This window comes from Tasmannia lanceolata, unplaced genomic scaffold (genome assembly GCF_043159265.1).
Source record: "Tasmannia lanceolata isolate RefF3 unplaced genomic scaffold, GAP_Taslan_0.1 ptg000024l, whole genome shotgun sequence".
Lineage (NCBI taxonomy): Eukaryota > Viridiplantae > Streptophyta > Magnoliopsida > Canellales > Winteraceae > Tasmannia > Tasmannia lanceolata.
Window position 1 is genome coordinate 3,432,468 of NW_027518701.1, and position 72,089 is coordinate 3,504,556.

The 72,089-nt window shown below is 41.3% G+C and overlaps 1 protein-coding gene and 2 pseudogenes across 2 annotated transcripts; all 3 read left to right on the top strand.

Moving 5' to 3' along the window:
• The first annotated feature begins 32,514 nt into the window (after positions 1-32,514).
• Positions 32,515-47,940, top strand: LOC143857226 (6-phosphogluconate dehydrogenase, decarboxylating 2-like). Of its 2 annotated transcripts, none has more exons than XM_077367642.1 (2): positions 32,515-32,828; positions 46,206-47,940. In XM_077367642.1, the coding sequence occupies exon 2, from the start codon at positions 46,214-46,216 to the stop codon at positions 47,681-47,683; it is 1,470 nt and encodes a 489-aa protein (XP_077223757.1). In that variant the 5' UTR covers positions 32,515-32,828; positions 46,206-46,213; the 3' UTR covers positions 47,684-47,940. The 2 variants fall into 2 exon arrangements, with proteins under 2 accessions (XP_077223757.1, XP_077223756.1); XM_077367641.1 differs by lacking the exon at positions 32,515-32,828 and adding an exon at positions 34,314-34,692.
• Positions 47,941-48,671: 731 nt separating this feature from the next.
• LOC143857470 (5S ribosomal RNA) lies at positions 48,672-48,784 on the top strand (annotated as a pseudogene).
• A 312-nt stretch (positions 48,785-49,096) lies between these two features.
• LOC143857464 (U6 spliceosomal RNA) lies at positions 49,097-49,193 on the top strand (annotated as a pseudogene).
• Positions 49,194-72,089: the final 22,896 nt, after the last annotated feature.

Consider the following 72,089-nt stretch of genomic DNA (forward strand, 5'->3'; position numbering starts at 1 on the left):
CTATCTAAATGAACTCGAAGTTTTAGGAGCAATGTTAGATGTTGAGTCGCAAGTCGACATGGTGTTAGCATCCCTACCACCATCATTCAATGACTTTGTCATGAATTACCATATGAACAAATTGTCAATGATGTTGACAGAATTGTTGAATCTTCTTCAATATACTGAGGATCTTCAGAAAAAGAATAAAAAACTCTCTTTCTTAGTTGAAGCTAATGTAGTTTTGTAACAACCCTCAAAAAAAATATATATATATATAAAACTCGGAATTCCGAGAATAATTCTCGGAACTCCGAGAACTACTGGAGAGATCTCGGAACTCCGAGAAATTAACCTCGGAATTCCGAGAAATCGGACAGTAGTTTTGGAATCCGGTTCTCGGAACTCCGAGAGCATTTCTCGGAACTCCGAGAATTCTCGAAACTCCGAGAAAATGCCTCGGAACTCCGAGAACGTCGCGGATTGAGAATCCGAGAGTTTCCAAACTCTCTATGAAGTGCCGATTTCCATCCTTTTTTTTGGTAAGTTAACACCCAAACAAACCCTAAAAAGATTCATGACCATATATATACACTATCATAACCTAATGTTCTTCATAAATCAAAACCCTAAAACCTAAGGAGAATAAGAAAAGGAGAATTCAAGGAAAGGGAGAAGAAGGAAGGGCTTTCAACTCCAAGATCCATCAAGCTTCATTCAATTCTCTCCATTCAAGTAATCAATCACATCAATCAAACCAATCCATTCAAAGGCAAAGGCAAGATTTCGGATTATGTTTTGTAATCTACACTATAACTAGAGTTCTTGAAAATTTAGATAAAACCTCTTATGTTTTTGTTTCTTGATTCTTGAATCCAATTCATGGCTTTCATTGAAAACCCACAACCCTATGATGGAGATGATTTAAAGGCCATAGTTTCTTATACCCTTGATACCATTTCCCTCGTACCCAAAAAGGGGCGAGAAGGTCAAAAGAACTACGTGAACTCCTCGTACAAAAACAGTGCGAAAGGTATCTTCGTACAAAAACAGTTCGAAGGTTATAATTCTACATGGGTATCATTGTGTATAGAAATTAATGGGGAAGGAAAGGAAGAGCATAGTCTCTAAACGATTTTAGAACCTTAGATTCTAATGACTAGAGCAATAGTCTCTAATGAACAATCATATTTAACAAAGAGTCCTATTTTTGCAAATTCAAAGGTGTTATTAGAAAAACCTCTATATTATTGCTTATTGTTGCACCAAATACCATGTCTTTCTTGATATGCTAAATTTCTTTGATATGCCTCTAATATGAGATGATTATATCTTTACATCTTCAATTGCCTAAGTTAAGTTTTATTACTCTGCATAACCGTTATTCTTGCATCCTGACCTTTAAAACTTTTCAACAGACTTTAATGGCGAAAATCCAGAAAACCAGCAAATCGATCAAAACGAAGGAGCATTTGCTGATGAGATGACCTAGGCAATGGGATGGGGAGAGATGGCATAGTTTAGGCAGTTATTTATTTCTTTTAGTTTTCTTTCCAAAGTCCTTTGGGGCATGGATATTTAATTTGGCAAATTTGTGGAGTTATTATTGAAAGTATTGGAATAAAATTCTCTTCCCTTATTTTTGTCTCTATTTCATTAAATAAATGATTTGTTTTTAACTAAGACTTCCGCTGTATGAAAGAATGAGTGTGTTTTGTGCCTCTTTTATTTTTTTTGAGAGGCGTAGCAATCCGGATTTTTGGGGCTCGTTTGCTCTGTTTTATAAAGAGCTAGGCTCAGAATTGCCTCAAAATTTAGCCTGAGAATCCGGGTCGTTACAGAGGTGGTATCAGAGCCTATCTAGGTTAGTCAGTGAGGAACCTAGTGCGAGTCTGGGTATATGTCTAAGGTTGGGTAGTTGAACCTAATTAACTAAAGTACAACCTAACCATAATTTACATGATCATAATTAAATTAAGTAAATTAGAATTTTTATGAACTAACAATTGTGTGTTCTTTTGACAGATGGATCAAAGAGAGTTGCGAGGTAATGCTAGGAGAGGTCGTGGTGATGCCCATGTTGGTGAAGGAGCAGATCCTTTACTCATGATTGCTGATCTCCTTAGAGGTCAAGCTCAGGCACAGGCTGCTAACCAAGCAGCTAATCAGGCCGCTTTGCAGAACATTGCAACCACTCTAGCAGCTCGCCATGCGCCTGCAGCAGATCCGACTAAGCTGCACAGGCAATTCAGGGACTACAGGCCATCGGAGTTTACAGGAGTGGGAGACCCTTTGGTTGCAGACCACTGGATTTTGGAAGTGGAAGGAATTTTTGAAGTGATGGAGTGCAGTGATATTCAGAAAATCCGTTTGGCTACCTTTTTACTAAAGGACCAAGCAGGAGTGTGGTGGAGATCCTTACTGCAAAATTATCCTTATGCTAAGAATGAGACGTGGACCGAATTCAAAGTACGGTTCAACAACCAATTCTTTCCTAACCATGTTAAGAGGGAATTGGCATCTCAGTTTGCGTCTCTGAAGCAGGGATCTTTGACTGTGGCTCAGTATGGAGCCAAGTTTAGGCAGTTGTCGAGGTATGCACCTGGCTATGCCTCTACAGAGGAGGATAAAGTTTCGAAGTTTGTTGACAACCTTCGCCCATCTCTTATGGCGAAAGTTGTTCTTCATGAACCTCAGACTTTGGTAGAAGCTTGCGCGAAAGCCGAGATGGCTGAGCGTAGTGAGAAAGTGATTATGGCCGCCAGAATGCCGCCATCAGGGAGCAGGAATCAAGTGCCGCCGCCTAAGAGACAGAGAATGGAAGATGGAGTTCCTGCAAGGGTTCCTTGTGCTATTTGCGGAAAATTTCATGCTGGAAGGTGTTGGAAGACGATGAATGTCTGCCACAACTGTGGAGACCCGAGTCACAAGATTTTGGAGTGTCCTAAGCCTACATTTAGGGACATGAGACCTCAAAGGCAGCAGCAGAATTTTCAGCCAGCAATGAATCAGGGGAACCGAATTAATAATAATCAGCAGCAGCAGAAACCCCCAGCGCAGCAGCAGCAGCAGAATCAGTGGAAAGGGTATCAGAATCGCCAGCAGAATCCGGAGAAGAGTGCATCTCAAGCACCTGTCAACCGAGTCTATGCGCTTAATCAACAAGACGCTGATGCCTCCGACGCAGTCATTGAAGGTCAGCTTTTTGTTAATAATACATCTGTGCATATTCTTGTAGATTCTGGCTCTACCTTGTCATTCATATCGCCAATTTTTGCGAAGGAACTGAATTTGACCCCTATTACTCTAAATTTCCCTTTGAGAATTATTACTCCTTTAGGAGATGATGTAATTACAAATTTAGTGTGTAAGGGATGTATTATAAAGATAGGTGGTAGAGAGCTTTTGGCTGATTTAGTGCTATTGGAGATGAACGATTTTAGAGTTATCCTTGGTATGGATTGGCTAGCAGCTTATCATGCTAATGTGGATTGCTTTCATAAAATCGTGAAATTTGCAATTCCTGGAGAAGAAGAAATCGTTTTTGAGGGAGTGAAGCGCCCTATGAAGAAGATTAAAGTAATTGCAGCTGTGAAAGCTCAGAAGTTGATCAATAAAGGATGTGAATGCTTTCTGGCTTTCATGGAGAAGGAAGAAGTCGGTATTGAGTTGTCTGTTTCAGACATCCCTGTGGTGAGGGAGTTTCTGGATGTCTTTCCAGAAGACTTTGAATTACCTCCCCACCGAGAGATCGACTTTACTATCGATCTTGTGCCAGGGACCGAGCCTATTTCTAAAACACCTTACAGAATGGCCCCGGCTGAATTGAAAGAATTGAAGGAGCAGTTATCAGAATTGTTGGAGAAGGGATTTGTTAGACCCAGTTCATCCCCATGGGGAGCTCCTGTGCTATTTGTGAAGAAGAAGGATGGTAGTCTTCGCTTGTGCATTGACTACAGGCAGTTGAATAAGGTGACTATCAAGAATCGTTATCCTCTTCCTCGGATAGACGATCTCTTTGACCAGTTGCAAGGAGCTACTCATTTCTCGAAGATTGATTTGAGATCTGGATATCATCAGTTGCGTATCAGAGACGAGGACATTTCAAAGTCAGCTTTTCGTACTCGATACGGTCACTATGAATTTGTCGTAATGCCGTTTGGATTGACAAATGCACCAGCCATATTTATGGACTTGATGAATAGAGTATTCAAGCCATTTTTGGATCAGTTCGTGGTGGTATTCATAGATGACATCCTTATTTACTCAAAATCTGAAGAGGAGCATGCTAAGCATTTGGGACTTGCATTGGAGACTTTGAGAAAGAATCAGTTGTATGCAAAATTCTCTAAATGTGAGTTTTGGCTCGAGCGTGTTACATTTTTGGGTCATGTGATATCAAAAGAAGGAATTGAAGTGGATCCTACTAAGATTCAAGCAGTTACTTCTTGGAAGCAGCCTACCAATGTTACTGAGATCAGAAGTTTCTTGGGTCTGGCCGGGTATTATAAGAAGTTTGTTGAAGGCTTTTCAATTTTAGCTGGACCTTTGACTAAATTGACCAGGAAGAATGTTAAATATGTTTGGAATGAAGAATGTGAAAGCAGTTTTCAAGAATTGAAGAAAATATTGACATCAGCTCCAGTTTTGATACTTCCTACCGCAGAAGGAGATTTTGTGGTGTATAGTGATGCATCATTTCGAGGTTTGGGTTGCGTGCTCATGCAATCAGGCAAGGTCATTGCCTATGGTTCGAGGCAGTTGAAGAAGCACGAAGTGAATTACTCAACTCATGATCTGGAATTAGCAGCAGTGGTTTTCGCTTTGAGGATATGGCGACACTACTTGTATGGTGTCAAGTTTGAGGTTTTTACAGATCATAAGAGCCTCAAGTATCTTTTTGATCAGAAAGAGCTGAATATGAGACAGAGAAGATGGGTTGAATTTTTGAAGGATTATGACTTCACCTTGAGTTATCATCCAGGCAAGGCTAATGTAGTGGCTGACGCTCTTAGCCGACAAGAACACCCTATGATGGCCTGTTTGATGATGGAAGAATGGGAATTGCTTGAGCGGTTCAGAGATTTAGATTTGGGAACTTGCGAAATTGGCGATAAATCCTTTATTGCTAATATTCGAGTTCGGTCAAATATCATAGAAACTGTTAAAGCAGCTCAGATAGATGATGAAGGAATTTTGAAATTAAAGGCTGAAGTTGATTCTAAACCAAAGTTTTCAGTAGGAGAGGATGGATGTTTGTTCTTTAAAGACAGAATTTGTGTGCCAGCTAAGGAAGAAATCAGAAAGGACATTTTGGATGAGGCACATAAGTCTCGTTACACCATCCATCCAGGTAACACAAAGATGTACCAAGACTTGAAGAGGAATCTTTGGTGGAGTGGAATGAAAAGGGACATTGCTGAGTATGTTTCTAAATGCCTAACTTGTCAGAAAGTAAAGGCAGAGCATCAGAAACCTGGAGGTACATTGGACCCTTTGGAGATTCCCATGTGGAAATGGGATAGCTTGTCCATGGATTTTATCATGGGTTTACCCAAATCGAAGAGCAATTGTGATGGTATCTGGGTGATTGTGGACCGTCTCTCTAAATCGGCTCATTTCATTCCGATTAGGAAAGATTGGAAGTTGGAAAAGCTTGCTGAAACATATGTGGCTCAGATCGTTAGGTATCATGGTGTGCCCTCGACCATAATCTCTGATCGAGACTCTCGTTTCACTTCGGGATTTTGGAAGAGCTTACATTCTGCTTTGGGTTCGAAGTTGAGTTTCAGTACAGCATATCATCCTCAGACTGATGGTCAGACTGAAAGGGTAAATCAGATCCTTGAAGATTTGTTGAGAGCTTGTGTTCTAGATTTTGGTGGAGATTGGGAGAAGCATTTGCCTCTATGTGAATTTGCTTACAACAACAGCTACCAGCAAAGTATTCAGATGGCTCCATTCGAAGCTCTATATGGCCGTGCCTGCAGATCACCTTTGTGCTGGGCTGAAGTTGGTGAAAAGCAATTGCTTGGACCAAAGTTGGTTCGAGAGTCGACTGAAAAAGTTGCATTGATTAAGGATCGTTTGAAGATCGCGCAGAGTCGACAGAAGAGTTATGCCGATCAGCGGAGGAGAGATTTAGAATTCGCTGAAGGCGATATGGTTTTTGTGAAGATTTCGCCGTTCAGGGCAGTAATGCGTTTTGGAAAGAAAGGGAAGTTGACTCTTCGTTTTATTGGACCCTACCGAATTGTGAAAAGGATTGGGGCAAGAGCTTATAAATTGAAGTTGCCTTCTAATTTGGAGCGGATGCATGATGTTTTTCATGTATCGATGCTTCGATTGTATCATCCCGACCCTTCACATGTTTTGGCCGAGGATGATGTCGAGCTTCAAGAAAATTGGTCTTTTTCTGAAGGACCTGTGAAGATTTTAGATCGAGAAGAGCGAGCTTTGCGAAATAAGACGATTTCGTTAGTCAAGGTTCTTTGGCGACATCATGGCGTTGAAGAAGCAACTTGGGAGCGCGAATCGGAAATCTTGAAGAAATATCCGCATTTGCTCGGAGGTATATTCCTTACTTCTCATTTATAATCTGTTGTATAATAATCGGTTGTTTTCGGTTTACCCTATGAGAGAGATCTAATTTCGAGGACGAAATTCCTCTAAGGGGGGTAGAGTGTAACAACCCTCAAAAAAAAAATATATATATATATATATATAAAACTCGGAATTCCGAGAATAATTCTCGGAACTCCGAGAACTACTGGAGAGATCTCGGAACTCCGAGAAATTAACCTCGGAATTTCGAGAAATCGGACAGTAGTTTTGGAATCCGGTTCTCGGAACTCCGAGAGCATTTCTCGGAACTCCGAGAATTCTCGGAACTCCGAGAATTCTCGGAACTCCGAGAAAATGCCTCGGAACTCCGAGAACGTCGCGGATTGAGAATCCGAGAGTTTCCAAACTCTCTATGAAGTGCCGATTTCCATCCTTTTTTTTGGTAAGTTAACACCCAAACAAACCCTAAAAAGATTCATGACCATATATATACACTATCATAACCTAATGTTCTTCATAAATCAAAACCCTAAAACCTAAGGAGAATAAGAAAAGGAGAATTCAAGGAAAGGGAGAAGAAGGAAGGGCTTTCAACTCCAAGATCCATCAAGCTTCATTCAATTCTCTCCATTCAAGTAATCAATCACATCAATCAAACCAATCCATTCAAAGGCAAAGGCAAGATTTCGGATTATGTTTTGTAATCTACACTATAACTAGAGTTCTTGAAAATTTAGATAAAACCTCTTATGTTTTTGTTTCTTGATTCTTGAATCCAATTCATGGCTTTCATTGAAAACCCACAACCCTATGATGGAGATGATTTAAAGGCCATAGTTTCTTATACCCTTGATACCATTTCCCTCGTACCCAAAAAGGGGCGAGAAGGTCAAAAGAACTACGTGAACTCCTCGTACAAAAACAGTGCGAAAGGTATCTTCGTACAAAAACAGTTCGAAGGTTATAATTCTACATGGGTATCATTGTGTATAGAAATTAATGGGGAAGGAAAGGAAGAGCATAGTCTCTAAACGATTTTAGAACCTTAGATTCTAATGACTAGAGCAATAGTCTCTAATGAACAATCATATTTAACAAAGAGTCCTATTTTTGCAAATTCAAAGGTGTTATTAGAAAAACCTCTATATTATTGCTTATTGTTGCACCAAATACCATGTCTTTCTTGATATGCTAAATTTCTTTGATATGCCTCTAATATGAGATGATTATATCTTTACATCTTCAATTGCCTAAGTTAAGTTTTATTACTCTGCATAACCGTTATTCTTGCATCCTGACCTTTAAAACTTTTCAACAGACTTTAATGACGAAAATCCAGAAAACCAGCAAATCGATCAAAACGAAGGAGCATTTGCTGATGAGATGACCTAGGCAATGGGATGGGGAGAGATGGCATAGTTTAGGCAGTTATTTATTTCTTTTAGTTTTCTTTCCAAAGTCCTTTGGGGCATGGATATTTAATTTGGCAAATTTGTGGAGTTATTATTGAAAGTATTGGAATAAAATTCTCTTCCCTTATTTTTGTCTCTATTTCATTAAATAAATGATTTGTTTTTAACTAAGACTTCCGCTGTATGAAAGAATGAGTGTGTTTTGTGCCTCTTTTATTTTTTTTGAGAGGCGTAGCAATCCGGATTTTTGGGGCTCGTTTGCTCTGTTTTATAAAGAGCTAGGCTCAGAATTGCCTCAAAATTTAGCCTGAGAATCCGGGTCGTTACAAGTTTCAACTCTCAAACCGAAAGGCAAAGAAAAAAAACAAAGGGTAAAGGTCAAGGTTCTAAGAAAAATATTTTCAAAATCAAAGAGAAGAAAACTTTCAAGAAGTTAACCAAGGCCTCTCTATGGGTTGACTAAGGGCGAACTCTACCTACAGGTTGGAACAGATGCAACAGTTGCAGTCCAAGCTGTGGGTCATCTACTATTAGCATTTTCAGGAGGATATTTACGTTTAAATAATTATCTTTATGTACCTTCCATTATAAGAAATTTGATTTCAGTTTCAAAACTATTGATTGATGTTTATTCTGCAAATTTTAATAGAAGTAGTGTTTTTATCAAAAATGGTAATTCCTTAATCACAGAAGGTACATTAGTTGACGGATTATTTATAGTAAATTCCTTAGAAAATGTAAGTAACATTGATGATATTCTTATTCAGAATCTTCCGAACCTCAAAAGGGCAAGGAATACGACCAATCCCACACATCTATGGCATCTTCGATTAGGCCATATTAACATAGATAGGATTACAAGATTGGTAAAAGACTGTCCATTGGATTCTATCCAGGTGGAACCTTTTCCAACTTGTGAACCATGTCTTCAAGGTAAAATGACCAAAATTCCCTTCAAGGGCAAGAGTGGAAGATCCCAAGATTTGTTGGAGATTATACATAGTGATGTATGCGGTCCCATTTCTCATCCAGCAAGAGGAGGGCTGATATACTTCGTGACTTTTACGGATGACCATTTAAGGTACGAATATTTGTACCTTATGAGACGTAAGTCTGAGACCTTTGAAAAGTTCAAAGAGTTCAAGAATGAAGTAGAGAATCAATTAAATAAAAGAATAAAGACTCTTTGCTCTGATAGAGGTGGAGAGTATCTCTTGGATGAGTTTATGGATTACTTAAAGGAAAACAGAATCATCTCTTAATGGACCCCACCTACAACACCAGAATTAAATGGTGTTTCAGAACGTAGAAATAGGACTTTGTTGGACATGGTCCGGTCTATGATGAGTTTCGTAGAAGCACCTCTGTTTCTATGGGGATATGCCCTAGAAACGGCGCTCTATGTCTTAAATTGTGTCCCAACTAAATCAGTACCATCTACTCCATATGAGATATGGACAGGCAGAAAACCCTCATTAAATCATATGAGGATATGGGGGTGTTCCGCACATGTTAAAAAGATAAGTGCTGATAAGTTAGAGGCAAGAACCGAAAGGTGTATTTTCATTGGATATCCTAAGAAAACAAAGGATTATATATTCTATAATCCAAGCGAGCAAAACTGTTTTGTAAGCAGGAATGCGATATTTATGAAAAAAGAGTTCATCCAAGATACTGTTAAGAGGGACAGGATTGCCTTGGAAGAGCAACCTGAAACTCCAATGGAAAGAGAAGACACTGAGCAAGAGCCCACTATACCTATACAAACACTCCGACGTAGTAGAAAGGTGATCACACAACTTGATAGATTAGTCTACTTAGGTGAATAATATGATATTATTTCAGATAAAAATGATAATGATCCCCTTAACAACAAAGAAGGGATGTTAGACATCGATGGAAGCTATGAAATCTGAAATGGACTCAATGTACACTAACGGGATCTGGACTTTAGTTGATCCACCAGAGGGCATTAAGTCCATTGGATGCAAATGGATCTTCAAGAGGAAGAAAAGCCCTGACAGTAAGGTAGAGACCTACAAAGCACGGTTAGTGGCGAAGGGATATAGTCAAAAGGCAGAAATTGACTATGAGGAAACCTTCTCATCAGTAGGCATGCTAAAGTCTATTAAGATTTTATTAGCTATCTCACCACACTATGACTACGAGATATGACAGATGGATGTCAAAACCGCTTTCTTGAATGGAAACATTCAAGAGGATATCTATCTGATCCAGCCAGAAGGTTTTGAAGCTGCCGGAGAAGGAAGTCAGAAAGTGTACAAGTTATAAAGATCCATTTATGGATTAAAGCAAGCATCCCGGAGTTGGAATCTTCGTTTTGATCAAGCAGTCAAATAATTTGGCTATACACAAAACGTAGATGAGGCTTGTGTTTACAAAAAGGTCAGTGGGAATGCTGTAGCATTTCTTGTTTTGTATGTAGATGACATTCTACTCATTGGGAATGATGCTGGAATGTTGTCTAATACAAAAGTATGGCTATCTAGTACCTTTGCTATAAAGGATTTGGGTGAAACGTCTTATATCCTTGGCCTTAAATTGTTTAGAGACCGTAGGACTAGGACACTTGGACTATCACAGGAAGCTTACATAGATAAGATCTTGGCCAAGTATCATATGGCAAATTCTAAGAAATGGTTAATACTTTTTAGGCATGGAATCAAGCTCTCTAAGAAGATGTCTTCTAAGACATATGAAGAGAAGGAAGAAATGAACAGGATTCCCTACGCTTCGGTAGTGGAAAACTTGTTGTATGCCATGTTGTGTACAAGGCTAGATATTTGTTTATCTGTAAGTGTGGTTAGTAAATATCAATCAAACCCAGGTCCAGAGCATGGGACAGCAGTTAAGCATATCTTTAAGTACCTCAGAAGAACTAAACATTATTGTTTAGTATGTGGAGGAGACGAATTAGTCGTTTCTGGACATATTGATGCGGATTTTCAGTCAGATGTAGACGACATGAAATTCTCATCAAGTTTTGTCCTCACCTTAGATAATAGAGCAGTTTCATTGAAGAGTTGCAAACAAGATACCACGGCGGACTCCACGATTGAGGCGGAATACATCGCTGTGAGTGATGCGGCGAAGGAGGCAGTATGGCTGCGAAAGTTTATAGATGAACTTGGAGTTCTGCCCTCTGTTGAGAGGCCTATTACGCTGTATTGTGATAACAGTGGGGTGATCACTCAAGCAAAGGAACCATGGTCTCATCAGAAGTCAAAGCACGTCCTTCAAAAATATCATGTGATACGAGAGATTATCGATAGAGGTGATGTGGCAATTGGTAAAGTAGCTTCAATGGACAACGTGGCAGATCCTTTGACCAAGTCCCTTAGTCAAAAGATATTTGACAAGCATCTGGAGGGAATGGGTCTAAGATACATGCATGGCTGGCTTTGAAGGCAAGTGGGAGATTGTTAGAGTATATGTCCTGAAAATCTAGTAGAACGACATTTTCTAATCAATAAAGGTTTATTTCATGACATGAATGGGTAATTATATTAATGAATGTGTGTGATGTGCTTGTTTATTAACATATGTTCGTCCTTAGGTAGCATAGTAGAAATGACATGCTCAAAGGATTCATAGATCCAAGGGAGCAAGGAGATATGGCATCTCGGTTCTATACAAGCCTTAATAGTTCTTAGTTGGAAAAGAGATTGGATATCTCTTTCTGTATACAACTAGCACCAGTCTTGCCTACTTGTACGTGTCGTGAGGTGACTTATCTCAGTCATCTGGGTAGTGGACCCTAAGCAAGAAGAGTGGGTGCGACGATTGGATCGCATAACCGAACCAGATCAAATAAAGAACAACTTGTGGACAAGAAAATATAAAGTTGTTCTTCCAGACAGGAACCTTCACAAGTCCTTAAACCTGAAGGATCTTATTGGTCTGCCGGTCCGTTCTAGGGTCTTAGTCTATCTTATAGTGATTCTATTTTAGAATCACATTCGGATAGAGCTTAGGGGTGCAACTCGGGTCGGGTTGAGGCCAACCCGACCCAACCCGAGGAACCCATTATTCCAACCCAACCCGACCCAACCCGATGTCCAACCCGGCAAGGTTCAACCCGACCCAACCCGATTTACAATTCGGTCAACCCGACCCAACCCAACCCAACCCGATTTCCAATTTGGGTTGGGTTGGGTCGGGTTGGGTTGGGTTGGGTCGGGTTGACCCGAAAAAATCATAGTTCTAATTAACCCCTGCATTGGTGAATCCAAAACTAAAATGGCACCAACAGTTTATCACTTTATTGGTTGAATAGCAGATGATACTCAAGATATGGCTGAGAGTATTTAAAATTAAAATGGTACCAACAGTTTATTGGTTGAATGGGCAATATCTTAAGTATCATAATTAAAATGGTACCAACAATTTAATGGTTGAATAGCATAACTATTGGAATGACAATTTAACCAAACTCACAAGTCACAACCATTTGAATAGCAAATGGTACATTACACAATTGTAATATTGGAATGCAAAACCATCAAGCCTCTTACAATGTAATGTGCAATTTTCCCACATGGTAAAGATGGGAGACTCTAGACCTGGGAGACAGAGTCACAAAAAGGTAAGCCATCAACTTCATTCAAAACGTCACAATATCCAACTTGGTAAACATGGGAGACTCTAGACCTGTAACATATCAAGGAGGAGTCCATTCATTGAAAGAATAGTTATTATAGGCTCAAAGGAATTACCTACAAAATGTAGTAGCGCGCGGCTATGCAAGATAAGATACTCAATCAGCTCCAACTCCTTCGCCGATAACTGAAAAATGCAAGCAACATATTTACAAATTTACACAAGTGAATATTCAATTACCTAATGCTTCAAAAGAATTACTATACAAGTGAATATTCAATTACCTGCAGACTCAGCTTCCTCAATATCTTCCAAGCATTCATCGAGCTCAATAGGGGTTGATGAACTCCTCAACCAATCTTTGGTACATATCAAACATTCTACAAGTTGGGGAGTCAAGAGGCTACGATATTGGTCAAGAACTCGTCCCCCTGAACTGAACGCTGATTCTGATGCAACTGTCGATACTGGAATTGCTAAAATATCACGTGCTATTTGACTTAATACTGGAAACCTTGACCTATTCACTTTCCACCAGCACAAAATGTCAAATTTACCAACATCTTCAAGACGTTCAAGTTGATAACGATCAAACTCTGATCCATACGTGACAGTTTCTTCTGCTGCGAACTGTCTTCGATACTCTGCTTGAAAACGTTGAAATTCATAGTTTTCGTCACCTACCTCAATCTCACTCCGGTCACCAAGTTGATCTAACTGGGTTGGTGGAACATCGGGAATCACTTCAATGGTTTGATAATGCTTTAAAAGACGTTCAATAGCATTTTTAACCCTTCCGACCAAATCCACAATTTTCTCAGCATGATAAATTTTGGAATAACAAAACTCCAAATATTTCAACTTATAACGAGGATCAAGGACCACAGCAACTTGTAACAATATGTTGGCCCGATCTATGTGACCCCAATATTTGTCATATTTTTCCTTCATCTTCAATGCCATATCACGAAGACAAGTATTCTCATTGTTTGCTGGACTTGCTATCCCTTGCATTAAGAAAACCTCAATGGCATAAACCTCATGAAAATAAGTATTTGAAGTCACATAAAGTGATCCAGATAACTTCTTTGTAGAGTTGTAAAATTTTTCCAAAAACTTGCACAATACTTTTGCCATCTTCCAATCATGCTCAGTAGGTGTTCCATCCTTTAGTTCTTTCTGAAAATTAATATCCAAATCATCTAAACGTTCAAATGCTTTTTGATACTGTAATGCTGTCTGTAGCATGAGGAATGTGGAGTTCCAACGAGTGCATACATCAAGGGATAATTTCTTCGTGCATGTCACTTTCTCTTGCTCAACACACTTTTTAAATTGTTGTTGCCTCGCTGGTGAACTTCTAACATATTTAACTGCATTTCGGATTTGAAGCACCGACGTCTTAACTTCCTCCATCCCATCTCTTACGATTAAGTTGAGTATATGTGCACAACACCTCATATGTAAGAATTCACCATCCAACAACAAACTATTCTTCTTATTCAGTCTTCTTCGCAAATTCCGAATCGCCTCATCATTAGCGCTACAATTATCAACTGTAACGGTGCAAACTTTCTCCAAACCCCATGCCAACAAACATGATTCCAATTCATTACCAATGACTTCACCAGCATGTGGAGAGGGGACTGCACAGAAGCTAATTATCTTCTTTTGCAAATTCCAGTCACAATCGATGTAGTGGATGGTGACACACATATATCCCAAATTTTGGACAGAAGTCCACATATCAGTGGTAAGGCAAACACGTTGACATGAACTCTGCAAAACTTCTTTGATTTTCCTCTTCTCGCTCAAATACAACTCTAGGCAATCTTTTGTAAGGGTAGTACGAGATAAAAAATTGAACCTAGGTTGAAGAAGTTTACAGAACTTCCTAAAACCCTCACGCTCAACAAATTTGAATGACAATTCTTCAACTATAACCATACGCTCCAATTCTCTTCTACACAATTCTTGATCAAATTTCCAATTGAAAAGTGATGTACCATCATGCTCAGATGATTTGGATAGAGATAAGACTTGTTGTTTTTCATCACCACCATATCTTGTACATTTTTTCAAGTGTCGTCTAAGTGTACTAGTACCCTGACTGTTGTCACACCCAAAATCTCTTGCACAATACTTGCATTTTGCCCTCACTCCTTTTTCTCCATTTGGCTTTGGAATTTTGAGATAATGTCTCCAAACCTCGGATATCACTCTATACGGTTTCTTACGCTTCGAGTTCGAAGTAGCCTCATCCGCACTCTCAGTGTCAGAATGGACAATTACATTGAGGTCATCACAAGCATTTGGATTGGTGTCTCCCATTACAGACATTAACACAACGGAATCTAAACAACCAAAAGGCAAAAGACAGAGAGATAAGATAGGATTTGGATTGGGGTCTCCCAATGTTAAATGATTTTTATACCTTTCTTGAAGTAAGAGTGGAGACGATAAAAAAACATATAGAATTATAGATGAAAATAACAAGAAACCCACGTGGAGAAACCCCCAATAAAAACATAATATTTCTAAAAAATGGCAAATCCCCACAAGTTCAGCAGAACAAGAGCCTGAAAAACAAAATGAAATAAAAAAGAACTCATGCTCAAACAAAATATGCAAATTAAAAAGAAACCCACATGAATAGCAATCCAATAAACCAAAAACAATAAAGAGCCGTTCGTAATCGTAGACATGGATTTTGTAATCTGGGATGGTAAAATCCTAGACTTTACAAGCAAAAATCTGGATTTTACAATCCTTAAAATGTAGAATCCACGTTTTCCTTTACAAAATCCAGATTTTAGCTTGTATAATACAGGATTAGGATTTTACCATCCTGGATTTTTTTTTTTTGAAATATGGGATGGTAAAATCCAAGACTTTACAAGCAAAAACCTGGATTTTACAATCCTTAAAATGTAGAATCCAGGGTTTCCTTCACAAAATCCAGATTTTAGCTTGTATAATCTAGGATTATGGAATCCATGTATCTAAATGGCCTAAAAAGGATGAAAACAAAAACATAAAAACTACCTCTCCATGATCAAACAAAACATGCAACTTAAAATAGAAACCCACAAAAACTACCTCTCCATGTTCAATCTAAACAAAAAAGATTTTTAAAAAATACCTCTCCTTGTGTTTCGCGCGGACGTGGTCCCGTGGAGTTGTGGAGAACGGAGACAAAGCCGCTATTGGGTTTCGAACACGTGGAGAATGAAGAAGAAAAGTAAAACAGAGGTGCTGTTAGAGTGTTAGGGTTAAAAAAAAGGTGTAAAACTGTAAAAGAGAGAAAAGAATCAAAGATTGAAAAGTCCTTAGTCTCTGTCTTTTATTCTTTTACAAAAAAAGGTGTAAAAGACTAAAGTCTAAAAGACAAAAGAGAGAAAACAGAAAAGTAAACGTGACTTGCAAGCCAAGTTATGTGTGTGTTGACGTGTTGTGTGTGGGCCATTTTCCCTATTTCCCCAAAAAGGAATAAAGGATAGAAAATTAGAAAGTTATAAAATAATAAAACTTAACAGATTCACTATGGCATAAAATCATCATAGTGTGTATGGTTGCACCCGGGTTACAATTCGGGTCGGGTCAACCCGACACCCCAACCCGACCCGACCCGATTTGCAAATCGGGTTAGGAAATCCCAACCCAACCCACAACCCGACCCGGAAAAACCCAACCCAACCCGCCCAAAATACGGGTTGAACCCGTCGGGTTCGGGTTGAGCCCAACCCAAGTTGCACCCCTAATAGAGCTATATCCTAAAGTAAACCCTCGAGACCAATAATGATACTCAACAAGGGATGCTTTATCCTAAAATTTAGGGATTGACATCTACAATTTTGTCAGAGTGGTAGGCCTATTAAATAGCCTGGCCAGGTGGATTTGATAAAATGTTTATCGGAAAGTTTTATGAAATATTGAATTGTTTTCAAATGATTTTACAAATGCATTTGGAGGCCGAACACCGCTTGACCAAAATGGTATATCAAGCGTGGGCCAAGGGGGTAAATGGTGTCCACATCCCGTATGACTCAACTCAGTAGATGTGGTTACGAAGAAAGAACTTGCACATACATGATGTGATTAGGGGTAAGATGATCGGACGGTCATCTTCAGGGTTGCGTCTCGATGTAGGCCACTGACTTAATGCGAGTGTAGTTTAACTACAGAGCGAGATCGCAGTGGGGTCCACCATAGGGTTCTACAGGATGGATTGTCGGATCCCTTCGACAATCCCACTCACAACTCGAATGACCCGATAACATCCAAATGGATCAGGGTTCCGCATTTTATGTAATTGCATGGACATATATGATCTGTTAGATTAATGTGGATATTAATTTTATATATATATATATATATATATATATATATATATATATATACATATCTTTGTTAGGAATGTAACAAAAGAAAGTAAGCGAATTTTTGAAAAACAAATCGGAGCCAAAATAACTCTCATTAGATGTGAGTTATTAATCGATTAAATTGTTATTTAATTATTTAATTATTATAGATTATTATGTATTATTAATTTGATTAATAATTATCATAATAATGTGTAATCCAAATGAGGATAGTTGTTCCCAAACCGGTTTTGCAAAAGTTGCGGAATTGGAACGGAATTGGGAATTGGGATAGGACTACACATTTGGATAAGGTTTTTGAGACCCACAACACTCCTAAATCAGTTGGAGAGCTGGGGAAAAGAGTCTCAATTGCTCAAGGACTTTGAATTACACTCAAACTCCTTGTTGGATAAGAATTGCTAAATTGTAGGATTTACAAAGCAAGCAATTTGCATACACATCTCCCATATATCCAACACATATCCTTGGAGGTTCATGAGAGTCCCATTCACTCGAGGAGTCTCAATTCAAGTCGGTTTCTCAATTGGATTGGAATTGGGAGAGGGAAACAAGAATTTATCAAACCAAAACTCTACTTTATATAAAAGAGAGAGGAGAGAACGAAATGTTAAGTGTGGAATACTCAAAAATTCGTTCTCCTTTGTTCCCCCTTTGGAAAAATAGTTTTCCATCTCTCTCTCTCTCTCTCTCTCTCTCTCTCTCTCTTTATTTCTCTTCCAATTGAACTAGTTTCAAAGAGAAAGGCTTCAAGTCAATTTATCTATTATCTACAACGAATGTAATGATTAGATCAGACCTTAGATAGGTGAATAAGAGTTATTCATATCCATAATAGTCTAAGCAAAGAAAAAGAATCCATCGGTTCAACTTGCGGGGTCCACGACGTTTAGAACGATCACAACCGTTCAAGGAGTAGATCAAGCAGTGTGATTCCTTGATTTCTTCCTCAAAGAGGTATTTATTTATGTTTGATTAAATTAATCAACTAATCTAGACTCTAGGATCTTGGGCAAAAGCAAGATCAAAAGAAAATTTTAAAATTCTATGCAATTTTTGTTCCACTGCGCATAGCGATCTTGCCGGAAGGGGATAACCTTCCTTCACTTTCCAAGGGCAATCCCATGTATCAGAAATCACATTAACCGCCAGGTTAGAATCGGATACAACCCAAATTTCCGGAAATCCTTTCATCTTTGGAAGTCTGAACCCATGGAAAATAGCCATCATTTCAAGGATGTGAATTTCCTTCTTCGAAATTCGACAGGAAAATAGAGCTAAGACCTTCCCAAATGAGTCCTGAATAGCACCACCTATCCCGGCATTTCCATTCTGAACAGATGCATCCGAGTTAATCTTGACAACTCCCAGGTCAGGGCTAATCCAAGAACAGAACTGAATAGGCTTAACAGTTTGGAAGCAGGGCAAATCAAAGTTTTGAGCAATTTGCAGATTTCTAGAATTCCTTATATCTTCGAGCTGGAGATGGCCGATTCTAGCACGAATGATACTCAGAATTTCATGAAGAATCTGTTGTTTATGGCACGGAGGATTACCGTGAAGCCGATTATTCCTTTCTCCCCAGATCTTATTAACTGCCACGCAGAACCCAATTCTCATTATAGATGTTGCTTGACCTTTCCCTTTGAAGTTATTACAAATCCAAATTTCCTCATCAAGAATGGAGGTGAGAGGTTTTCTTCTGGACCCACATCTCCACAGGATCGATCTCCAGATCCAGGCAGAAAAGGAGCAGCGGAAGAACAAGTGGTTAACGGATTCAGAATTAACATTACACAATAGACAGTTCTGATTTCTGTTAGTTCCCAAGAAATGGAGTCTATCTCTCGTGCTCAGCCTATTGTTTAACGCTTGCCAGGTGATAAAGCTATGTCTAGGGATATGCCCCTTTCTCCATAAGGTCGAAAACAAAGGGCTCAGGGGGGAAATGTGTTCGAATTTGGTTCTAAGCTGATTTCAGAGAGAACTGACCACAGGGGGAAGCTTTCCATACAACATGATCTTCATCTACTTTCGAGTATGTTAGGCCCGAAATCGGTTAACATATATGACAGTGACGTAAGAGCCGAGCTGGAGGGCCCGAGGAGCTGAAGAGAAGGAAATAGAGTCCGGATGAACTGTGTTCTGCACAGAAGCAAACGAGGTCAGAATGACCGACCCGGAGTATACTCCGGACAGGCCCTTCGACACTCAAGTCAGTATGAGCCGGAGTGAAGAGGGAGTTTTAAGAGTGGTGGGTGAGAAATCAATACCCTTTTTACGAGCTTTGGAAGCCCTTTTATAAAGGAAAAACTAGGGTAGTTGGGGAGTTATTACTCCAGGACAAGTGTCAGCCAACTATAGGTTCGAGCTCACCTACTCTGCTGCAATTACCAAACTACCCCTGCTAACGCGGGGTCTGCTGTGGGCCATCCTCGGGCCACGTGTCGGCAGCTGATAGGCTGGTCTTTTTACACCCCATCAGTTGCCCCCCAGTTCTTCAAGTTATTATGATGACTTGGGGAAATGTGGTGAGTACATCTCTGATTGGTGGTGGTCCGGAAACTATCAGTCCGGAGGCTGGAGCAGTCCGGAAACTATTAGTCCGGAGATTGGAGCAGTCTGGAAATCATCAATCCGGAGATCGGAGCAGTCCAGAAATCATCAGTCCAGAGATTGGAGCAGTCCGGAAATTAGCAGTCCGAAAATTGGAGCAGTCCGAAAATTACCAGTCCGGAGATCAGAGCAGTCCGGAAATGATCAGTCCTGAAATTGGAGCAGTCCGGAAATCATCAACCCGAAAATTGGAGCAGTCCGGAAACTAGCAGTTCGGAAATTGGAGCAGTCCGGAAATTACCAGTTCGGAGATCGGAGCAGTCCGGAAATCATCAGTCCGGAAATTGGAGCAGTCCGGAAATTACCAGTCCGGAGATCGGAGCAGTCCGGAAATCATCAGCCCGAAAATTGGAGCAGTCCGGAAATTGAAGCAGTCCGGAGATCGGAGCAGTCTGGAAATCATCAGTCCGGAAATTGGAGCAGTCCGGAAATCATCAGCCCGGAAATTGGAGCAGTCCGGAAATTACCAGTCCAGAAATTTGTCAGTCAGGCCTGTGAGTCAGTCCGGAAATTTGTCAGTCCGGCCTGGGAATCAGTCCGGAAATTTGTCAGTCCGGCCTGGGAATCAGTCCGGCTTGGGCTGGACTGTTTTTTGTCGTCTAGCGAGACGCGTCATATCCAGTTCGGCTTGGGCCGGACTGATTTTTGTCGTCTAGCGAGACGCGTCATATCCAGTCCGGCTTGGGCCGGACTGTTTTTTGTCGTCTAGCGAGATGCGTCATATTCAGTCCGGCTTGGGCAGGACTAATTTTTGTCATGTAGCGAGACGCGTCATATTCAGTGCCGCCAAGCCGTCAGTCCAGCCAGGAAAAGCAGTGCGGCCAAGCCGTCAGTTCGGCCTGGAAAAGCAGTGCTGTCAAGCCGTCAGTTCGGCCTGAAAAAGCAGTGCGGCCAAGCCGTCAGTTCGGCCTGGAAAATCAGTGCGGCCAAGCCGTCAGTTCGGCCTGGAAAATCAGTGCGGCCAAGCCGTCAATCCGACCTGGAAAATCAGTTCGGCCAAGCCGTCAGTCCGGCCTGAAAAGTCAGTGCGGCTCTAGATGACCTGAATTTTGTCCTGTAGCGCTTTGCGCTATATCCAGTTCGGCTTGAGATGAACTGAATTTTGTCCTGTAGCGCTTAGCGCTACATCCAGTTCGGCTTGAGATGGACTGAATTTTGTCCTGTAGCGCTTTGCGCTATATCCAGTTCGGCTTGAAATGGACTGAATTTTGTCCTGTAGCGCTTCGCGATATATCTAGTTCGGCTTGAGATGGACTGAATTTTGTCCTGTAGCGCTTTGCGCTATATCCAGTTCGGCTTGAGATTGACTGAATTTTGTCTTGTAGCGCTTCGCGCTATATCCAGTTCGGCTTGAGATTGACTGAATTTTGTCCTGTAGCGCTTTGCGCTATATCCAGTTCGGCTTGAGATGGACTGAATATAACGCAATCTGCTAAAAGACGAAATTGAATTTTGTCTTGTAGCTAATCACATCGAGTCCTGGTCGGCTTGAGATGAACTGATTTTTGTCCTGTAGCGCTTCGCGCTATATCTAGTTCGGCTTGAGATGAGCTGAATTTTGTCCTGTAGCGCTTTGCGCTATATCCAGTCCGGAATTTGTCAGTCCGGCTTGAGAATCAGTCCGGAATTTGTCAGTCCGGCCTGGGAGTCAGTCCGGAATTTGTCAGTCCGGCTTGAGAATCAGTCCGCAATTTGTCAGTCCGGCTTGAGAATCAGTCCGCAATTTGTCAGTCCGGCTTGAGAATCAGTCCGCAATTTGTCAGTCCAGCTTGAAAATCAGTCCGGAATTTGTCAGTCCGGAATTTGTCAGTCCGGCCTGGGAGTCAGTCCGGAATTTGTCAGTCCGGCCTGGGAGTCAGTCCGGAATTTGTCAGTCCGGCCCGGGAGTCAGTCCGGAATTTGTCAGTCCGGCCTGGGAGTCAGTCCGGCTTGAGAATCAGTCCGGAATTTGTCAGTCCGGCTTGAGAATTAGTCCGAATTTGTCAGTCCGGCGTGAGAATCAGTCCGGAATTGGTCAGTCCGGCCTGGGAGTCAGTTCGACTTTTGTCAGTCCGGCCTGGGAGTCAGTCCGGCTTGGGCCGGACTGATTTTTGTCGTCTAGCGAGAGGCGTCATATCCAGTCCGGCTGGAGATGTTCTGAACGGCTTAGGATGACCAAGTTTTATTTATCTTGGGTTTTTGCAAGGGTTTGGTTTTCTGCCCGGGCCCGTTCCTGGCTAGGAGTGCGCTCCCGGTCTTGGTGGAGACGAGCCATGGTGAACCAAGCAGCAAGTACCCGAGTTTTAGCGAACTGGGTTTCCAAGCGGCGAGTTCCCAAGTTATAGCGAACTGGATTTCCGAGGAGCTTTGGTTTTTGCATTCGGACTGGTTCCGGACCAGGAGTGCGCTCCCGGTCTTTGCGGAGACGAGCCGTGGCGAACCAAGCGTTGAGTACCCTAGTTTTAGTGAACTGGGTTCCCAATTTGATGAGTACCCAAGTTTTAGCGAACTGGGTTTCCGAGGAGCTTTGGTTTTTTGCATCCGGACTGGTTCCGGACTAGGAGTGCGCTCCCGGTCTTTGCGGAGACGAGCCGTGGCAAACCAAGCGTCAAGTACCCTAGTTTTAGTGAACTGGGTTTCCAATTTGATGAGTACCCAAGTTTTAGCGAACTGGGTTTCCGAGGAGCTTTGGTTTTTGCATCCGGACTGGTTCCAGACAAGGAGTGCGCTCCCGGTCTTTGCGGAGACGAGCCGTGGCGAACCAAGCGTCGAGTATCCTAGTTTTAGTGAACTGGGTTTCCAATTTGATGAGTACCCAAGTTTTAGCGAACTGGGTTTCCGAGGAGCTTTGGTTTTTGCATCCGAACTGGTTCCAGACCAGGAGTGCGCTCCCGGTCTTTGCGGAGACGAGCCGTGGCGAACCAAGCGTCGAGTACCCTAGTTTTAGTGAACTGGGTTTCCAATTTGATGAGTACCCAAGTTTTAGCGAACTGGGTTTCCGAGGAGCTTTGGTTTTTACATCCGGACTGGTTCCGGACTAGGAGTGCGCTCCCGGTCTTTGCGGAGACGAGCCGTGGCGAACCAAGCGTCGAGTACCCTTGTTTTAGTGAACTGGGTTTCCAATTTGATGAGTACCCAAGTTTTAGCGAACTGGGTTTCCGAGGAGCTTTGGTTTTTGCATCCAACTGGTTCCGGACCAGGAGTGCGCTCCCGGTCTTTGCGGAGACGAGCCGTGGCGAACCAAGCGTCGAGTACCCTAGTTTTAGTGAACTGGGTTTCCAATTTGATGAGTACCCAAGTTTTAGCGAACTGGGTTTCCGAGGAGCTTTGGTTTTTGCATCCGGACTGGTTCCGGACCAGGAGTACGCTCCCGGTCTTTGCGGAGACGAGCCGTGGCGAACCAAGGGTCGAGTACCCTAGTTTTAGTGAACTGGGTTTCCAATTTGATGAGTACCCAAGTTTTAGCGAACTGGGTTTCCGAGGAGCTTTGGTTTTTGCATCCGGACTGGTTCCGGACCAGGAGTGCGCTCCCAGTCTTTGCGGAGACGAGCCGTGGCGAACCAAGCAGCAAGTACCCTAGTTTTAGTGAACTGGGTTTCCAATTTGATGAGTACCCAAGTTTTAGCGAACTGGGTTTCCGAGGAGCTTTGGTTTTTGCATCCGGACTGGTTCTGGACCAGGAGTGCGCTCCCGGTCTTTGCGTAGACGAGCCGTGGCGAACCAAGCGTCGAGTACTCTAGTTTTAGTGAACTGGGTTTCCAATCTGATGAGTACCCAAGTTTTAGCGAACTGGGTTTCCGAGGAGCTTTGGTTTTTGCATCCGGACTGGTTCCGGACCAAGAGTACGCTCCCGGTCTTTGCGGAGACGAGCCGTGGCGAACCAAGCAGCGGTACCCTAGTTTTAGTGAACTGGGTTTCCAATTTGATGAGTACCCAAGTTTTAGCGAACTGGGTTTCCGAGGAGCTTTGGTTTTTGCATCCGGACTGGTTCCGGACCAAGAGTGCGCTCCCGGTCTTTGCGGAGACGAGCCGTGAAGAACCAAGCAGTGAGTACCCTAGTTTTAGTGAACTGGGTTTCCAATTTGATGAGTAGCCAAGTTTTAGCGAACTGGGTTTCCAAGTAATGAGTACGAAGAGATTTGCAAAAGAGCTTGTCATTCACGTTCAGCAGATATTTACAAAGTCACTTCCACGCCGGGAAGTCACTTCCACGCCGGGTGGTCTACTACTGATAGTATTTTCTGAGGTCTTCGGCGGGTTCAGTCACCTGTGTCGTCTCTCAGATCAAGTAGTTCAATCGGCAAGGATTTCGATGCATCTTTGCCTTTTGAGTGCAATGGCATAGCACTTCCTGGACTGTGGTTGATCTCCTCTGACCTCACCCACGCCGTTTGGCGTTATGAACTTCATTTTCTGGTGATACGCTGAAGCGACTCCGTGGATTAAGTTCTGCCCGGGTCGTCCCAAAATAGCGTTATAGACCGAAGTGGCCCTCACTACCTGGAAGTTGACCATGGCGAAAGCTTGGCAGGGCGGCTCTCCGACGAGGACTGGGAGTTCAATCTGCCCTTCCATTTTCACGACTTCCCCCGAGAAACCGATCAGATCGGAGTTCGCCGGCCTTAAGCGGTCATCACCTATCATCATTCTCTCGAAAGCATGATAGTACAAAATATCGGCCGAACTCCCATTGTCGACTAGGATTTTCTTCAACTCCCAGTTTGCAACGAGCATGGTTATGACCAGTGCGTCGTCGTGTGGCAGTATCAGGTTGTCGAGATCCGCATCTGAAAAGGAGATCTCATTCTCCGTCCTCATCTTCTTGCTGCATGTGTGCACGGCGTTGACTCGGCGTGCATATGCTTTTCGAGCAGCAGACGATGTGCCCCCAGCGGCTGGTCCGCCCATAATTGTGCCTATGACTCCCCTTGGCTGGGAATTGTGTGCCTCTGGTTGTGGACTGGATGAAGGAGATTGGTTCTTAGCAGGGGGAGGCTGCGACCGTCGAGGGCTGCGGCCCTGAGGACTCTTCTCTCTACGCTCCGGTCTGCGGTCGTCACTTCGGACATACCTTTTCAAGTAGCCCCAGCCAATCAGCAGCTCGATTTCTTCCTTGAGTTGCCAGCATTCATCCGTGTCGTGGCCGTGGTCCCTGTGGAATCGACAGTACTTTGATTGGTCCCTCTTATTTCCCTTGGAGATCATTCTGGTAGGCCATCTCACGAACTCTTCACTACTGATAGCGGCCAGTATGTGTCTCCGGGAGGTGTTGAGAGGGGTGAAGTTCTCTTCCCTCCTCTGCGGGGACTTCTCTTTTCTGGGGGCCCTGTCATCCCTACGCTGCCTGGTAGGGTTTTTATCCTCGGAGGTTCTCCTCCGATTTGAGTCCAGGGCCACCAGTGTCTCTTCAACTGCTATGTACTCCTCAGCCCCGGCCATCAGATCCGCTAGTGAGTGCGGATTTTGGCGAGCCACTGAGCGGCAAAAATCGTTAGACCTAACACCCGCGAGGAGCGTGTTCGTAGCGGCTGAGGGATCTAGATTTGGCACTTGGAGTGCCTCCCTGTTGAAGCGGCTCACGAATACCTTCAGAGGCTCATTGTCCTCCTGCCGTAAGGTCATCAGGGATGCTGTTGTTTTCCTTGGTCTGCAGCTGCTCATGAAGTGGCGGACCAGGTCTTCCCCAAAGTTATCGAAGTTGCTGATGGAGTTCGGTCTGATCCTTGAGTACCAGTCCCTTGCTGCACCTGTCAGGGTCGTCGGGAATGTCTGCAGAGGAAACCATCTGACGCACCGTGGAGGAGCATCATTGTCCGGAACGTCTCCAAGTGGTCCCATCATACTGCGGGATAGTTGGCATTTTAAATCCCCTGGGTGCTGGGGCACCCATCACGTCGTAGGTGAACGGCGTTCTGCTTGAGAACGCCCTAGACACAGGCCGGCTTTGATCCTTAGCCAGCTATGTAATTTTGTAGTCCATCTCTTCTATTCTCTGTAGCATCGGTCAGCTCTACGGTCTGGTGACTTGCTTCTTTCCACAGATTGGCTCGCCGTGGAGCCGGAGTGGCTTTCCGGACTCCTACGACGGGCCCGGGATTTTGCCTGTGGTGCGCGTTCTTCAGGAGCCCGGCGCCTTTGCGCAGAGTGAGACCGCGACCTCCGACGGTGGTGCGGCTCTGTCTGTGCATGCCTGGCCGGTGGATGACGGACTTGTCTGGTGGATTGGTGAGTTCGGCCCTCACCATGGCGCGATGACTCTCCCCTGTGGATATCTGGCCTCTCTGGGACAGGTCGTGGAGCTTCTGGAGGAAGTTGGGGAGGCGCCTGGAGTAGCTGCTGGTACTGCCCGACGAGAGCTGTCATCTGTTGGAAAAGGGCTTGAACTTGATCCGGAGTGGGCATGGAGTTGAGGTGTACCGAACGAGGCTGGCTCTGTTCGGCCGTGGCAGAAGCTGCCACCACCAGCGAGGCGAGTCGCTCGCTCCGAGTCCTGCCGGGTAGCACGGCTCGGGTAGTCCGTGCGGTTGGCACCCGCGCACTCTTGCGCCCTGCCATTTTTTGTAAAGTGATTGGAACAACCTTTAGTTCAGGGTCCCACGGATAGCGCCAATCTGTTAGGCCCGAAATCGGTTAACAGATATGACAGTGACGTAAGAGCCGAGCTGGAGGGCCCGAGGAGCTGAAGAGAAGGAAATAGAGTCCGGATGAACTGTGTTCTACACAGAAGCAAACGAGGTCAGAATGACCGACCCGGAGTATACTCCGGACAGGCCCTTCGACACTCAAGTCAGTATGAGCCGGAGTGAAGAGGGAGTTTTAAGAGTGGTGGGTGAGAATTTAATACCCTTTTTATGAGCTTTGGAAGCCCTTTTATAAAGGAAAAATTGGGGTAGTTGGGGAGTTATTACTCCAGGACAGGTGTCAGCCAGCTATAGGTTCGAGCTCACCTACTCTGCTGCAATTACCAAACTACCCCTGCTGACGCGGGGTCTGCGGTGGGCCATCCTTGGGCCACGTGTCGGCAGCTGATAGGCTGGTCTTTTTACACCCCATCAGAGTACAGCCCCAAGCAAATAATATTGTGAAGTTGAGACAGGTATGGTTGCCTTGATATATGCTCCCAGGCTCCATCTTCTTTCATTTCAGCTATAGAAACTCGTTTGGCCAGATTATGACGGACTCCCTCTGAAGTTTGGTCACAAACAGGGCCATCTGGTGCCAAGGATGAGTCCAAAAATCAATGGCTTTCCCCTTCCCCACAACATAACAGATCTGAGATTTCATAGCTTCTCGACATTGAAGAATGCTCCTGACTCCCCATGGGGGGACTATAAAAGTTTTAAACCCAGTGTTAAATTGCAAACCAATAAAACACAATTTTTATTTAAAACAACGTTTCCCTAACTATAATAGAGACGGACGGGGGAGAAACCAACAATTAGAATGTGCCATGCATACAAACAAAAAAAGCACTTATTTTTAGTTTGGGATAATTACATTTACACCCCCTCTAGTTTCTTACACATCCGCTTCCACCCTTATAGTTTAAAACGTGACAAATACACCCCTGTAGTTTCAATTTGTTTAAGGTAGGCCCCCTCAGCTGAAGGTTCGTCCGTAGATTGAAGGGTTAGGATGATCCGATGGAGGTGATTTTTTGGGCACACCATATCTATGTCAGGACCCATCAAATGAACGCTTTGGATCATCCAAACAATGTGGGCCCACATTATTTGGATGATTTTTTGGTAGTGTTTGGAATCGGGTATGGGCCCACATTATTTGGATGATCCAAAGCGTTCATTTGATGGGTCCTGACATAGATAGGGTGTGCCCAAAAAATCAGCTCCATCGGATCATCCTAACCCTTCAATCTATGGATGAACCTTCAGCTGAGGGGGCAAACCTTAAACAAATTGAAACTACATGGGTCTATTTGTCACGTTTTAAACTATAGTCGTGGAAGTGGATGTGTAAGAAAGTAGAGAGGGTGGAAATGTAATTATCCCTTTTAGTTTTGTGCGTTGTAGTTAAAAAAGCACACTTCTTTTTAGGTTTATTTTTTATTTTTTATTTTTTATTTTTTATTTACCCTCGTGGAGAGGACCTCTTCTTCTAGAAGGTTGACCCTGTGGCGGGCATGTGGGATAAGTTGAATTTTTTATGATCTCACTTGGGAGGCTCCCGTAAAGGACCTATTTTTCTAGAAGGTTGATAGGGTGGAGGGCATGTTAGGACTTAGGACTACAGGTTAGACTTTAAACCCTTCAAATCAATATTTAAAACAGATAACTGGATTTCTACTTGTTAATATTTATTTAGAGGAATAGGCCACCTCAAATATTTGTGGTCATAGGAGGTGGGGCATTATGAAGGGTCAAGATTCATGGGTCCCACCTTTACATAAACAGACAGTATAAGTGCTAGGCCTGTCGATGGATCCAAATTATGACAGATCCAAATGGATTGCGTTGGGACCCTGGGTAGCACCCTTGAAAGCTACTCCATCCACATCTCTTCATGTTTCCCTTGTGGGATCTTTGCTTTTGCACGGAATCTCCAACAATCTCTCTCTCCATGCGTGGCGATAACATGGAACTACGAGATCTTCTCTGAGAGAATTTCAGCGTCTTCGGAGGTACATCGGAGTTACTGAGATTTTTCCTGATGGGAATTTCATCATCCTCGGATCACCGGGGTTACCACGTCCAGCTCTGATACCACTTATTGGGACCCGAGCAAAGTCACTCTTAAGAGCTAGCCCGTAAGGGTAGGACGCACAGGCCCTTGTAAGTCCATTCACATCTCTTCACATTTCTGATGTGGGGTCTTTGCTTTTGTGTGGAACTCCCAACAGGTTGGATCCAACTAACATATATGCAACCTTTATTCAATGAGTGGGACCTAGACAGTGTCAACAAAGACACACATGCATGTGCATTCACAGGGACAGTGACACATATATAGGTGGGGCCGATCCAAATCGGGTCTGTTGGGCCCACATATCATGAAGATGGGGCAGTTTCCATCTGGTGAAATGCATGGCGTGTGGTCCATTGCTCAAATCGTTTTGATCGGTGGATCATAACCATTGATTCTTGGCCATATTGCAAAATGCGTTGAACTGGAGGATCCTAACCATTAGATCCGAGATTCCTTTAATGCGGTTCAATGATCTCTGTTGGGTTCTTGGGACCCAATGCGGAAGGCCCACCACGCCATATTCCACACATAAAGTGCGCCCACCTCTAAATCAGCTTTCGAATTTCAATCACTCTTACTTACCACTTGTACGGTTGAGATTCGGAGATTAGAGATACACAGTTTGAAAAGCTCCCGCAAGCCAGTGCTCTTGCCGTCAGTACTGTTCGTAGGGGAAGTGATAACACCCCCTTTTCTTCCTTATGGCACCCCTTTCTATTGTATTTATTAGAGGGGTAACTCGGTCGGGTTGGATCGGGTTGAGGCCAACCCTAACCCAACCCTAGATAGCATTTCCTCACCCCTAACCCAACCCAACCCGAGCCTCCAGTTGAGGATGGTAACTGCTAACTAGGGGTGTAAACGAGCCGAGCTGAGCCGAGCTCGGCTCGGCTCTTTAAGCTCAATACCTGAGCTTGGCTCAGCTCGCGAGCCTTACCGAGCTCGTTAATGGGCCAATTGGGTGCCAAAATCCTACATATATTGGGCTTTTTTGGACATGTCATGTACAATCGAATGGTTCAAATTAAATAATTACATAACCTATAAGAGATTTAGGGTCATATATATATATATATATATAATGAGAAAAGTGTAGCTAATTTAGCTACTCCGTCGGCTTAAAATACAGTGGGGCCCACATTGTTTTGGTGATGCAAACCATTCATTTGATGGGCCCTCACATTGATAGGGTGTGCCCAAAAAATCAGCTCCATAGGATCATCCCAACCCTATGATTTGTGGAAGCAAAAATGGATGTGTAAAAACCTTCACAAATCTGTCCATTTTTGCCTCCACAGTTTGAAGCGTTAGGATGATCCAATGGAGCTGATTTTTTAGGCACACCCTATCAATGTGAGGGCCTATCAAATGAATGGTTTGGATCACCCAAACAATGTGAGCCCACTGTATTTTAATCCGACGGAGTAGCTAAGTTAGCTACCCATACGTGTAGCTACACTTTTCTCATATAATATATATATATATATATATATATATATATATATATAGAGAGAGAGAGAGAGAGAGAGAGAGAGAGAAAACGGTTCCTACACACATGTGTAGATAAGTTATCTACACACTAGCTTAAAATACAGTGGGGGCCACATTATTTGGGTGATCCAAACCATTAATTTTTAAGGCCCTCACATAGATAAGGTGTCCACAAAAAATAAGATCCATAGGATCATCCTAACCATTCGAACTGTGGAGGCAAAAATTGGACTAATTTGTGAAGGTTTAAAGACATCCATTTTACCTCCACAAATCGTATGGTTGGGATGATCCTACGGATCTGATTTTTTGTAGACACCCTATCTATGTGAGGGCCTTTAAAATGGATGGCTTGGATCACCCAAACAATGTGGGCCTCCACTGTATTTTAAGCTAGTGTGTAGAGAACTCTCTACTTCTCTACACATATGTGTAGGAACCGTTCTCTCATATATATATATATATATATATATATATATATATATATATATATATATATATATATATAGAGAGAGAGAGAGAGAGAGAGAGAGAGAGAGAGAGAGAGAGAGATAGAGAGAGAGAGAGAGAGAAGTGTAGCTACACATACGTGTAGCTAACTTAGCTACACCAACGGCTTAAAATACAGTGGGCCCTACATTGTTTGGGTGATGCAAACCATTCATTTGATGGGCCCTCACATTGATAGGGTGTGCCCAAAAAATCAGCTCCATAGGATCATCCCAACCCTCCGATTTGTGGAGGCAAAAATGGACGTGTAAAAGCCTTCACAAATCTATCAATTTTTGCCTTCACAGTTTGAAGGGTGGTGATGATCCTATGGAGCTGATTTTTTGGGCACACCCTATCAATGTGAGGGCCTATCAAATGAATGGTTTGGATCACCCAAATAATGAGGGCCCACTGTATTTTAAGCCGCCAGTGTAGCTAAGTTAGCTACACGTATGTGTAGCTTCACTTAACTCATATATATATATATATATATATATATATATATATATATATATATATATATATATATATAGAGGAAAATGAAGCTACACCACCGGTGTAGCTAACTTAGCTACACCGCCGGCTTAAAATACAATGAGCGCACATTGTTTTGGTGATCCAAAACATTCATTTGATTGGCCCTCACACCGATAGGGTGTCCACCAAAATCAGCTCCATAGGATCATCCCAACCCTTCAAACTGTGGAGGCAAAAATGGACAAATTTGTGAAGGTTTTTACACGTTCATTTTTGCCTCTACAAATCGTAGGGTTGGGATGATCCTATGGAGCTGATTTTTGGTGGACACCCTATCTATGTGAGGGTCCATCAAATGAATGGTTTGGATCACCCAAACAATGTGGGCCCATTGTACTTTAAGCCGGCGGTGTAGCTAAGTTAGCTACACCGGTGGTGTAGCTTCACTTTCCTCATATATATATATATATATATATATATATATAGAGAGAGAGAGAGAGAGAGAGAGAGAGAGAGAGAACATTTCCTACACACTTGTGTAGGTAAGTTACCTACACACTACCTTAAAATACAGTGGGGGCCCACATTGTTTGGGTGATCCAAACAATTCATTTGAATGATCTTCACATAGATAGGGTATCCACAAAAAATCAGATCCATAGGATCATCCCAAGCCTACGATTTGTGGAGGTAAAATGGACGTGTATAAACCTTCACAAATTAGTCCATTTTTTGCCTCCATAGTTTGAATGGTTAGGATGATCCTATGTATCTGATTTTTTGTGGATACCCTATCTATGTGAGGACCATTCAAATGAATTGTTTGGATCACCCAAACAATGTGGGCCCCCACTGTATTTTAAGGTAGTGTGTAGGTAACTTACATACACAAGTGTGTAGGAAATGTTCTCTCATATATATATATATATATATATATATATATATATATAGAGAAAACGGTTCCTACACATATGTGTAGATAAGTTATCTACACACTAGCTTAAAATACAGTGGGGGCCACATTATTTGGGTGATCCAAACCATTCATTTTTAAGGCCCTCACATAGATAGGGCGTCCACAAAAAATCAGATCCATAGGATCATCCTAACCATTCAAACTGTGGAGGCAAAAGATGGACTAATTTGTGAAGGTTTAAAGACATCCATTTTACCTCCACAAATCGTAGGGTTGGGATGATCCTATGGATCTGATTTTTTGTAGACACCCTATCTATGTGAGGGCCTTTAAAATGGATGGCTTGGATCACCCAAACAATGTAGGCCCCCACTATATTTTAAGCTAGTGTGTAGAGAACTCTCTACACATATGTGTAGGAACCGTTCTCTCATATATATATATATATATATATATATATTAAATCGAGTCTGGCCTAGCTCGGGCTCGGCTCGTTAAGGATTCGAGCCGAGCCCTTACTGAGCCGAGCTCGAGTCCAAATTGACAACCCTAACCCTAACCCAACCCATCTACCTGAAATCTGGTCTGGTTGAGTTGCGTTTGTTCGATTCACCTTCAGTAAAATTGAAAAAACAATTAACCCAAAGAAAATTAAGACAAAATTAGAGGACGAAAAGTCAGGTTCGGGTCTGCTCGGGTTGCCAAGGCCTTAACCCTAACCCAACCCGAAATTAAATCGGGTTGGCTTTTCCCAACCCTAATCCAACCCAATCCAAGCCGAGCCAAAATGGGGTTGAACCCGTCGGGTTCGGGTTGAGCCCAACCCAAGTTTACCCAACGATAAGGTTTACCCAACGATAAGGGATGGCGAATATATCAATTTCCCTCGTCTAAACGGGAAAATTTTTATAAGACTCGTCTCGCCCTTTCACACTCTAGTCTAACCAAACCCAATTTCTCTGTTCACGATTTCCGACATATGATTGGTAGTGTGGTGGGAATAAAAATCAGCAAAGGGAGAAGCCAAAAGCTGCCTGAATTTGACAACATCTGTTCAAAGTCAATCAAATTCGTTGAATCTTTGAGTCTCACACCCATTTAAATCGATCCAATCGATTTTTTTCCTTCAATACCCAGATCCCTGAGTGATTTTCTTGCAGATTTCCATTTCTTGGCTTTGTGGGAGTAAAATCACAGGTTTGGATTTCTCTTTCTTTTTCTTTTATGGTTTTGATCTATCATCAGTTTATTGTTTCTTTTCTGAGAATCCTTGATCTGGGTCTCTTTCCTTTTGGGTTTTTTTCCTCTAGTTAATTCATCTTGTTTGTAATCTCCCCTTTTTTGTGTGCTTTGTTTAAAACTCTGTTTTGTGAAATCAGATGGTGGATTCTATTCAAAGAAACTTATCATATTCCTCTTTAATTAAGCAAAATTTTTGTTGGTTTTTTTTTTTTTGGTTCTGTTTCCATTTGGGTTTTTTCCTCTAACTAATTCATATTTTTTGTTGGAATATTGGCTTTTGTGTGTGATTTTTTTTGGGTGGTTTTTGGTTAAAAATCCCATCTTTTTCATTTATGAAATCGCAGCTTTGCGGTTGAAGAAATCCATCTTGCTCTTCTGTGAAACAATGGTGAATTACCGATAAAAGAAAAACAATAGTGAATTCTATTCAAAGAAACTTATCATATCCATGAATCAATAGCTTTTGCTAGGTAGATTTTATTCAGTGAACCACTCATTTACTTTTCTGAGATTTAAAGTTTGTGGGGCCCATCAAATGGACAGCTTACACTGTAGGATGATCCAAACCGTCCATTTGATGGGCCACAAAGTATTTACGCTGTGCCCCAGAAAACATTTCCATTGGATGATATCAACCATCCGATCTATAAAGGTTTTAGTTCCTGTATAGATCGTAGGGCTACTAGGATCATGTTACTTGGACGGTTTGGATCATCCCCTAGGATGATCCAAACCGTCCATTCTAGGATGATCCAAACCGTCCATTTGATGCACAACGTAAATAAGTTGGGAAGTGATATTTACGCCCCTTTTCATCACCAGGGACACCCAGCGTCAGTGTATCAATGGCAAAAAAGGGGCTCATGTACTTTATGTCAGAAAAATCCAGAGGCTTTGATTGCAAAGTACACTGGCAAATGGGTGTCCCTGGTGGTGATAAAAGGGGCGTAAATATCATTTCCCATTAAGTTGTGCCCCAAAAATCATTTCCATAGGATGATCCCTCCGTCTGAGACCTTGCAAAACCATCAAATGGACGGTTTGGATCATCCCAACGAAAGTTTCTTTAGGAACTGAGTTTTTTACAAGTTCCAATCTAGAGGAATGACAAAATGAAGGGCGCCCTTGCAAAAACCCTCCTACAAGGGCGCCCCATTGGCCAGTCTTAGTAAAATGCCAAAATGCATTTATTACTCATTTAACTTTAATAATTTTCTGTGCGAATATTAGGGTTATCATAAATTCGCACCCGATGTAGGATGATTCACGCCCTGAACTTGAATTGACGTCAAAAAGCGTTAAATTCTGACGCTTTTTGACGTCAATTCTCCTTCCAGGGTGATAATTTATCAGCTCCCCAAATATTATTATTTATTCTTCTTTGTGTGTCTTTTTTTAAGAAAGTTAAATATTGTTTACATTTTCATTTGATGATTCTCATTGACGAATCCCTTCCAAGTTAGAGCATTGATAAATTCGCCCCCTTACCATTACTCTCTCTCTCTGCAATCGCAAGTTTCAAACCATATGCCTCTGAGTTTCCATCTAAGCAAATCGAAGCTTGAAAACTTTGGTAGGACCTGAAACTTGGGGAGGATGACGATCTCCGGAGAACTTTCGGGGAGGGTTTCTGTGCCGTTGGATCACTCCGGGATTGAATCTAGGGCTTTCATGTTTCACAACAGGTGGATCTCTCTCAGAAGAGATTTCCCAGCAAAATTTCATCTCAGGTTTTTTAGATCCACGGGAATACACGATAGCCGTTCTATACCCACAGTTTCAGTTTCCGGAATTCGAGCAATCAGAATCCCAGATGAAGGTCAGTTTTCCCATAAAGCTTCGATTTCTAGCTCATTTTTTAACTCTGTATTGGGGTAGAACAATTTTGTACTGTTAATCCATCCTATGTAGATATCATAGATATCTATTCTCACCTATCCAACCAACTACTAACACATATCTAGATTTTCATAGGACTCTACTAACCTATCTAAGCAACCCAAAATATCTTTTTCATTCCTCCCCCCCTAAAAACGACCTTGTCCTACGGTAATGTTGGACTCTACTTGTCTATATGGCTGCAATCTTAAGGATACCAATCTCCAGTATGGAACTCCCCTTTTTTTTTTTTTTTTTTTTGAAATGGCGGAATATATTGATAAAACGGAACCGAGATGGTCCTTATAATACAAAGGGAAAGAAGAAAGAAGAGACAAACAAAACCACCAAATAAAATAAAATTAGGGCGGTAAATAATCGAACTACTCTAGACCCTGCCTAATGACCTCAGATTTAGCTACACCATCAGTTCTTCATTAGCTGATCTTTTAACATGGGCAAAAGAAATCTCCGATCCTGACACCCAATCCGATACCTCCTCAATAAGGCTGAGAAATCTCTATGGAGGAGGAGCTTTACCAGCAAGCCATCTAATAACATTGGAGGAATCCCCTTCCACAATCACCTTATCCAAGACATGTTTTTCAATGTGAAGGATACCATAATACGCCTGCTTTTACTTCAGTCTCTGACGAATTAGAAATCCCATTCGGACCGGAGAACGCCCACTCCACAACACCTACATGATTCCTCATCAGGCCACCAAAACTTGACGAACCCGGATTTCCGAAGGATGCTCCATCCACATTTAGCTTGCAGAAACCCACGGGCGGCGGAACCCACGTTTGAATTGTCTTTGGCCTTCTTAACCCTTCCATACAGATGAAATGCCATCTTTCCCACAAATCATAAGCCGACATGAATCCGAACATTGGAAGACTTTTCGCCCATTGAATAGATAGAGCAATAATCCTCTGATAAATACTGAAGGCTGAGCAGGCTTTTCCATCAAAGACCTTACAATTTCTTTCTTTCCATACCGACCACCAAAGAGCTAAAAGGCAAATTCTCCACAACACCTTCCCTTTCTTTTTTCAAGGGACAAAATCCCAACATTCCAAAAGAATAGCGATTGATTGGGGGAAAACCCATTGGATACCAAATCTTACCAAGACTAAACCCCAAATCACCCTTACTACTTTACAATGCATAAACAAATGATCAATAGATTCTCCATCCTCCAGACATAACGGACAGTGATCAATCAACCATAAACCCCTTCTTCTAAAAAACTCAATGGTTTGGATACATCCACTACTAACAGACCAACCAAAAAATGACACTCTATGGGGGCACTGAAAGGACCAAACCTTAGCCACAAAAGAATCATCACCACTCGGAACAATCTTAGCATAAATAGATTTCACAGAGAAGATTCCAGAGGAATTCCAAATCCAGATTCTTTTATCCTCACCGGATTTCTTAATATAGCATTTCTCGATCACCTCAAACAAGGAGGATAGATTCTCTAATTCTCTTTAAAAAAAATTCTTCTGAACCGTGGACACCAGATCGCTTTCTGATCCACTCTTTCGAAATAGTCACACACAAAAGCATTCTTGTCTGCAGCCACTCTCAGTAAATCCGGAAATGGAGAACCCAAGGGCTCATTTGCGCACCAATCATCATGCCAAAACCTGATACGCCTTCAGAATACACTCTGAACTTGCAACCCTTTCTAAACACATTTCTAATACGTAGGACATCCCTCCAAATCGTAACCCCTCTTCTTTCTAAAGCATCATCCGATTCCCAGTTTCCAGCAAGCACCCCGTACTTACTCCCAATTACTCTAACCCACAGGGCCTGACCCTCCTCCCCAAACCACCATAACCACTTGCACATCAATGCAGAGTTGAAACCCTTAATTTTCCTGATTCTCAATCCACCTTTTCTAATCGGAGCACAATCCTTCTCCCATTTAACCAATGGGATACCCTTCTTTTCATTCGACTCCTGCTAAAGAAACCTTCGTTGTATCTTCTCTATCCTTAGCCCCACACTTACAGGGCATTTAAATAGCGATAGGAAGTAAACATGAAGATTTGCCAAAACTGCCTTAACTAGGGTCAGTTTGCCCCCTTTTGAGACTTAGCTTCTTTTCCAAGTCTCCAACCTTTTTTCAATTCTTGCAACTATAGGTTCCCACAGAGCTTTATTTGGTCTTCCCACTCCTAGTAGAAGGCCAAGATAAGAGGAGGGAAGCTTTTCTACCTTACAGCCCAAAGTAGCTGCACAACTACTAGTTTCACTAGAGGATAAGTTGATTGCGAACATGCTTGATTTCGCGAAATTAGACCTCTGACTTGTAATCATCTCGCGAAATTAGACCTTGAGGTTCATCACTTTCACTTTGTCTGGCTCACCGAAAATTAATGTATCATCCGCAAATTGAAGTATTGAAACTTCTACCTTGTTCTTTCCTATCTTGAAACCTACTATCAGACCCATTTCACTACCTTTCTGAATAAGCTTGCTAAGAGTTTCCGCCACTATAACAAAAAGAAAGGGAGATAAAGGATCCCCTTGCCTCAAACCCCTCGAGGATTTAAAGAATCCTTTTGCCGAGCCATTAATCAATATTGAGAACCAAGCCGATGAAACACATCTCCTAATCCAACCTCTCCATACATTACCAAAACCCATTCTACTCAGAAGATAGTCCAAACAATCCCACTCTACCCTATCATAAGCCTTCTCCATATCCAACTTACAAACCACCTCTTTTTTTTCCGAGTCGGAGATAATCATCAATGGCTTCATTTGCTACCAGTGAACAATCCAAAATTTGCCTCTTGTCCACAAAAGCTCTGTGGCTATTGGAAATGAGCTTTGGCAGCACGACTTTTATTCGATTTGCCAGCACGTTTGCAAGCACCTTATACAAACATCCCAACAAGCTAACAGGCCAGAGATCTGATATCTTGGAAGCTCCTTCTATTTTGGGGATCAAGGTAATAAACGTGGCTCCCGTTCCTTTATCCAGTTGCAACCCATGAAAAAATTCTTTGAAGAATCTGAAAATGTCACATTTCACCACCGACCAACAAGACTGGGAAAATGCTAAAAAAAAGCCATCTGGTCCAGGAGCCTTATCTCTGGGAAGAGAGAAGAGAGCTTTTTCAATCTCTTCCTCACCAAAAGGAACTTCCATCTTTGAACTCTCCTCCAGAGAAAGACAATTAAAAACAACATCCTCCGGGATAGGACGTGATAAATTCTTAGAGGAATAGAGCTTGGAATAGAAAGCTATAATGGCTGAAGAGATGCCTTCCTTTAATGACACCATCCTACCATCTTCATTGAGCACCCCAATTCTATTCCTTCTCCTAGCACTTGCCATTGCATGGAAATATGCTGTATTTTTGTCCCCTTCTTCCAACCACTTAACTCTGGACTTTTGCTTCCACGTAATCTCATCATGCAACAAAATAGCCTGATGTTCTTGCTTTACTTTCCCCATCTCTTGACACTCCTCATCTCCCCCCAAACCACTCTCTTCTAGAGCAGTAAGCTCTACTAGCCTATGCTCCAGCCCTCTTTTCCTTTCATTCAAACTTTTTTTTTTATCCGCTACCCATTCCTTTAGTTTCTTCTTTACAAACCTTAATTTCTTGCCAATCACCACATCAGCCGGACCTTCTGAAATACACATCTCCCACCATTCTCCCAGCTTCTCCTCCATTTTGGGGTACTCAAGCCATGCAATTTCAAATCTAAAGGGATGAGGACCCCACGACTCCAGTCTAAGATCAAGCAGGAGGGGCAGTGATCCGACACTGAGTGAATTAGTGCCTTTTGAAGAACATCCGGGACCAATACCAACCACTCAGAAGAAATCAAGAAACAATCTAATCGACTCCTACTGTCACCTCTGGCCCAAGTAAAAGATCCCCCTGCCAATGGAAGATCGATTAACTCGTTCTCTGCAATAAAATCAATGAAGAGTTGCATGTTCTGCGAAAGTCTTGAGCATCCAAGCCTCTCCTCAACAGCCTTGATTTCATTGAAATCCCCACCTATACACCAAGGAAACGGGCACAAATTTCTAACTCTACCCAATTCCTCCTAGAATTCCTTTTTTGCCTCCCTGGATAATGAACCACAGACACCCGATAACAGCCACAAGGATTCATCCTCAACCTTCTTAAGCGCCACTGACAGCCCCTCTCGACACCGCTTCTAACTTTGTTTCTTGTAGACAAATCAAATCCGGTTTGGCACTCTTTAACAGCTCCTTAACTTGCAATTTCTTCCCCTGCGACCCCAACCCATTTGAATTCCACGACACAATCTTCATGGATAACTATATTTAGAAGTTTTCCTCCCCTTGCGGCCTCCACTTGACCTTCCGCCCTCCTCAACACAGGGCCCCTCCTCACACTGGCCTCCACTATAATTGATCCCAGACTCTAACCTTCTCAGTTCTCTTTCCTTCTTCTTGGCTGACTCAGCTGATCTCTTAGCAGAGTCTTGAGCTTTCCTATCCCTAACCTCTGCGGACCTTATTTGATCCTTAAGATCCTCCTCACCCCTTGATGCTACCACCCCCAAGTTTTTGAAAACCCCTAAAGTATGGGTGACTGAAAACTCTAACCCCCCATCCCAAAAATCATACCCCCCCCCCCCCCCCCCCGCCAACCCTGGAATCATGACAAACCCCATCACTGACCCCAGGAACCAGTGATGGGGTGATTTACCCTCGACAGACTGCCCTCCTGGCAATTTGCCCTCTCTCTAGGATCACACCCCACCAAGCCACTAAGCATTCCAAAGCAATCTGCAATGATACTTTCCACACTAGCAATATCCACCATAGATACATTCACCAAGTTTTCAACTGATATTTTCAGTATTGGGCCCTCATCGAAGGATTCCATAGAAATAGAGAGGCTTCTCCTCCCCTTATACCTTGATTTAGAATTGTACTTCTAGGGGTCCAAACTAATAGCCGTGTTTCTAAGCAAATTCCCCCCGTAAATGGTAACCTCTTCAGATTCATGCGCTACCAGGGATGGCTCTCCCAATAGATCTCCACTGACCTTTTCCACCGGGCTGGTTTCTAATAAAAGTTGCTCCTCTTCCTCAAAATCCACGCACGTAGCAATTCCTTCAAAGTTTCTGCATCTCCGGCATAAAACCTGAGACCTTCTCCCCCCTCCGGGATCAGAAGCCTCTCCTTGCAGCACCAAAGAACCCAAGGACAGAAAAGACCCTTCATTTTTGGACACACTCACTTGAATTCTAAAAGAAGCCGATTGAAAATAACCAACCAACCGTGGGCTGGATTGCTCGATACTATCACCAGCGGTCTCTAAAGAATCCAAGGCCCAATGATTATTCTCTCCTAATGGGCTGCAATTAGGAGAGACCCAAGAGGTATTTGGCGATATTTGGCCCACCATAAAATAGCAAGCAGAGGGATAAACATTCAAAGATTCAGAATATCTATCCAACATAGATGTGGGGTCCACTACTGCCACCTCGATAGGGCTACCATCTATAATGCTACGCCACCTGTAAGCAATTGGGAGACCCACTGTTTCAAAATTCAAAAAAGCTGCCAGGTGTTTGACAGCTATCGTACATGCCTAGAGGCACAGTATAGCCTTCAATGCTAACTTGCGCCCCCTCAGCTTCTCCGCCTACCTCGGGAGCGCTTACGAAACTGCCGCCCACCTCACCAACCGCCATTACTCCACCCTCCAAGCTTTGATTATCATCAATCAGGGAGCTTTCTCTGTCACTTAGACTTCCCATCGAACCACTTTCGTTTGAGTTTTCTTCCTCTGATTCCATATTAATTCCCGCCTCCATCTCGCGAGACGCTCTAACCCACTTGATAGAACCCCTAAGAGAAACTTGCAAAACAACTTCATTACTAGGGATCCCTTCTGTGACTATTAGCATTCTAGCCATTGCATATCCAGAACCAGCCTTGCAAGAAGAATCCAACTCCAAAACCTTTCCAATCCTTTCCCCTATTTTCACAAAGTTTTCCTCACTCCACGCCTCAGGCAGCACCCCATCTATTGACCACTATTGAGAGCTTTGGTCACCTTTAAAATTATCCATCCATAACGAGATTTCACGGAAAGGGGAATTGATAGCTTTTTTCCACACCTCCATTGATATCCTTCTATCAATCCCCGCTTGGGGAATAACCAGAATCTCCAATTCAACAATCTTATACACCACTACCTTCCCATGACCACCACTTCTTTTAGATAATCATTCTTCCATTGCCGGAAGATCTCCAGACCATCCAGGTCTAATCAACCCCCAAATGCCCATATCCACATTACTAATAGATTTCAAGGGAATAACTTCTAAGTTAATGGCCACACCTTCAGAAGTCATCGGCATAACCTCCCCTTGACAGATCCCAAGTCCTCTCTCAGTTAAGAACCCATCTTCTGGACCCCTGGCTCTTTGTGGAAGGGGGAAGTTGAAGTCTCTCGATGACCACACTTTTTTACATTCTCAGCAGACTAATCTTTTCTTGAAGTTTCTGAATCCATACCAGTAACACCTCTAGTCTCCAAACCCTCCTTCTAACCTTCTTCTAGCAACCCTATCCACCCTTTTTGCTCTCTTCCCTTTTGAGATCATCCACTCTTGCTCCTGATTTGGCCTACTAGGACCTCCTTCCATCAACCTGGTACCCTCTGCTCGCCCTGATCCCAATGGGATAAGAATAGCACCACTAGCTAAGCTATAGTGGCCTCCAGAGGGATCCATCCTACCAAGCGGAATTGCATTAGCCCCACTCACACATCTGGGAGGATTCCAGGTTCCTACACCAGCCATTACTTCAAGGAAACCCCACCAACCTAAATAACCAGAATTTCTAACCAGGAAGGAGACTTGAAGGGCTTGGGCCCTAAAACCGTCAACAATTTCTTTAACCTCAGAACAATCTTAAAGCCTCACAATGTGCAAAGGAATTCACATGCTCAACTTCACCACAGACTCTGACTCCAGCACCACCACCTCCTCAGATTCTGAAGAAGAGCTTGGGGAGCCAGAGGTGTACTTGGCAGAAGCAATTACCACCATAGTAGAAGAAGAGGAAGAGGAAATAAATGAAGAAGAAACTGAGGAAACTGAAACAAATGGATTAGAATAAGGAGAAGCTGAAGGATATGAAATAGCAGATGAAGAAGAAGATGAAAATGAAGAAGAAGAGCAAACTGAAGAAGGTGAAGAAAACTACCCAGCCGAAGGGGATAGCTCAACAGACATCAAGGGAAAGAAATGGGCCGACGAGGATGAAGAAGAAGAAGAGGAAGAAGAAGGAGAAGAAAAAGAAGGAACTAAAGGAGAAACCGACAAAGAAGATCCCGACTTCCTCCAACTGGGTTATCGCCGGAAAAGGGAAGCGTCCTCAGAAACGACGAGCTCAGAGGACAAACCAGTCCCTTGGAGACGGAGACGCTCCCCTTAGCTCACCGGAGCAATGGCTACTTCGACGGCGAAGAATCCCATCAACCCCATCTCTCTCGCCGGAGCAATGTCTGCATCATTTCAAGTCCAATATGGAACTCCCTATCGGTATTAATACAATGTAGATCAGCTTGGCGTTTTGTACGAGCTTGGGCCTGTTCTAAGTTGTCTTGATTTAAGCTCAACCTGGTAGTTGAGTGTTGATTTTAGCTCATCCTCAACAGCCCACCTTGATTGTGCCTGGAATATATGAAAGCAATGTACGAGGAGGTATACCATTTATAGCTTCAAATAGGGTGATCTTGGTAGTCGAGTGTTGAGTGGTGTTGCACTGATATTCTGCCCAAGTGAGCCACTTCACCCATTCCTAAGGGATATGGCTGCAAAAACAACGTAGAAAGGTTTCTAGGCATCTCTTTAAGACCTCTGTTTCCCCATCCGTTTGTGAGGAACTGAGTTTCAGGCGGCTTCCTTGCAGCTTGAAGAATTCTTGCCAAAATAAGCTTGTAAAGATCGGATCACGATCACTGATGATCGACGAAGGAAGACCCTGCAATTTAAAAATATTCTCAAAGAATACTTGGGCCACTGTTTTTTTTTTTAATGTTATCTGGGCCACTGTTATTGCCCTGTGTGGATGTGATAAGAGTGATAAAGTGTGCATACTTTGTTTAACGATCCACCACCACAAAACTATAGACTTTCCTTGTATAACCGGCACTCCTCCTATGAAACCCATAAAGATATTTGCCCATACCCGAGTGGGAATTGGCAGGGGCTATATCAGTGATACATTCTCACCCTTTTGACATTGGCAGGTGTCACATTCACGAACATACTATTTAACTGCTTCTTTCATCCCTGGCCAATAGAAAGATTACTTGAGTCGATGGGGGGTCTTTTGAAACACAGAATGTCCAACCGTGGGGTTAACATGGAATTCCATTTGGAGAACTTCTTTAGAGAAGATGGGGGTCCTAGAAAGCGTCCTTCGTAGAAAAAATCCCTTCTTGCTTAGAATACTTGGATGTGTCTAATTCATCTGTCCCATTTCTCTTTTATCTGCTGTAGATAAGGATCGGAAGTGGTCATGTTTTTCACCTTTTCCATCCAAGATGGTACCGGTATAGAGATTGCCATGAGGCAACTTTCTCTTTCTCCACAATTTTCTTCATCACCTCTCCTAGATAGCCCATCTGTAGCTTGATTATCTTTTCCTTTCCGGTAGTCCACCCTATAGTTGAAACCAAGCAACTGAGTGAGCTACTTATATTTTGCCAGAGCAGTGATACGTTGATCAAGTAGCTTTACGACTCCTTTGGTCCGTACGCATGACAAATTGTCGACTAAGTTGGTATTGTCTCCAATTCTGAATGGCTAATAAGATTGCAAGCATCTCCTTTTCATAGGCTGACAGGGCTAGATATATTCCTTTTAGAGCTTGGTTAAGATAGGATATTGAGTACTCGTTTTGCATCAACACGCCCCCAATTCCCACTCCCGATACATCCATTCAGCTGTAAAAGGCTGTGTGAAATCAGTCATCCCAAGTACGGGTGGGTGAGTTAGAGCATGCTTTAGGGTATTGAAGGCTGCATCGGCTTTGCTCATTCCAATTAAAAGAATTCTTCTTTAACAGGTTGGTGAGAGGAGCATAAATTTACCCATAATATTGTATACTTACTGTAATACCCTATAAGTACTAGGAAACCCTTTAACGACTTAGGAGTCTTGGGAATGGGCCAGTCGAGTATTGCATCCACCTTTTTGGGATCGACTGCAATTCCTTGTATGTCGAAGTTTCCTTCTCCGACTAAGGAGGACCATTTATGAGAAATAAGCGTTTCGTCTTACACCGGTGGCCGAGATGGAACTTCTCATCACAGTTTTAGCGGAGCCCCTCCTCCCACCTCTCTTTTGCTTGGGCTAGTGTGAATCGATGCACAAGAGGAAGCGTTTGTCTGGTGGTGATTGGAGTGGGAGTCGTAGATAGTGCCTTGTTTCTTCCAACTTTGAATTGTCATTTTTGCGCTTCAAGTTTATCATCTTGGAGTTTAGCTAGCCCCATTGCCTCCATCATTGTCCTTGGTTGGAACATCTAAACTTCAAAACGAAGTTCATCCTTCAATCCGGACAAACAGTAGCTGACGAGGAACTCCTCTTTCAATCCCTCTATACGATTTGACAGCCTTTCGACTTGCGCTTTAACCGCCCTCAGGATAGACGTTTGCCTCAGTTTGGGCACTGCACCTACGAAATCTTCGTATTCACTTGGACCAAAGCGAGTATTCAAGGCCACTATCAGATCTTGCCATGTTAACAGTTCCCCACGTGCCTTTGCATACCAATGGTACCATTGCAGAGCCTCACCCTGCATGTGAAAAGAAGTGATGGTCAAGCGGTGGTCCCACCGAGTTTGGTGATAGCCAAAGAACTGCTCGGCTCGATACTCCCATCCACTGGGATTGTCCACGTCAAAAGATAGAAAATCCAGTCGAATCATCCTCCCTCATATAGCATTTACACAACCATTCAAGCTTGTATTTTCGATTGTATTTCTAACCATCTGAACTCCCATTGTAGCTGTTGAGTGTTTTGCGACATCTCTTTGCGGCTGATTAGAAAGGTAATCATACTTGGTACTCAATGCAGCCAATTGCTGCCTAAGCTCAAGCAGATCTCTGTCCCGCCTCTCTGTGAGCTCAGCATCACGGTCCTCGGCGTAGTCTTCCGCCATGGTCAGGATTGGCTCCGATACTAAAATGTTACAGTCCTGTCTTGTGGATCTTTCTCTACCCCTTCTGCGTCCTCTATTTCGTCGAGGAATCTTGACGTTTTAGAGAAAACAAAGTAAAACAAAGAGTGCTGGTTCAATTCGAGGATAATAGAGACCTCCCAAGTTTGGTTTTTTTGCAAAGAAATAAGTCGCATGACTCTTCCCATGATTCTCTCCACATCTCCAACTAGTGTCCCTATCTAGATATCATAATTCATAGATATCTATTCTCACCTATCTGTCCAACTACTAACACCTATCTAGATTTCATAGGACTCTACTAACCTATCTAACCAAGCCGAAGTACCACTCTCCCTCATCTCCTAACTCTCCCACATCTCCTATCTTCAAGGAGAAATATCTTATCAAATTTTTATCTTTTTAGATAAGATTTTGAAAAAATCTATGGTTTGTCAAGTTAAATTCGGATCTTGAATATCTTTGAATCTCTTTTTTAACTTTTATTTTTCTTTTTTTTCTTTCTTTCATATTTCTTTTTCAGATTGAAACGTTGTTTGTTTTGAATGGGAGGTTATCATTCTTTTCCCTTATCTGTTTTTATATATGGAACCCTAGCTTTTCTTGATCCAATGTACCATTGTTGGGGTTTCCTCTTTGGATTCTGGTTCTTTACTCAAAACATCTTTCATTTATCTTGTAGCATGATGGCCAAATGCTGAGTCACAAAACATTTGATGGAGGACATGATGCATTAAACACATTTTTTCAGTGAAATTGGAGTAGGGAAAACACATACTCATGTTGTTTTCTTGGATCTGGAAGATGTAAAGTGCTACAAATAATTCCATGTGGATGGAGATGTCCTCTCTCATTTTTCTTTCACTAACAGAGAGAGAGAGAGGGAGGGAGGGTTCTGATACCTGATACTTAGGGTAGCAATTTCCTTTTTGCGTTAAAAGGGTGTTAGAGCAGCGTTAAAGGGGGTGACTTCATGCTCACAGGGGGCGAATTTATCAAAGGGGGTGACTTCATCCTCACAGAGGGCGAATTTATCAGCGCCCTCCAGTTTTTGTCTGAAGAGATTCTAAGTTTGTAGCTGCTTTTTTTCCTCAGTTAACCTGATTCAAAAAGCCCACCCATGTTTCTGATGCGAATCATTTACTTATTTGTTTTTTGATTTCTTTTCTTATTGATGGATTGCTGTTTAGTATCTCGCTACCTTCTTCCCTGACAATCTCATATTTTTATAGGAAAAACTATGGATACTCCCTCCTCTAACCTCTCAAGAATAGGCCTTGTCGGCCTTGCTGTCATGGGCCAGAATCTCGCCCTCAACATTGCTGAGAAAGGCTTCCAAATCTCCATCTACAACCGAACCACCTCCAAAGTAGACGAGACTGTCGAACGAGCCAAACGTGAGGGAGACCTTCCTCTACTAGGCTTCCATGATCCTGAATCGTTCGTTAACTCAATCCAGAAACCTCGTGTTATAATCATGCTTGTGAAGGCTGGGGCCCCTGTCGATCAAACCATCAAAACGCTCACACCTTACATGGAGAAAGATGATTGTATTATTGATGGAGGCAATGAGTGGTATGAAAACACAGAGAGGAGAGAGGCAGCTGTGGCTGAATTGGGTCTCCTCTATCTTGGGATGGGAGTTTCCGGTGGCGAAGAGGGTGCCCGAAATGGGCCTTCTTTGATGCCCGGAGGGTCATTCAAGGCTTATAAGAACATTGAAGATATCCTTCTCAAGGTTGCGGCTCAGGTTCCGGACAGTGGCCCTTGTGTCACATATATTGGCAAAGGAGGATCGGGTAACTTCGTTAAGATGGTTCACAATGGGATTGAATATGGTGATATGCAATTGATCGCGGAGGCATATGATGTGTTGAAATATGTTGGGAAGCTTTCCAATGATGAGTTGCAATGTGTTTTCTCTGATTGGAACAAGGGAGAGCTTCTGAGCTTCTTGATTGAGATCACGGCAGATATCTTCGGGATTAAGGATGATAAGGGTGATGGGTATTTGGTAGACAAGGTTTTGGACAAGACTGGGATGAAGGGTACTGGTAAATGGACTGTTCAACAAGCTGCTGACCTATCCGTTGCGGCTCCAACCATTGCATCGTCTTTGGATGCAAGGTTTCTTAGTGGGTTGAAAGAGGAAAGGGTGGCGGCGGCTAAAGTTTTCAAAGAGGGTGGTTTTAGTGACATCCTAAGTGATCAACATGTGGATAAGGCGAAGTTGATTGATGATGTGAGGCAAGCTCTTTACTCAGCGAAGATATGTAGCTATGCCCAGGGGATGAATTTGATCCGCGCGAAGAGTATTGAGAAGGGATGGGACCTAAAATTGGGGGAGCTCGCAAGGATTTGGAAGGGGGGATGCATTATTCGTGCCATATTCTTGGATCGGATCAAGAAGGCATATGATAGGAATGCAGATCTCCCAAACCTTCTTGTGGATCCAGAGTTTGCAAAGGAGATTATTGATCGACAATCTGCTTGGCGCAGAGTTGTTTGCCTTGCGATTAATTCGGGTATCAGTACACCAGGCATGTCAACTAGTCTGGCTTACTTTGACAGTTATAGGAGGGACAGACTTCCTGCTAATTTGGTCCAAGCTCAAAGGGATTATTTCGGAGCTCATACTTATGAGAGGACTGATATACCTGGAGCCTTCCATACCGAGTGGTTCAAGATTGCGAAACAGTCCAAGGCATGAGGTTCTTGGGTGAATCTTCTACTTTATCAAATGCTTATCATTTAAGCACAATAATTTTTGCCTTTGGGGCTGAACACTTGTATTGAACTTCTATTTTCCTCTCTGAATTTATCTGTTTGAGCTTAGATTTTCGGCAATCCATCGGATTCCTTGCAGTTTGCTGTAGACTTGAGGTTGCGTTATCATGGATCATAGGTTGATATAAACATCTTTTTGTTATCGATTTGGGTTAATTAAACTGAAATTGTTTGGGTGAATTCATTGACAGAACTTGAAAAAGGAACATGATAATTATTCGGTATGAAAATCTCTACTTTCCTTACTAATTGTGAATTGTTGGTTCTTTTGTTTATATTCTTTCCTCAAATATCCTTCGCAGGGATGCAACTCGATTTTTGGCAATTCGGGTCAAGCATTTCCCATAAAATCAGATTTGATTCGGGTAGGTTTTTAGCAAAAGCTCAACCCAATCTGACCCAAAATGCACCGCATATGACTCCGAAAAATGGTGTGAAATCTCATTCCCCCGTCTTTTGTGGGTATCTGAAACTAGTGTTGTGGATCTGGTTTGCCGAATGTGTTCTTCGTGTTTTTCATTATCCGCAAGGCCAAAATGTGAGAAGCCCTGCTGAGAATATTTTCCAAACACAACCTGTGTTTATGGAAAATGAGCGCCACAATTCGAAAATTACAGCACTTTGAGAGAGGAGAGGGTACTCCAATCTAAAAATCACACCAATTGAACAACCCTAATTGTTATCTTAACGGATATTTGGCATGTTAAATGTTGTGGCTGCTCATCCATTGCCTAATTCTGGCTTAGCACGTCTAATGATCATTGCTGCTCAGAACAATTCAATAATTCAATTGTTGATATTTTCAGTTCAGATCACTTTGCATATGGGAAGATGAGCTTGTAAAATAAACCATCATAAACCAGAGCCGAAAGCACAAAGAAGAATACTATGGAAGATAAAGCTTACCCTCAGGAGGCGATCATACTAGCACAAATGCACTGGATCCCATCAGAACACCGAAATTAAGTGTGCTTGGACCAGAGTAGTACTCGGATGGGTGACCTCTTGGGAAGTCACCCCTCTAAAAAGATAAAGCTTACTCTCTGAACAAGAACCAAAAGCACAAGAACAAAAACTATCTGAAATTAGATATCAGGCCATACTAACATCTTGAGATTAAATCTTCAGACAAAACGAATCAAGCAAAAATGTCCTATATGTACAATTGAAATGGAGTAAACCTATGAAATCGTACCATTCAAATAATAATAAAAAAAAACCTATGAAATCGTGTTGAACCCGACCCAAGTTCTATGCCCAATAATATCTCAATAGCCTTGTCTTCTAAACGTTGCCGGATGACAGTGTGAGACTGGAGCGAATTTAAACTCAAGCTGTCTCTACATGGGATAAGATTGGAATGATACAGAGAAGATTAGCATGGAGCCTGCACAAGGATGACATGCACAAATCAAGAAATGGTTCAAGTGGATCACTCAAGCTCTTAAATTACAACCCAATGTGAAACGATTTGGATCTTGCTTGCATAAAACAAAGTTGCCCCTTCTCATATCAACTAACAACAAATCCTCACTGTCAAACAGATGAAGTATGTTGCCCTTCTGTGCAGAAGATGCCCAATTCAATGAAATCATATATATTTCTTTAATTAAAACGTAATGGGAAACAATAAAACACGGGGTCTAGAGTTTTGAGCTCATTGTCACGGTTATAGAACATTAACTTCTTTTGATTATTCTGGTACAAAGATTAATACGAAATAACGTTGATAGCCTCTACTCGTATCCAAGCTCTTCTGAGGGTTAGATTTGCCTCAATTTCTTGTCTCTTGCCTTTAGTTCTACTTAAGCTAGCTTCAGCTATTTCAAGAGTACATTGAATTTCTTGTAGCCCCTGCAACCATCTACGTCATGATTGTCTCTAATTTGATAATTAGATTATCATGAGCGATTATTGTACGACATTAAATTCTTTAAGAGAAACAGAGAAACTGGGTAAATTTCAAGATTGTTCAATGAAGAGAAAAGAAAAATTAACACTATAAAATTGGCAAAATATTGACAGAGATTTTTCTATGATAGATAATTTCATAAGAAGAAAATAAAAGAAAAGGAGAAAGGCAAAAGACCTAGAACTGGTCCGCATAAAAGAGAGACTCTCTTAAGAAATTTTTCTAAGGGTTTTTTCAACTACTAATTTAGGAAGGCAAATGGGATATTTATAGGGATGCAAAGCTTTTTAGGAGTTATTGTGGGAAAAAATGAGGTGCCAACATGGGTTTTAGGGGTTATAGTGAGTGATTGTGCGTTTGCATTGTTCTGTTATTTTTTTATTGTTTTGTGAGTGGTCGGATCAGATTTATATTGTGAATTTCCTGCAAAGTAGTATCAGAACCAGAGGTTGGATCAATCTAGTAAGAGAAGAATGAAGGATTTAGAAAGTTTGTTTTGGAGAGACCCATTAAAGGTGTAGTTATGGAACAAAGTATTTATCATGTGAACTTTTTTGTGATTTTGTAAGTGTTGAATTGATCTAGATTTCTTTACTTTGATTGGTTTGTGGGAAGAGAGCTCTTTGCCCATCTTTGTTGAGTTTTCTGCTTCTTTGTGGGGCCACCAACTTTAGAAAGTATATTTTTAGAGGTGTGGAGTGATCTCTATAATGATTTCAATCTCCAAGTTCGAGATTGATAAATTTGATGAAAAACAGCTCCACTCTATGGCAAAGAAGGGTGAAGGACATCATTGTTGCTAGCTAGGCATTGAAGTGAAAGGGTTTGACTCCAGAGACATGTAAGATGTCGAGCTGAGGATGTTGAGCTGATGACTCTCTACGCAATTTGACTATGATGTCGAGTAAAGGGAGTTGAGGGTTGTGAGGAAAATTTGAATGTCTAATAGATATTATTATGTCAGCATTATAAAGGGACAATCATCCCTTAAATTATAGGAGAAGTTACAGAAGCTCTCCAGTTCAAAGGGCTTGGCTAATAGGTTGTATTAGAAGTATCAATTGTACCAGCTAAAGATGTATGAAGGCATGAATTTTTTGCAACACATTGCTGTTTTCAAATTGATTGTTGATTAGCTCCACAAAATTTATAAGGAAGGGAAAAAAAACAAGGCCTTATTATTTCTAAAGTGACTCTAATTGTTACGAAAAATTTAGTGACATCTACCATTCAGGACAGATATAGTGAAGATAGAAGATGTAATGTCATTGCTCCTTTTTTATTAGATTAGGAGGAAGCCTAATCTTTACGTTGATCAAGATCATGAGTTGATTATTCGTGGGGAGAGTCAAAGAGGAAGGTTGTTTCACAGGGATCCAAAAAAACATGTTGAGATCTACGGTTAGTGGGAAAGGCCTGCGATGTTATATCATTATACAAAATTAGCCACATGAAATGAACCTATCTAGAACATGCTGACAAGAATTATAAAAGTTTTACAAATACTGTTTTAATTAGTAGTGGTAGGTGTGAAGAATGAGGAGGTTGGAGTTATTCTAACAGTATCCATAGGCATTTTCCAGTTCTCCTCATGATATGTGGATATTAGATCAAGATTTTCTGTTCAAGCATGGTCTAGAAGAGGATATTTGATACATTCAAAGAGAAAAGGAAGGTACGGTATCCTCGTGTGATGGGTTTACTTGTGATGTCACGGGGGTTAGGACGATGAATATCAGAATTTAGAGTGGTTCACACTTTGGATGATGTTATCTACACCCCAAATATCCATAAGAATCTAATATCCCTTAGTACGACTCGAGAGGTTGCAGGTACTCAACTACAGTTAAAACCATAAAAATCACTTATGGCTGCATAGTTTTAATGAATGTAGAAGACTGTGTTCAATTGTATTGTCTGGTATAAAGTATAGTTTGTAAAAGCACGTCATGATCATGATGGTTAGTTGGAAGTGGAATGCATGGAATCACAAGGCCTTGCATAGAATTTCTTTTGCAATTGGAGAAGAGAGCAGTGATGGGTTTCCAAATTATGACAATGGGAGAGGTTCGTCCCTTTGATGGGAGAGGATAGCTCAAGGTGTCTCTCTCTGGAGCTGACTCAAAAAAATTAAGTGCATTGGCTATATTTATCGAGCATAGGGGTATCAATGGACCCACACGGTCTGATGGACCATTCGAATCGGAACTTAAAACGGACATAATCTAGATTCACTACTAGGATCCATGGACACATTTCAGGACCCTAACATATGATCAGAAATGGTTACCGATTGGATCCGGACAACTAACAAAAGGCCACTGGGACAGTCCTAAATCTGATTTATTATATTATTTTACAAAAAATATCCTCTAAATTTTGAGAAAATGACCAAAAAAAAGGGCTTTCATTTGATAAAATCGTGTGAAGGGGGGAGTGTTGTAAATGACCAAAGTAGAGTGACTTTGACAGGTTTGAGATTTTTAAGACAAATCTATCCTGAGGTAAAAATCGTTTATTTTACCCTCAGAAACTTGACTTTTTTATTTTCACCTCTCTCTCTCTCTCTCTCTCTCTCTCTCTCTCTCTCTCTCTCTCTCTCTCTCTCTCTCTCTCTCGCCGGCCGTCGGTGTTGTCTCTCCAGCACTCTCTCTCCGGCGTTTCTCTCTCTCGACGGTACCCTCTCTATCGACGGAACCCCCTCTCTCTCTCCCTCTCTCCGGCCCTCTTTCTCGACGGCATCCTCTCTCCGGCCCTCTCTCTCCGGTAGCCTCTGATTGTAAGCGAACGTCCTCTCCCAGGTTGGTAGTCTCTCCCTCTCAGTTAGTTTTTGAGATATTAAGTTAGGGTTTTGAGAATATCAGTTTAGAAACAAAAAATTAGGGGTTTTGAGAAAATCAGTTTTGGGGTTTTGGGAAAATCAGTACTCTCTCTCTCTCTCTCTCAAAACCCCTAATTTTTACAAATCTATGGTTTAAAGCCTTAAAGTTTGGTTTAAAACCCTATTTTTTATAGAAATCTATGGTTTAAAGACCTAAAGTTTGGTTTAAAACCCTATTTTGTTAACAAATTTATGGTTTAAAGACGTAAAGTTTTGTTTGAACCATTAATTTGTTAGAAATGTATGGTTTATAGCCCTAAAGTTTGGTTTAAACCCATAATTGTTTGAACCCATATTTTGGAAATCCCCTAAGTTTTGAAATATAAAGGTTTCAACCAAAATTTGATAGAAATATTTTGTTAAAACCCCTATTCAGTTTACAGAACCCCTAATTTTTCAGAACTATATGGTTTAAACCAATAATTGTCAGACATTATTGGTTTAAACCCTTAAATGTTGAATAATAAATGGTTTAAACCAATAATGTTGAAAAGTCATTCGTTTGAATTCCTTCTATTTCGGAAAACAGGTTGTATCCCTTGTATTTCGGAAAACAGCTGTTAAGTTTTGAAAAATGATGGTTTAAACCAATATTTCTTGTAAATCATTGGTTAAAACATCAATTTTTTGAAAATTAGTTGAGAAAACCGTTAATATTTTGACAATATATGGTTTAAACCAATAATTTCTCCCACCTTAGTGGTTTAAACCCCTAAATCATGAATAATAAATGGTTTAAATCAAAAAAATTTGACAAATCATTGGTTTAGACCCCTTCCATTTCAGAAATAAGCCCCTAAGTTTTGAACAATAATGGTTTAAACCAATATTTGATATAAAGCATTGGTTTAAACCAATATTTGATATAAAGCATTGGTTTAAACCCCACAATCTTGAATAATAAATGGTTTAAATCAATAATGTTTGACAAATCATTTGTTTAGACCCCTTCTATTTCCGAAATCAGCCCCTAAGTTTTGAACAATAATGGTTTAAACAAATATTTGATATAAAGCATTGGTTTAAACCCCTAAATCTTGAATAATAAATGGTTTAAATCAATAATGGTTGACAAATCATTTTTTAGACTCCTTCTATTTCGGAAATCAGCCCCTAAGTTTTGAACAATAATGGTTTAAACCAATATTTGAAATAAAGCATTGGTTTAAACCCCTAATTTCTGACCAATCATTAGTTTAAACCCCTAAATCTTGAATAATAAATGGTTTATATCAATAATGGTTGACAAATCAATTGTTTAGACCCCTTCTATTTCGGAAAGCAGCCCCTAACTTTTGAACAATAATGGTTTAAACCAATGTTTGATATAAAGCATTGGTTTAAACCCCTAATTTCTGACCAATCATTGGTTTACACCCCTAAATCTTGAATAATAAATGGTTTAAGTCAATAATGGTTGACAAATCATTTGTTTAGACCCCTTCTATTTTGAAAATCAGCCCCTAAGTTTTGAACAATAATGGTTTAAACCAATATTTGATATAAAGCATTGGTTTAAACCCCTAATTTCTGACCAATCATTGGTTTAAATCCCTAAATCTTAAATAATAAATGGTTTAAATCAATAATGGTTGACAAATCATTTGTTTAGACCCCTTCTATTTCGAAAAGCAGCCCCTAACTTTTGAACAATAATGGTTTAAACCAATATTTGATATAAAGCATTGGTTTAAACCCCTAATTCTTGAAAAATCAATAGTTTAAACCAATAATTGATCAGAAATCATTATTTTAAACCCGAAATATTTGAGAAATTACTTGGTTTAAATCAGTTGTTAACTTTCTTTCAGCACATTATGTTTGAACAGGTGGAAATCTGATTTAGTGGTTTGATTCCATCTTTTCCCCCTAGTGATCATCTCATCAAACCATGGTAATGCCTCCGTTATTCTTTTAAGCCTTGTATTTTTTAAAATGTTGTATATATCTAATAATGGTTTGTTTTGCAGGCGTCTTATGCTACGTCGAGATGCTGCCCCTCTAAGTTTGACGAATTCTTCAGGTCCTTTGACTTGAGGAAAGCACATACCGATATGCTAGAGCGCGGCCCATTTGGGGCCTTGCTTAATTTGGAAGGTCTGAAATTGCACAAGGCAATTTTGACCGTCCTCGTGCGATCTTGGATACCCAAGTCTAGGGCATTTCAAATAGGTGGCATATTACTCCCCTTTGAGGTAAGGGATTTAGCATTGGCATTGAGCCTAAGCTTGGTAGGAGATAGAATACGAATAGACTGGGATTCGACAGAGGAGGTCGAAGGTTGGAGGTTTTCCGGTGCTTGGGCGAGATTTGGTGAGATTGCAGATGTTATAAGGGCGAAGTCCAGATCGGATGAGATTGCATCGGTCCACGCAACAGTGAGACATGTGTTGCTGCTTCTGTGCTGCTGTGTGCTTTTTGCCCGAGCTGACCCTGTGGATCACAGGACAAAATCCTGCCTCTTCCCCTACTTAGGAGCAGAGACCGTGGGAAGAATTGCTTGGGCATACCCTGTGTACGACTTCCTGGTAGAGTCATTGGATTCATATTCGAAAAACGGAAAGACAGGATATATCACCCGATGCGCTATTGTGCTACAGGTGAAGAGTACATATATTATATACATGATTACTCTTTTGTAAGTTTGGGTTTTTGTTCTCTAAAGGCCGACTGTCTGTCTTCATTCCAGGTGTGGCTCTTTGAGCATACTACCTTGTGGGCACCTTCAGCTCCAGATGCACATCCACGCCTATTAAAGTGGATCACAGGGATCGATACACGGCGGACTGACCATGCAGCCTTTATCAGACAGATCCGTGATGGGAGGCTAAAGAAGACCCAGGTTAGACCTAGAGCTTCTGTACTCTCCTCGTACTCACTTCTTCTAACCGAGATTAACTATTTGATTTCAGGTTGTGAGGTGCCTACTACCTCTTCCTCGAGAAGAGGGCCTGCTATCTTTCACGGCAGATGAGGCTGATACTGTGATGGGAGAGGTAACGAAAATGACTCTCTTTCTTGCATAGGGTCGTTATATTCAAGTTATCTAAAGTTTCTCTATTGTTGATACATTTTCTCTATTGTTGATACATTTATAAGAAAGAAGCTTCTGCGATCGCCCCAACAGTTGAGGAATGCCTCCAAGACATTCGGATTTTAGAGAAAGAAACGATAGCGTCTCTGAGTGATATGTTACGTAAGGTACTGAATTTTAAGTCTATATTCAATTACTATATAGTACATTCTCTGAGTGATATGTTAATAATTTTCCATTTCCACTTTTCAGAGGAGCATACCTTTTAAGGGGAGGACAGGGAGAAAAAGAGATGTTGATAGGGAAGTGAAGGAAGACCATGTGTCTATAAGCAAGGCTGATTTTGATTTGTTAGTGGAGAGGTTTAGAGACCTTAAAAGGAGGTCAGTACGACATGAAAATGAAATAGCCGAGCTTAAGAGGATCATTGCCTCGAGTGGAATGGAGGCCGAATCGCAGGATGAAGGAAAGGGGGAGATGATGGGAGGGGATGACGGAGGGGTGGCCGAATCGCAGGATGAAGGAAAGGGGGAGATGATGGGAGGGGATGACGGAGGGGTGGTAGTCATCCCCAGCCAGGATTCGTTGGAGGAGGAAATAAAACGGAATGTGATTTCCATCCCCGACAGTCCACTGAAACCTGTGGCAAAAGTGATTTGGAGTATTGAGAGAGGAGTGAGGCTGCGTTTGAGGAAAAGTAAACCCTCTAAATACACTACTTCGCCGTATACGGCTTTCGGGACTAAGAAGGTCAATGATAAAGAATTGCTGGTGGCAGACCCGCAATGCCATCGGTTGCTCCCAAAGCTTCTTGCGCTTCCCCCAAGGTAAATTGGATTGAAGCCCTTTTCCAATATAGTTATCTAGCCTTTGTAAATCCTAAACTATCAGGTGTTTTGCAGCGAACGAGTTATACAGGTCAACGGCGACTTCCTGTATGCCGAGGACTTGCTTATCCTTAACAACCCCATTGAGTGGTTAAGTTCTCCGGTAAATAATTTGGTTATTTATACTACAGCTGAATTCTTTCACCATCGATATTTGTCTCAAATCTCTATATGTTATTTTACGTAGATTATGAATGTATACGCCGAATATCTAAACGTTCGGGACGAAAATAAAAGAAAGCCTGGAGAAAGAGCCTGTGTGGCCATTACTACCTTCCTCTATGTAAGAATAGATAGTTTTTCATTCCCAATCACAAGTTATTTTTTATAGGTGGTTGTTCACAAGGTTTGAATTTGTTTTCGTCACTTCATTAACTTCTCTTGTATTATGTTTTTAGGATTGTCTAACTAGCAAAGACTACACTGGCGGAGATAGTCTTATGAAGTATGTGAAACGATTAAACGACTACCCGCCGGATACCCTAAAAAGCGTCTTATTCCCGCTGCATGTCCCTGACCATTGGATTCTCCTGGTCCTCGATATGGTGGATGAGAAGTTCTACATCTTCAACTCCTTGTGAGACCAGATCTACTATAGAGATGTTGTACCATTGGTGAGTTCGGGTCCCACTTTCCTTGGTTATATTTCAATGTATATAAAATCCTTAGCTTGTATGGATTGTTTTATAGATACGATACCTTGAACGGCTATACATAATTATGTGGGACTTCGATGTAAGCAAGTTTAGAGTGGTGGAAGTCGAGAAGAGGCCCTTACAACTCAACAGGTAACAAAGTTCACTTAAAATCAGTTTGGAAGTTTAAATTTATTGTGGAAGAGCGTGGTCGATGATGTGTTGTTGTTTTGCAGCAATGATTGCGGGCTGTTTGTGCTTAAGGAGATGGACTGCCTCGCACGTGACGTTCCGCCTGAGTTCAGTCAGGCAGATATAGCGCTGATGAGACGACAATTGTTTGAGGATTTCTTAGAAGGCCGGTGTGGCACGGTTCTGAACTTGTAGGAGTTCATGAACAGGCAGGCTTGGCGAGGTTGAATTCCATTTGAAATGTAGGCTTGTAAGAAAAAATATCCTTGTAATGTTTATATGTGAGTAAAGGCTCAGAAGAATTCCGAATCGTTTTTTATATCAACATTGTATTTGGTTTGTCTTTTTCTACCAACCACCAGAAAATGCTGTTGTAAATAAGATAGGCTTTACACGGATATGTAAATGGTATACATTCCAACACGAAAACATCTCTGTTGTTCTATATGTGGATCTTATCAAATACATGGATGATGGTTTTTACTCTATAAATTTATTTTAGATTTTGAGATCCAATGTAAACCAAAAGTTGATTACTTCAGTCGGTAATAAATTTGTGACCAATAATCAGTTTTGAACCCAGAATTCCGTGGCAAAAAATCAGATGACAAATTGTGGGCAATAATCAGTGAGAAATTTGGGGAAACATTAAACAAGGAAAAAAAAATTCGTGGGAACCTTACTGCGAAATTCCGAAAAATTATCGGAATTCCGAAGTCGGAATTCCGCATTACCCATATCCCAAACGTCGACATTCGAATTTTGTACAACGGAATTCCGCGAATTTTCTCAGAATTCCGCGGCTGAAATTCTGAGTTTGTTACGCGGAATTCCGTAGTAACCGAAATGATAAAAAAAAATGTGTCGGAATTCCGAATGTATTGTGCGGAATTCCGAGAGTCGGCTCAGGCGCGCATAAAGAGTAGACCGACTCGTTTTTTCTCATTTTTTCTTTCTCCCTTTTTCTCCTCCATCTCAAAAACCTCCTTTGTTTTTTATTTTTTTCCCCTAAATCCACCATCCATACTTCCTCCATCCTCGATCCTCTTCTTCCTTACGAAACCCTACATTTCTCTCCTAAACCCTACCCACACCATTTTTTCTTGAAACCCTTTCCTCTTTCTCTCATTTTTCCATCTTTTAGGTGTCCCTTCCTCTTCTTTTCCCCAATCTCTCATCTCCATCCTACATGCAACCCATTTTTCTTCCTTCTCCCCCCTTCTTTCGTCATATTCTTCCATTTAGGGCTTCAAATCCCTCTTTTTCTCTCTTTTCTTTCCTTTTCTTCAAACCCTAATTTTCCAACCATGCCTAGAATGAAAAATCCTAACTTTGGCCGTTCCTCCGGCGGCCGAGACAATGAAGAACCATCAAGAAAGAGAGCGAAGGCTAAAGCTCCGCTTCGGGAAATTGAGTTTATTTCCGATTCATACTTCTCCTCCGCCCAAGCCAAGAAGACATGGCCAAAAGTGGTTAATCGGGGCATCCTCACCGGCCGATTCATTGAGCCCGACGTTCTCCACCATTTCGACCTTCAAGCGCGATTTGATGCCGTTGGATGGACCCAATTTCTTCATCTCAACGAGCTTGTCTACCCTCGGTTAGTTCGTCTTTTCTATACCAATCTCACTATCACTCCCTCTTACTTCCGAATTGAATCTCGTGTCAAGAACACCCCCATCAAACTCAATATTCATCAACTTGCTGAGATTCTCGCAATTAGTTCCGACGGCTTTCACCATTACTTTTGGCCAAGCAATGGGATCCATTCCCTCCCAGATCTTGATCACGACACTGTGTTTGGCCGAATTACGAAGCACTATCGGCCCAACATGCTTGTACAAACTTCTCACCTCATACCCGTGGCCAAAATGCTTCATAACTTCATGTTCAACAACTTCACCCCACGCGGTGGCATGACCGATGCCATCCGACCCCTTGAGGCATACATCATATATTGCATCCTTGAGGGTTGCCGGCTTTGTCTACCATACATCATCTTTCGCTTCATGTTCCAGACTCTTTCTCGACACCGCGCCTCACTGCCGTATGGCATGCTCCTTACCTGTGTATTTCGCCACTTCGGTATCACTCTGGAGAGTGAGGCAACCGACACTCCCACCGCTCCTTTTGATGATCGGACCTTCCGGTGCATGGCACTTGCGAATCAAGTTGTTGCCGTTGACCCTGATGAAGAAGTTGCCGTAGACCCTGATGAAGAAGAAGACGAGGACGGACACTGAGGCCCCTGCGGCGCCCTATGCCTCTTCGGATTTGTCTCAGGGTTTCGCAGCCATGCAGGAGGCCCTTGAGCGATCTATGACGACACAGTTTGAGCGGCTCACTACCCATGTTGACACAGAGATGTCTACGCGTTTCCAATCGCTCTCGACTCACGTTGACGCCCAGTTCTCTACCCTTTATCAGTACCTCACCGGTGGTCCGTCGAGTAAGCACCCGGGCAGTTCCTCTTCTTATCCGCCACCACCTCCTCCAGAGCAGTAGATGGATGCAGTTATTTGCTGATGGCTCAATTTTTTTGGTCCGACTCCTTTGCTATATTCTGAGTCTCTTTCTGGATGTTTTGGGCTGTATTAGCTTTATATTTCTACAGCTGCTATATGATGGTTGGATATTTTTGGAGCTTTATATTTATATAGTTTTATACTTTTTGACAGTGAGTGTGCTTGATCAAGGATACCCATTTTAGGCAGAACAAAACTTGCCTTCATAATTGCCCCCATTTGCAAATGGCATGAAAGTAGCATCTAAAATGAAACCTGTGTTGCAAACTTCATTAATCAACCATTTTCGAGGTACAAATTGAAGGCTGTACATTATAGGGTATCAAACAGTAAAATTTCTCAAAAATAGACTACACATAACTCTAGGCCATTCCCATATAACTTCATAATCTTCAGATGAATCCAAACTTCTGAATTGCACAGTGCTTCATTGGTCCTTAGACCAGAATTTTTCGATAAAGCATTAGATGACGACCCTCGAAACAGTTTCTATTAACGAAATCCAAGTCCCTTCAATTCAAATGATCCGAAAAATAGAACAAAAGAATCCTACTTAAAAGAACGAAGGCGGGCGGGATAGGACGGGCCTGCAATCAATTTAGTAGAATAGTTTCAAGGTGGGGTACGGATTGTATTGAGGATCATAATATAAGAGTAAACAGAAGTTCAAAAATTACATACCGGTTTTCCATTGGTGCGGAAGGCCCGATTGAGACCACGTTTGGCTGAGGAGTTACGATGGGCGGATTCTTGCACGATCTCTTATTATGTCCAAGTTGACCGCAAGTACCGCACTTATGGTGCACTCCTCTTTGCATGCCTCTCTCCGTTCTCACTTTTTTCGGTCGGCCTGGCTGTCGTCTTGATTTTGGCGGCAATACCAACGGCAAAGGATGGGTACACTCCGGCCATTGCGATCGGTCTAACGTGGGATAAATTGCTCCATCGTAAGTCCTCCGATACATATCGGCATGATACCATTCCCCGCAGTAACTGTATGGGTCTCGTTGGTCCAGTCCCATGGCTGCTATTGCATGGGAGCACGGCATTCCCATCGTTTGAAACAAACGACACGTACATGTTTTCTTTTCTAAGTCCACCTCATCAACGTAGTACTTGGACTTCACCTCATATACGGTCCAACCACACTGGTGCGCCATATAAGCACCTGCTAGAATACATTGTTCGGCCAACCAGTCTTCCGCGTTTGGGGTCAAACGAGTCGTCCACTTCGTACCTGCCTTCTGACGGTACTGAAAGAAGTCAGATAGTTTCCATCTTGTCTGTTCGACAAGTGCTGCAATAGGCAGCTCCCTTGCGCCCTTTAAAAGTGCATTGAAGCTCTCAGCCGCGTTAGTTGTCAGCACGTTATATCTAGAACCTTCAAAATAAGAGATGGCCCAATTTTGTTTAGGAATCTCCGATATCCATTTCTCTACGCTTTTACTCATGGTTTTAATACTCTCCATCGCATCCTTAAAAGCACCCTCCCTTAGGGAATATGCAGCATTCATAAAAGGTTTTCGCAGATCTTCACTCTTAAATTTTCCATGGAAGTTGGCACTGAGGTGGTGGATGCAATAGAAATGGTACGACCCTGGGAGAGCTTCCGCTACGGCTCTAGGCAACCCCTTCATCCGGTCAGACCCAATCGTGATGACATCTCGTCCTGCCGAAATGAACTTCTGACGGAACAAATGCAAAAACCATACCCAGCTTTCATACGTCTCGGCCTCGACTACTGCAAGTGCCAGTGGGAATAACCCATTGTTGCCATCTATCGCAGTTGCGGCTAGTAGAGTCCCCCTGTACTTCCCCCGCAGATGGGTCCCATCAATTAGAGCGAGGGGCCTAACTGTTCGGTTGAACGCACTAATGCTAGGGCCAAATGACCAAAAGAAACGCCCAAATGTATCATCCCCTCTTGGCCGCAGCTCTCGAGTTCGGCACAACTGCACTACTGTGCCAGGATTCCTTCTTACCAACTCATCAGCATATGCAGGCAGGATGCGATATGACGCTTCGGCATTCCCACACATAATTTCCTGTATGATCATCTTTGCCATGTGGGCTTTTCGATACGACATTGTTATACTCCAGTGGGCCTTGATGTACCGTCTTATCATAGGAGCCCTAACATCTTCTGGGCTTTCGAATAAGGCTAGAGAGCACTCAGCAGCCCACTTTGCTGTGGCCATGGGATGATCGTTCCCTTTCATTGTGCTTGAGCATGTGTGCTGAGGGATAAATGTTTTTACCTTAACATAATATGTATAAGTGGTCCCTGTGATACGCCATGGGCATGTACGATCCTTGCATCTAACGCCGTACTTTGTGGGATTTGTCTTTTGTGGGACAAACACAAACCGATGCCGGATTGCGTACTCTGTGACTTTCTTCTGAAAGACTTTAAGATTTGGGAAGATTGTCCCGACCGTGAAATCCTCAGGTCCCACGATCACATTTACTTCATCACCCCCTACAACCATTTCATCCGCTTCCATCGCCTGCCTTATATTGGTATTTCCCAAAGCATCGCCTACATAATTACTAGGTTCATCCTCCTCCTCATGACCCAATTCATCATCGTCACCGAAGTCCTCTTCATCATAACCGAAGTCGTCTTCATCATAACCGAAGTCCTCTTCATCGTCGTCATTACTTCCATCGTTCGGTCGAACTAAATCAATAGCATGAATATCACCTCCAAAATCCCTACAGAAGTCCCAATCGTTTATGCCTGGTTGGCTTTTCTCAAAGTCGGTCTCAATCGCGTCGGTCTCATTCAAAGTGGGATCTTCAAAATTCTTATTCAAGTCCACTTCATACCTGCAGATCGGTAGCCAATTAAAGTTAAAGTAATTGATTTACAAATGAAATGAATGAATATTAATCGCACCCAACGTTCAATACTATAATTTACCGATGTATGGTATGAATACCGCCAAGCGTTCTTTTCTCTTTTCAACCAACGGCCGTTACAATCGGTGATGCAGGAACCACGGGGACAGTACTAATATTCGGCCTCGAAGCCTCTGCAAATGAGGAAGGAATCGTAGGCTCCAGAGAATTGTTCCCTCCGAATCTGAACTCTTTAGTTACATATAGGCTCACAGTGTTAATGACCGTACTATCAAAGAGCATCATTACTAGATCAAGGTCGTTGTCATCTCGAATATCATATAAGATGATATGAGATGGGTCGAAAACATATCGACACTTTATAAATAGAGAAACGTCACTTCTATTGGTCCCAATTTTGCTATGAATTAGATTATCAAAATCTCTATATTTTGCTCTCCGACCAACAATAAGAGGTAACATCTTGCCGCCCACGTATTCAAATGATAGCACATCCTTTAGAGTGCCGTCGATGTGTAAGACAAAAGAAGCCCTTCGTTTCTCTCTCCTGTAAAGACAAAATTAAACACTGATTAGAAGTTGTTTAATGGAATTTAAATGTGCTAAAAATGGAAAGAGAGGAGAATGGAAAGGGAATTACATACCGTTCCATGGAAGGGAGGTTAGTATTGGTGCAATGCAATAGAATGGTACTTTGGAGTGAACCAGTCGAATGGTGGTTTATGCCCCTACAAAGGAAGCAATGGAATGGGGTGTAAACAAATAATGTGTGAGGAATTATTGATTTAAACCATTCATATTTGAAAAATGAGGGGTTTTCTCAACTGAGTTCTAAATTATTAGGCGTGTAAACCAATGATATCTCACACATTATTGGTTTAAACAATTGATTGCTCAAACTTTAGGGTTGTAAACCAATAATCTGTGAGAAATTATTGATTTAAACCCTTGATATTTGAAAATTTAGAGGTTTTCTCAACTGTGTTATAAAATATTAGTGGTTTAAACCAATGATATCTCAGACATTATTGGTTTAAACAATTGATTGTTCAAACTTTAGGGTTGTAAACCAATAATCTGTGAGAAATTATTGATTTAAACCATTGATATTTGAAAATTTAGAGGTTTTCTCAACTGTGTTATAAAATATTAGTGGTTTAAACCAATGATATCTCACACATTATTGGTTTAAACAATTGATTGTTCAAACTTTAGGGTTGTAAGTCAATAATCTGTGAGAAATTATTGATTTAAACCATTGATATTTGAAAATTTAGAGGTTTTCTCAACTGTGTTATAAAATATTAGTGGTTTAAACCAATGATATCTCACACATTATTGGTTTAAACAATTGATTGTTCAAACTTTAGGGTTGTAAACCAATAATCTGTGAGAAATTATTGATTTAAACCATTGATATTTGAAAATTTAGAGGTTTTCTCAACTGTGTTATAAAATATTAGTGGTTTAAACCAATGATATCTCACACATTATTGGTTTAAACAATTGATTGTTCAAATAATCTGTGACAAATTATTTGAAAAATTAGCTGTTTTCTCAACTGAGTTGTAAAATATTAGGTGTTTAAACCAATGATATCTCAACTTCTTACAAACTGTAGGTTTAAACCATTGATTTTGCAGAAATTACGAATTTTCCAATTGATTTTCTACAAATTTGTGGTTTAAACCATGCAGATTATGGGTTTCAAAATATATTTCTGACAAACTATTGCTTTAAACCATCTCTTAAACCATTGATCTTTGAAAAATGAGAAAATATATTAAGGGTTTTAAAAAACGATTTTTCACAAATATTGATTTAACCATTTTTTCCAAAACTCTATTAGGTTTTAACCATTGATCTTTGACAAAAGTGAAGGAGAAAGTCACGGTGAGGCCATTTCCAAAAAAAAAAAACCCATCTCAAAAAAATAAAGTCACAGTAAGAGGGGTACCAACCTCTTTTGTGCCGGTGGCGGGGAGAGAGAGGACCGGCGAGAGAGGTAGAGAAGACCGGCGAGAGAGGTAGACAACACCGGCGAGAGAGGTAGAGAAGACCGCCGGAGAAGACCGCCGGAGAGGGAGAGAGAGAGAGAGAGAGAGAGGTGGGTGGGTAAAGTGCTTTGGTTTTCTGAAATTTATATTTCCAACAGCTGAAAGTAATCATCATAGTTCTCAGTTGATTTGATAGGGGAGAGAGAGGGAGAGAGAGAGAGGGAGAGGGAGAGAGAAAAACGTATGTAAGGAAGGGTATTCTCGTCAAAGTCAATCTACTTTGGTCATTTACAACACTCCCCCCTTCACACGATTTTATCAAATGAAAGCCCCTTTTTTTGGTTATTTTCTCCTAAATTTTTAGTATTATTTAGGGGTATTTTAGTAAAAATAAGCCATATTCATTTTTTTAAAAATTCCTATTTTTAGTATGTTTCATTCTTCTCTCTCAAGTCTCGAGTCACCCTCTGTCTTCCATCTCTAACCATTGACCTTACGTTCCTAGCCCACTGCATTGCCACTGCCTGTAGTTCACCTTGTAGCTACTTGACACATTTGATGGACGGTCCGATTTGAAATGGATAAGGACTGAGATGTATGAATTAGGATCTGAAAAACATTCCGATTCCGATTAGACTGATAAGAGATTTAAGTGGATCATGACTAAGACATAAGTGGATCAGTTGACACCCTGAATCCAGTAAGGTGAAGTTAGGACCAGGATGACTTGATCATGTATGTAGTTGGTGTTTTAGAAGGCAAATTGAGGTAGGCTTGTGGTGATTAAAGACAAGTAGAGATTCCAACGGAAGGTGGTTAGCACACTCTTGGTGAAAAAAGTGGTTTTCACCGAAGTGACTAACAAACAGTTACATTAAGGAGGGCTGCTAGCAAAACAGAAAACTATCATATTACTATAATAAATAGTTGAGGGCAGTGATAAATTGACTCCCAAATATCTTAAATCGACCCAAAGAGGAGAGAGAAAGACACATGGGGGTCGATTTAAGATATTTGAGAGTCAATTTATCACTCCCCATAGTTGATAGGTTGATTCTTTAAACTTCTCACAAAAATAACTGAAAAAAAAAAGAATTTCCTAAGAAAATGATAGATTCACCCCCTGTTTCACTTGGGACAGCCCCTTCTAGTGTAAAAGAGTAGGCGTAATTGCGTAAATACATTAGAGTGGCTGTCTCGAGTAAAAGAAAGGGGGGAATATATCACTTTCCTTTCAATATTAGCATTTGTTCTATAATGGGTGCAACTCGGGTCGGGTTCAACCCAAACCCTACGAGTCGGGTCGGGTTCGGGTTGACTTTTCCCAACTTGGGTTGAGTTTCAGGTCGGGTTTGGGTTGAAGGTTTGGCAACCTGACCTGAGTGTAACCCGACACTTTTTTATAATTTTTTATTTTTTAAGCTTAAAAACTCGGGTTGGGTCGTGTTGAAGTAGGGTCGGGTTCGGGTGGCAAAAAGGGTTCCTTAGGTTGGGTTGGGTTGACCCTCGTCGGGTTGGAAATCGGGTAGGGTTGGGTCGGGTTGGAAAAATGGGTTCCACAGGATACGTGACCCGAGTTACACTTCTATGAATCTATATATTAGATGAGTCATGTTGTCGTGTTCTTTGGATGATTAATACAATTTTCATGATAAATCACACAGAAAGCCTTGTGAATTCTTTTAGCATGGTTTTCACTTACAGTGCATCGGGAACCACGTTTCATATATTCAGCATGCTTTCTATCTGTAAAGCTCTACTTCCTCTCTAGTTTTTGTATCTTAAAACACTCAAGAAAATAATTCTTCTTGCAAGAAAAGAGGAGAAAGGGAGCAAAGAGATATTTACTCTGTGTAGTTGGAATCAAAGCTTAAGGTATTTCAAACTTTTAAATTTCACTTTTGTCTATATACATACTATTTTTTATTTCTTTCTAATATATATCCTTCTTTTCTTACCTTGGGCTGGAAAGGATACTCAAAGCATATGAATGCATTTTTTTATTACTTATCTGTTCATTTTTCTATGTTTCTGGAAAAGGATTTTTTCTTTTAAAGAACCATAATTTGTCAATTATTTTTTAAATATTCATTGGAAATTATGAAGTGGTCATGAAGTTCAAGGGCCTGTTTGGAAATCTATAAAAATTATTTGCATATAATTTTATATACAGATAATGTTTATATTGTCGTATACCTATCTTATTTAATATGGCTTCCAAAGTGATCTTAGGGCTTGTTTGGATACCTCAGATTTTGTATTTGGATTTGGAATTGAATTTTTAGTGCAAAATGAATAGATCTGCCAGCTCATGTTGAGGGAGACAGAGAGGGAAGGGGGTGATTCCTGCTGTAGGGGAGAGGTTGAGGAGCCAAGAGGGTGAAGGAAACTGCCACATCTGTGGACTTCCAATTTCTTATTTCCACAGCCAATCTGATTTTTTTCACTGTCGGTTGCTGAATTGGAAATTCAAGGATTTGATCGGATCCAAATGACAACACAAAAAGGTAAATGTGAGAATTCCAAATCAAAATCTTCTCGGCATCCAAACGGGCCCTTAATGCATTTATAAATACAATTAAATTTAAATATCTTATATGCAAACAAGAACCAATTTTGCTTGTATCCAAAGAGGGAGAAATTATATAATGAATGGGTCTATAAACACGTACTCATCATCCCATCCTTGATATTTGATCCAACAGCAGCTCAGTTTTTTAGAAGCTGCTGTTGGATCAAATATCAAGGGTGGTACTTCCATCGTATCACCTTTACGTGTTTATAGGCCCATTCATCATAAAATTTCTCTCCAAAGAGGACCTAAGTATTTAAAAGCTATTGCCAAAATGTCTTTAAATGAGAAAGTAATGTTGGATTAAAATGCCCTTCCTTCAACTCTAAAATCATAATTTTTACCCTGAAAATATTCTTTAGTATTTTTCTAAATGTTGAAATTTATTAATGAGCAAGGGCCACAACCGAGACGGCATGTGGACAAAGAGAACAAGAAAAACAGAATCGAGTTATACCATGCCGGACCAACTGCATCCTAAGAAAGGTTTTCTTCCTTACATTCCTAAGACAATTACTCGAACAAGTAATTACACTTCTCCCACCAGAAGTGAGGACGAATATTTTTGAGAAAACATTCAAGGATTATGAGGAATGGTATCGGATAGCAATCTATCCTTACTATGGAGTAAATCCCATTCCACAACACAACAGCACTGTCCTAAAGAGCAATTACAGGAGAAATTTCCTAAAAATAGGAGGACCGTTACCACGTGAATTATTGTCATACTTATATGAAAATGGTTTCATCTTCGCCATGAATGTGCGAAGACTTTGGTACCTTGATGGCCTGCCTAACAGAGTACAAGCGGCGGGTAGGACCATTAATTTGTGAAAACACATGGGTGGATTGGTACTTAGAAATTATAACCGCACCCCCAGAATGGACTGATGAAGGACATGAATTCAAAAATTTTTATCTTATCCGCCTACAACAAGGAGAAGATTTTTTTGAAAGATTACAGCACAAAAACAAATGTCAGGGAACAACCCATACAAGTTGGCTGCGGAAAATTAGATCAGATACATAGGGTAGAAGGGTTCTGTGAGATCTACCAAAGACTCACAGATAATAAAGGAAAATGGATCACTGGTTTTGAAGGCACACGTACTATAGTCCAAATCCCTGTCTATGTAGATGTTGGGAGGATTTGGAGAAGAAGTCAAAGGGAGATCAAAAGGAAATCAGTCAACGGGGAGATTGAGAGCAAATCTCCCAGACGTTGTTTGGTTGCGCCAGAAGATTTGAAGGAGGTTTTTTGCCGTATTTTTGTAGATATTTTTGGGAAATGTTATCAGCACTACTGTTTTTTTTAATTAGGGCAGTCCTCACTTTATTAAAAGTACGGTATGGCCCGCACCATAAGATGATCCAAACCGTCCATTAGATGGGCCATAGCCTAAATAGGTTATGCCATAAAATTATTTCCATAGGTTGATTCTAACCCTCCGATCTATAGAGGGTTAGGATCAACCCTCTAACATTCAGATCGGAGGGTTAGGATCAGCCTATGGAAATGATTTTTAGGGCATAACCTATTTAGGCTATGGCCCATCTAATGGACGGTTTGGATCATCCTATGGTGCGGGCCATACCCTACTTTTAATAAAGTGAGAGTGCCCTCGTAAAAACACATTAGTGCTGATAACATTTCGCTTTTTTTGGTATATGAATTTGCTAGCCACCTTCGCCGAACCCACTTTTCGGCTTGTGGCCCATCCTTTGTACAAAAATTGGCATGGGTGCAAAGGTGGCTAGCAAAAACATAAAATAGAAAAAAAGTAATCATTACGATTTGTATTAGGATTTGTGGGAAGTAGTAAGTTTTAAATGAAAAATTATGAAAAAATGGAAGCAAAGTAGGAAAATTACGAAAAAAATACCTACTAACATATGACAATTATCAAAAAAAAAACTATGATGAAAATTAAAAACTTATGACAATTACGGGAAAAAAGAATTGCCTGTGATTTGAGGGTCCACGTCACCGACAAGAGCCCGACATCCCCCGCGGTCAAACTCCAGCTAAATTCCCTACCAAACACCCTTCAGCAAATTAGTAGAATTACATTCCCTGCTATTTTTCTCAAAAAAAGGAAACCAATTCAACAGAACATAAAGATTTACAACGGAGAAGTTGTGAGATGAAATCTGTACTGAGGTGAGAGAAGATCAAGATGATGATTACTTGGATCGTCTCGATTATGAAGCGGACACAACCTTCATAACATGATGGAAGGGTCGAAAAAAAGACTATAATACCCTAATACCAAGGTGTCTATGTATGTATCTATGTATATAATATCCCATATGTAAGTGGCAACAAAGGGAATGGAGAAATATGGGGTGGAGACATCTGTGTTTGCAAAGTTAGTCTATTTATAATAACCCTTCATTTTGTGGAAAGTTCTATAAATGACTTTCCAATCTAAGCTCCACACCAAACTACCCGTCTTCAGATGCGATCCACCTTGTAGATGATGGACCAAATCAAGAAGTTCTTGCTTCAATAGAAAACTACTTGAGGGGATGCCATACTTTTTATCTGGTTATCGAACCCCATCTATAGAAGGTTCAAATAAAATTAAAGAAGGAAAGAAGTAATTTACAAAATGCTTGAGCAGCCAAGACAAGAACAATAGAGAAGTAACAAATTGTACTTGAACGGTAACCCTGGGTGTGCAACAATAGAGTCAAGTACCAACCTGGGTGTGCAACAATGGAGTAAAGCATGCAATTACTTTCCATCGATTGGCAAAAATCTTCAAAAATCAGATAGATTTCTCTAAAATTGAGGAAGAACACATGTGTCAATAGATCCTAATATTTAACCCCCGGTCAGAGAAGCTCTGAATCAAATTTGAGCATACAAGAGATGAAGGATGCCATGCATTTTGAAGCTTTCTATGTTCAAAAGTTTGATTTTAGCAAGAAATTTGATCTACTGATTGAGGGGCTGATCAAAGAAAGGGGTTGTGTTTTTATCTCCATGTTTATAAATTCCAAGTAGTAAAACCAAAAATCCATTCTAGAATAAGGTTTCTAATGGGCACAGTATGTTTTGATAGTGTTTTGGAAGATTTATGATGCAGGAGCATACAGTCACATGCAGCCTCATTTATTATTTGGTGTTGGTCTCTAATATTTAGTCTTTGGTTTTTAATAATTGATCTTTGGAAAGTTGTAGTCTTACTAGAAAGTTGTAATTTGTTTGCTTTGAAAGTATGTTTTGACTAGCTAGTAACTTTTGTGTGTCTAGGAAATGTGTCTATTCATTTATGGAGTCTTGGACTACAAGTCTTTTGATGTAATCTCTATAAACATGAATGGGAATGGAAGGAAAGGGACTTGTGATTGCTCTAAAATATTTCTATGCAAGCTAGTTTCCTTGATTTGGAGTTGAGTCATTCCTCCTACAAATCAAGCTTATTGCTTGGTCATGTCGAGTGACTTCCGCAATTAGCAACATTGAGTGAAGTTCATTGCCTCTAGCTGAGGATTCCCGAAACTATCCTTTTTTTTTGTGGAGATCATTTTGATCTTGGCCATCCCTCGTGAGCTCCGACCTGCATCAAAGTGGTATTGGAGTTACAAGAACCCGTGAGGCACTTCGTTCACAATCCAGAATTGATCTTGGCCATCCCTCGTGAGCTCCGACCTACATCAAAGTTGGGGTATGTTTCATGCTATTTTTGAAGGGGTTATCGGTGTCCGATCTAAACAAGTCATATACCAACGAAAAGATCTTTGAGTGTAGTTTCCAACACAATAAACATATCATAAATCATAGTTTTATATAGGGAACTATTAGCGTTTTAGTAAAGGCCGGCGGAGGGGACTGCAATTCCAATTTTTCCTTGATTCTTTCCTTGCTTGAAGAAGTTTAGTAGCAAAGTTTACGTGGATTCACGATGGATACAGAGTATCTTCGATCACTTCAAAGGAGAGTTCCCGAATGCCAAAATTGGGAGGTAAATTCGGACTTGAAATCCTTTTAGTATTACTTAGAGCAAGAAATCATAAATTGGGAATCGCCACCAATCTATGATGAATATTCGGAAGATGGATATCTAATCTTTCCTAAAAGTTCTAATGGTGAGTCATTAACTTTTGATGGTGACAAAATGATCAATGATTCACTTAAAGAAATGACTGAGGTACCCAACAAAATATTGAACGAAGAATTCAAAGAAATTAGATTTGACAGCATGGAGATTGAAGTGATGGATAAATGGAGAAAGTTTGGGTCGATTTCTCCATCAATATATATATATATATATATATATATATATATATATATATATATATATCGATCCATTTTTATTAGATCCTGCGTTGAAGTCTAGAGTTGATCTTAATGACCTCAAGCAAGTTCAAGTTATATTTTCGTCTTCGGGATTATGCAGTAGGATTTGATTCTCGAGTGTTTCAGATGATAAGCATTTTTGGCAATTCAAAACTCGAGGACGAGATTTTTTGAACAAGGGGAGTATGATGCAAACGGAAATCACCAAGTATGCTTAGTTTGAAGTCGAGCAAAGGAGAATAATACAGCAGCATAAAGTCACATGCAACCACATTTATTATTTAGTCTTGGTCTTTAATATTTAGTCTTTGGATTTTAATATTTAATCTTTGGAAATGTGTAGTCTTCCTAATACATTGTAATTTGTTTACTTTGAAAGTGTATTTTGACTAGCTAGTAACTTGTATGTGTCTAGGAAATCTGTCTATGCATTTATGGAGTCTTGGACTACAAGGCTTTTGATGTAATCTCTATAAACATGACTTAGAATGGAAGCAAAAGGGACTTTTGATTGCTATAAAAATAT

Coding starts and splice junctions, on each gene's coding strand:
- LOC143857226 (XM_077367641.1), top strand. CDS start 34,470: ATGACGATCTCCGGAGAACTTTCGGGGAGGGTTTCTGTGCCGTTGGAT. Junction 34,693..46,205: donor AATCAGAATCCCAGATGAAG/GTCAGTTTTCCC, acceptor ATATTTTTATAG/GAAAAACTATGGATACTCCC.